Source organism: Erigeron canadensis, chromosome 7 (assembly GCF_010389155.1).
Source record: "Erigeron canadensis isolate Cc75 chromosome 7, C_canadensis_v1, whole genome shotgun sequence".
In the NCBI taxonomy this organism is placed as follows: Eukaryota; Viridiplantae; Streptophyta; class Magnoliopsida; order Asterales; family Asteraceae; genus Erigeron; species Erigeron canadensis.
In genome coordinates this window covers 6,385,569-6,448,696 of record NC_057767.1, presented here as the reverse complement: position 1 = coordinate 6,448,696, position 63,128 = coordinate 6,385,569, and the positions used below count along the sequence as shown (strand labels likewise).

Here is a 63,128-nt window from a genome sequence, read left to right as displayed (position 1 = left end):
CCACGTGAAAAGGCCATGGGTAAAAAAGTTAGTATAGAAATTTTATCTGACTCATATAAAGGAAACTTTAAGAAGGTGTGAGCCCTTCAAAAGAGTGGGTCCGCGACTCTCTTGCACTCCACGCACTCTCTTATGGCTAGCCTTGCGTAAAAATCGGACTCTTGACTTGTACGAATTTAACAATTATTTATGGATTTTATTTGTTTAGCTCACTAATAGGCTTTCGTTGAAGGGGGTAAACACGGAATTGAAGTATATTTGTAATTCCGAGAAAATTGTAAGTTATTTGTCAAAAAACATGATCGAGGAAGAAAAACTTTTATAAAAGTAGATAATTTACATAAATAAAAATAGTAATAATAATAAAGTTAAGCTATCTGAGTATTTTAGATTGAAAAATGATGTAGTCAAGATAAAGAGAAAATGTGTCTTTATGATATTCATATTAGCAATTTCGATCGATATGATCGTCTATTGTATTTTTGGATAGTGGTAGACAAACGAAAACTAAAAAGTTTATATTTAAAAAGTTCAAGAGAAACATTTATGCTAATACTTTTCAAAATTATTTAATAAGGAAATATAAGCTTTTCTACTAATACATTTTATGAGAACAACATGAGATCCATCTTTTTCACTATATTATATCCCATTTGATCTAGTCAAACCGAGTTACGTCAAAATAAATTTTCTATTCATGACTTTGACTCATGGGTAACACTTTTTTCTATTGTTGGTCTTCGGTCTTCACAACTTTAAAGGTCCTATTATAGGACTCCTATATTTAAAAGTCCTATTGCCGTTCTAAAAAGTTTAAAAGAAGTCCTATGTTTACATATGATCTCTACGTATCAAGCCAATTACTAATTCACAAGCCACATAACTTATGTGAATAAACCCAATGATTGATACTAAAGGTAAGAGGATGGTATGGCCTCCTCTTAGACTACATGTATAGGGTGATGCCATATGACATATGAAGTAACGAAGGAAAAATGGTGGGAGTGGTGTTGTTTGTGAAGTGAAAGAGGCTTCTGACAAATGTTTTGTGCTAATTGGTTGGGGATAGTATTAAATTAAAAAGTACAATAGAAAGAGGCATGTGAGAGAGAGGAAGAAGAGTGAGACGCCGGCTCATATGGATCGTCCAAATGCAAAGCGGTCTGGTTGGGGTGGTGTTCACGGGCTTGCTGGTGAGTAGCACTACCCCCCTCAGACTAACCTAACTATCCATCCGTAGCCATCCTTGACTCATCTATGCTACCTGCAGGGACCACTCGCGAAACTTTAACAATTTCTAGATTTTTTTCTAAACATATCAAAATTTATACAAGTTTTATAAAGACGATTCATATATATATATATTATATATATATATACCGTCCATGAATCAAAGTCAGCCAATGAAATTATTATATTTCAACTTTTGCCTTTGGCTAAATTAAAATGGCAACTATATTAGTTAAATACGAGTAACTATTTTACCATTTATAAAATATATGCATACTATATCAATAATATAACTAAAAGAGGAGATTGAGTTACATTTGGCACCCTTAATCCTTCTATTTAGGCCTAATTCTCCCTCATAATTAATCTAGTTCTCTCATTTTTTTCTAATTTTTTTATACTTTTTTCTTATTAAATAGATAATTATATTTAAAATTTATCATAAATAAAACAAATCTTTTTCACAAGAAATTATTATATATACAACTTAAATAATTTTTTATTAATCATTTTCCATCATTCCTATCCTTTTGATCTTTTTTTTAAAAAAATCATGATAATATAGCTTCTCAACAAAAGAAACATACGTTTTTTATATCATTTTAAATTAATTTTTGGTATTTTGTTCATGTTTGTTTATTATTTGATATTGAATTTTTATTTTATTGTTATTTTTTAACTCTTTTAATTTATGTTGTCAATTTTAGGTTAATTATGACTTATTCTTTTACAAAAAGGTTTTATACTTTTAAATTTATTTTCTCGTTAATTTATTTTGCTCGTTATTTACATCTTTCTTTTTTAAGTTAAATATGACATATATTTTGTTATTTTTTGTTAGATGAAAAGAAGACAATGTTGGTTCTTGTTGAAGATTTGAACCCAACACATATTAATCATCATCTAACACATGTTATCATTCTGATTTTCTTTGATATATATATATATATATTAGAGACTACTCGTCCATTGGACATGGCTGAAAACCAGTATAACTATATGATGTATATATTTTTTACCATATACAAAAATAATTTTATAGATATTTAGATGAGTATTTCCTTAAGTTAATATTAACTTGAAGGGTAAAATTAGAAAGATCCCAATCTTTAAATTAAAATCAAAGATCAAGATTTAATAATAATCTTTAAATCTTAACTTTTGATTTTAAATTAAAAGACAAAATTTTTCAAACTTTATCTCTTAAGTTGTGATAACTTGAAGGAATCTTCATCCATTTTTATGTATGATAAAAATGTGTAAAAATTATTATGATAAAAAATATTATTAAATTTCAAATTTTTTACTTTTATTATTTCTACTTTTTTTTGAAAAAATGATTAATCCTTTTACAAAAATAGCATAAAAATCCTTTTAATATCATAAAATTTTGACCTTATGTAATCAATTTACTCGTATTATTTTTCTTCATCTTCTCCCTTGATTTTCTAATGTGGTATTATTTTTTGATTAGGATGTTTTTTAAATCATTTTGTTTAGAAGATTAATATATTTTTTTTTATCTTTGTAATTTGTCTAGGTGATTTTGTCATATTTTAATTAGTAAGTTACACTTTTCGTCCCTGAAGTTGACACATTTTTCACTTTTGATCCATAAACTTTAAAAATTACAATTTTGACTCTAAAGTTAGCCAATTTTTTCAATAATCGTCCTTTGGCTTTACGGCGTTAAAAAATGGCCGTTAATGTACGCACGTGTTAGACACGTGAGGGCATTAATGTCATTTCACCTTACACCAAGGGACGAAAAGTGAAAAAATAGCTACTTGAGGGACGTAAAATGAAAGTCATACAAATAAATTTATCGTTTCATTATTTCTTTTCTGATCATCTTCTCCGATCATTTTTACCGATGGAATTTTCCGACTTGACATTTATTTTCCGAGGATACCTAATAAAAACTCAACTTTGAGTCCAAATCTAAACCACAAACACAATCATTTAATCAAATTCATGACATTCAAAACACAACCAATCAAACAAATTATAGTTCAAACATGTCAGTCATCTTTTTTTTTCTTTTCTAAATTTTAATTTTAATTGAAAGGGGGACGGTGGATGGTGGTGATTCTAGGTGGCGGTGGTTGGTTGGTGGTGATTCTAGTCGGTGGCGGTTGGTTGGTGGTGAATGTAGACGGCGTTGGTTGGAGGTGACTGTAGACAGCGGTGTTTGGTGGTAATTGTAGGCAGCGGTGGCTGGTGGTGATTGTAGGCGGTGGTGGCTGGTGTTAATTGTAGTGGCGGTGGCTGGTGGTAATTATAGGCGGCGGTGGCCAGAGGTGGCGGTAGGTGACAGTGGCTCGTGGTGGTTATAGACGGTGGTGGCTGGTGTTGGTTACAGACGATGGTGGCTGGTTGCGGCGACTGTTGTTGGTGGTTAGGGGTGGTGATTGGAGAGGCTTGGGGGTAAAGGAGAAATAAATGTCTAGTCGGAAAATTTTATCGGAAAAGAAAGAATGAAATAATAAATTTATTTGTATGATTTTCATTTTTCGTCCCTTAAGTAGCTATTTTTTCACTTTTTGTCCCTTAGGTAGCTATTTTTTCACTTTTCGTCCTTCGGTGTAAGGTGAAATGACATTAGTGCCCTCACGTGTCTAGCACGTGCGTACGTTAGCGGCCAGTTTCTAACGCCGTAAGGCCAAAGGACGATTATTGAAAAAAATTGCTAACTTTAGGGTCAAAATTGTAATTTTTAAAGTTTAGAGGTCAAAAGTAAAAAACGTGCCAACTTTATGGACGAAAGTGTAATTTACTCTATTTTAATTTGTTTAGGTAATATTTGTAATCAGTTATATCCAATTTATGTGGCTATGAAATGTGTACGTATAGCAACTACGAATCTATCACATTCTTTCCTCATTTCCAGATAACACCCACACACATACAAAATTTAATCACATTCCCATATAACAACAAACCATGGCTGCCGCAACGGCCGCCACTAAGCTCACGTCCGGCCTGTTTTCCGGCCCATACATCCGTCGTAAACCACCCCATGTACTGTCAAGCTACCAAAACACACAACCCACAAAACCCATAAGTTTAAGTACAAGAAAAAATGGAACAGTAGTATGCAAAGCAGCTGAGGTTTCGTCCTCCGGCGGCGTGTCGTCGGAGGACAGACGGAACTGGGTTCCGGTCGTGCCGTTGTCGGCATTGCCGAAAGGCGAAAGGAGAGTGATAATTCAAGATGGGGAGACAATATTGTTGTTATGGTATAAAGATGAAGTTTTTGCTATTGAAAATAGATCACCTGCTGAAGGTGCTTATAGTGAAGGCTTGATCAATGCTAAACTTACTCAGGTTTTTGACCTTTCTTTTTTCTGGTTATATATTTTAGTATACATTTTTATGGTTAATTTTGTAGGTTAAGTTTGATGTTGATGTATGTTTAGGTGGTAATTAGTTTGACATTAACTAGTTTTTAGAGGTGTAGGTTATGTCATGAAGGGATAGTTTGCAAAATAGGTTTTGGGTTTGCAAAATGACTATTGAAAAAGAGGGTTTAAGGTATAGAAAAGTAAGTAAGTAAGCATCCAATGCCGTCTTTCACGGGTTTTGGGTCCCAATACCTCGACGGTGTATGAGGGATATTAAGATGGAGGCAACCTTACCCCTGCCACGACGGTGTAGGGAGACTACTTTCAGGTTCTATCTAAGATAGAAAAGGACCTCCAGCTTTGGTAGGTATGCAGATAGAAGTATAGAACCCTTGACCTCTGTCTCCAAAAGAAGCAAGGGTGTTAACCAATTATCCAACCTTGCTGATTTAGGGTTTAGGGTGTAAGCTATTATAAATTGGTCATATACTTTTTGTTTTGTCTTAGGTAATGAACTCTATAAAATAGTGAATATCAATGTAGTTATTTATTATTATGTTGGAACCACGTTAAATGTGACCGTCACTTATCGTTTATCATTAGTGATATGATAATTGACGATAACTAAAATCCCTATGTCTAATAAATATACGATGGGTGTATTTACTCTTAAAGACATAGTATAGGGTTTCCCATTAGATGATTGGAACTATAGGGACTTATAACGCACATACCAAACACCAGGGTCTAAAGTGTAAATGCTCTCTCTATAAATAGAGAGCCATTTACAAGAATTTCAACCCTAATCTTCACCCTCTTTTCGTGTGTAATTCTCTCCCATAATTCTCAATCCCATCATCAAACAATCATCTCGTTTTGGAAACCCAACAATCAAATGGCAAATATTCTTGCTCTTACAGGGTCCTCTGTATCGTCAGGTATACTTATAATATTATCATATTTTCATTATATTTATAATACAAATCATATATAATCCAACATATTATACTTTCAAATTTTGTTCCAATATCAAACATACGATACTTGATTACCAGATTAAGACTTTTTTTATGAAGACTTGTATCATAATATTTGTCCACGCAGGTAGTAAACACAGGTATTTCTTATTATTAGAACAGAATTTGAAAATACGGTATATATACATTGCCTATATTGGAACAATATATGAAAGTACTTTGCTTACATCGATATTTTTTGGAGTTCATAACTTATGTTGGGGCAAAACATAAAGCATATAGCCGATGTAACTTGTCTAAACCTGTCTTTTTAGGAATTGCGGTTTATGTTCATCTGGGAACTTAGATAATCACTTTTTGAAATGGTTGTCAAATGCCTTAATCTAGTTATTTACGTTTTCAAACCATATAATAAGATACTTTTCTATGAAAAGGTTCTGAATACCCAAATTTCACTTATTGTAGGTTTAATCTGAAATTGATTTAAGTCCAAATGCTGGTTTACCATCTAATGCTTTTCCTTTGTAATCTACATCATGACTTATGCATTCAATTGTACTATCCCCGAAAAGTTATATGTCGTATTTTGCTAGCTCTATACGGGTTGTAAAAGGTGTTCAGATGTGCATTCAGATTGATTATTGAGACATCAGATATTCAGCTTAGAGATTGCAACAATGGTTTCTGGGTTTCCCAGAATGATGATGACAATTTTTTTTGAATATATTTAGTAAACTAATCAGATTTGGCAGAGCAAGGAATAAGATATTTGACTAATAAGACAAATAAGATATTTGACTGTTAAGATAAATTTTAAGTTACTTCCTTATCCCTAACTTAAAAGACGTTGTCTAATTATGATTCCCAAATCATTAAAATTACCCTGTCTACCCACCAATACATTTCTGACACTCTTTCAAATACAGAACACATTTGTAAACCTAAACCAATCTTCGGGGGTCCAATGACACATTCACTGCCCAAAAATCAGAAGTCTGGGAGAGCCCGAGTGCCTCGGCCAGGGGTCAAGTGGGTGCTATCTCCTTGCGGAGTTGACAGTGGGAATTACGAAAAACTAGAAATATGGGCCTGGCCCATATGGAATTTCTAAGCCTGAATTTTAAATTGATCTGTTGGCACCTTCCCTGGTAAGCAAATCAGGGTAATTTACTCTGGGAGCAAGTAGTTAGACTCTATATATACAACCTTAATGTAATTGTAAACCTTTTTGTATCAAAATCCTGTTTGTTGTTTCCTTTTCCATTCAAGTTCGAGTGTGTTGCTATTGTTTCGTATCTGTCTAAACTAGGCTTTGATTGTTGAATGCCCTACATATTCAAATGCATAAAACGTACAGTATTAAACATGTAATGAAAAAGAAAACATGTTGGATATTAGAAAGCAGTCTGATGGACTGTATGAGAAATGAAAGTACTCCATAAGTCTTAAGATTAGCAACGTATCCAGGTTGATTCTTATTTTTCCCCGAAGATTTTCATGATAATGACTTTTACTTATCTTATGAACCATGTGCAGGATGGCTGTATAATGTGCCCATCAACTGACAGCACATTCGATTTGCGAAATGGGTCCATTAAAGAATGGTTTCCAAAAAATCCTGTTTTAAGAGTGCTTACACCTGCATTGAGGGGTTTATTTGTTTATCCAGTGAAAATTGATGGTGAAAATATTTGCATAAGCATCGGAGGATCTGCACCTGCTGATGCATCTGCAGAAATCGTCTTTAGTGGGATGTCTAAACCTGGTATAACGGCATCTGATGTCAATGTTGATGAGGTATGTAGTTCTTGAAGTTAGAGATAGTTTGGTAAATATATATTAAAATGTAAATAATAAGCTTTCTTACACCAGCTTATTATCGGTATTTCCAAAACATAAGAATTAAAGACAGTCTTTACGAAATAGACGGAACTGACCATTGAGGCTTCAAGTCGCAGTGATCCCATGTGTTGAACTTCATACATATTAATGTTTGAAAAGTCGACCCGATTCAGTTTTCTAGCTAGTTTTAAAATTTTAAACATATGGCCCATATTGTGGCCATGTGTTGCTAAGTATAAACCCATATTGATTAGTTTACCAATAGTATGTCACAAACTACCGAATTTTTTTCTTTTGCTTTTAGATCAATAACAACGATAAGAAACATTGCTCTAGGTCGATTCCTATTTCAGGCAGCGCAGTTATTTAATGCAAATAGCAACATATTTTAAAATTTGAGCAATTTGCAACTCTGGGTTTCCTATAAAGGAAATCGACCTAAATATGTTCCTAGTTATGCGTTTAACCCTTTGAAATGAACACCACAACACCAAATGCAGGATACAAAGTTCGTACTGTATCCCTGTTATTTATCCACTATATCTGTTATATTTTTCAGGTTAGAATGGTGGTTGATGAGGGGTCGACAGGATTTGGTTTCAATAGAAAAAATGAGTTGATAAATGGAAAGGCAGCTATTATCGGGTTCCTCTTGGTGCTAGATTTTGAACTATTGACCGGTAAGGGGATCCTAAAGGGCACGGGCTTCTTGGATTTTCTCTATGCCGCTACTAACACGTTTAACTAAGCGTCGTTATTGGAAACGCCCTGACAGTTCATTGGTAATATATACATTCTTTACCTAAAGTTGTATCTACGTTGTCATCTCTTTTCCTTACTGACAGTTTTACAAGATATTTCTGGTTGAGTTATGTCAGTTTCAGAAATCAAATAAAAACTGATGAATGTATATGCTATAAATTTGTTTATATTATGAAAAAGTTACCCAACCTCGTACCGTTTTGAATGCTCAATCACCTAAACAAGGATTAACCTGAAGCAGACAACGGTTAATATTAATCTTTTGGAGACTGTGTTAGAGGAACCTGTACATAAGGAAGTACAAACATTTGTTGATACATGTATACACCCTGAATGGATAAACCAACATTTGGTAAATTAGACTAAATGGTACACTTTGAGACCATATTGGGTTACTCGAGCATGGTAAGACACATCCTTGTTGATAGTCAAGGAGAGATTATTTAGCAACCCATTTGGCTGGAAAGTGGCAAGTTCACGATTTTGAGTCCATCTTATCAAACCAATACCCATCATAACGAAAAACTAGCCATCAAATGTTGAAACATCATGATGCATTAAAGGGTCCTTATGTTCACATTTTTACATTTCCAGGTTGTAACATGGTAAAACATTGTTTAAGAACACTATTCCCAATCCAATATACACAACTCGCCATGGGCATGGGTTATTCAAACTGTTCGATAGTAAACAAACCACATTAAAATCGTCATTAACATACACAAATTGAAATTGTAGGAGTAAAATACAAACCTCCCACTTCCCTATTCGTGAATTAGCTTTAGCTGGACTCGAGGAGGACTGCGTGGGAATTGAGGAGGGCTACGTGGGAATCGCTGAGGGCTTCCGATCGCAGATTGTTTGGGAGGGGCCGGAGATTCTAAAAGAGGCGCTCCTGTGCCAATAAAAGAAGTTGTCCTCATACCTTGGCGTGACAAAAGCAAGCGGAATGTCCACGTCAATATGTCTGGTGCAAATACCCTGTACAACAGGAACACATCATACCAGCTTGGGAATTTCACGTTTTCAGTGCCCCGAACAGCTGCAGATACAATCAACCGTGCAAACTCTTCCACTGGGCTACCTGATGCTTGTAGCTTCATATCACGAGGAACAAATAGAAAGTAAGTATCTCCCATAGGTGGCAAAATAAGTGGATTGTAAAGATTTATATATTATTAAAATAACAAATTCTAGAATACATATCGTACTAATTACAGCGATGAAGTAATGGGTCAAACGGTCAAAGTATCAAATGCTTACCGCCTCTAACTATTCTATTCCAAAAAACTGTTTTAACTATCTGGTACTGTAATAATAAAGTTCAAAGACAAGAACACAAAAGTGTCCATGAGTCCACCAACTTATGTCATCTTTTGACACCACTGCTTATTTACTTTGACTTTTACTCCCAAACGAACCCTTGCAATCAATAAAAAGACAAATCAGGCCATTTTTGTTTATTCTGCCCACATTTTAAGTAAAACGCAACGCACGTCTGGAAAGGAGTCGCTAACATATAACAAGCTGCTCCCACCATAGATAGATATAAAAAATGGATGGGCACAAGCTTACCTCTCTTTCTTCCTTCCACTGCATCTCGGCGCCTTCTTCTAGCATAAATTTCCCTCGGGTCATCTCAGCACCAATCCAGCCATGTGTAGCAATCGTGATTCCTACATCACCGTTTAGTTCTAACCTCAACGTCTCGTAGAAGTTAACTAGAGCAGCTTTTGCAGCCTGGTCAAGAAGACATTAGGACAATAGATCAATTTTTGTTTAGTTCTAACCTCAACGTCTCGTAGAAGTTAATGTGCTCGCAAAACATTTAGCAATTTTTGTATACACCCTTTTGCTTCCGTCCTTCAAAGAGATGGAAAAATGGGAGAGGGTGGATTGGGTTATAGATTTGGCTCTAAATCCGTTATATTCTGTATGGTTCGGTCTCAACGTTCTGTGTTGAGAAATATATTTTACATTGAAAAAAGTATGATAACAAAATAATGTCATTTTCATAACTTTGTACATATTTCCACTTTCGATGGACACTCTTCTTAGCTTCCGTTGAATTGGTCTGACTTCCACGTACTGTGCATAGGGAGGGGCGTATGGACTGGTAAGTGTTATTAACATGTTACTAATAACACTTATTTGAATCATATGGACTTCAAGGTAATATGCGTCAAACATATATACTTGAGACCTTTTGATCTGCTTCCTTTGGTACTATATCTTTATTTACCAAGTTGTGACTGTTACAGTTAAATCATCTGAATAAATGGGTCTAAAGTCTAAACTACCATATCTAATTAATATGAGAAGTAGCTGTATATGGAGTCATCGATCAAAATGTACTCACCGAATATATGCTCATTCTAGGGAGAGGTAACCAGTTCTCTACTGCGGCATTAACTACAATCCGCCCATGAGTCTGCCTTAGGTAAGGAAGAGCCACATAAGTAGGATACACATTTCCCCAGAAATTAATATCCTGAGATTTAAAAGCAATTAATGGTGAGCAAATTTCATATATTAAAGTCTATGATAGTCATTGAAATTTCTTTTGAAGCCCATTGAGAATTGAATTATACCATCAAAATAGGGAACACCGACGCATCATTTGCTTCATCGAAATAGAAGGTGTGCCCTAAGCTTGCTGTGTTTACTAGATGATCGACTGCAAAATAAGAACATTTAAAATAATAACAAAATTCACAAGGATATTATGCCACTTCAAATAATACATTTTCATTCATAGCATAAGAATAATGTGAGGATTCAATTACTTTGCCCATAATAACCGATGGTCTCATTAACAAATCTCCTGCAATCCTCCTCCTTGACAACATCTGCAGCCATTATCAACACATTTGGTGCACCCAGGCGTCTAGCGTTCTCACTAATCCCATGTAGTCGGTTATCTCTTCGTGCAACTAATACAAGATTTGCTCTTTTCTTCGCATATTCGTATGCAATTTGCTGACAAAAACAAGTTATATTTACAGATAGCCATAACACATTTGAAATTGTAACAAGTTAATTTAATTCCTGATTCTGTTGTAACAACTGAAAACGCATATAGTGAAAATATGTGTTAGAAACATGGGCAGAGCTAGAAGAACTTGAAAGGGGAACAAACCCATTGGTGTTTAATATGTCAACTTAACCATGGTTGTTATATGGAGGCAAAAATTTCAATTTTATGTTACTATTACTAACAAAATACATTAAAAATCCAAAACTTCGTGGGTAGCCAGGGGCGGAGTCAGTAGGGAGACTGGCGGGTACTAAGTCCATGCTTTTCATTGCAAGGTAGCTATAGTACAAAGGTTTTTTCCGAACCGAGCCATCCCCAATCTATAAATGTATAAACTTTAGCCAGTAAAACATTTACATTGTACCCATTAAAGTAAAAATTTTTAATAAAATTCTATTTTACTAACACTTTATTAAATAATTATGTCTTAGAAGTTGCCTACAGCCCTACACTGTCCTAGAAGTTGCCTCCGCTCCAGGTTAGAAATTCACACTAGTCCGTCTCCAAGCAGTTACCCGTTGATCTAGCTAGGCCTTATTAATTGCTCTAATGCTATTCAAGTGAATTAGCTAAGTAACATACATACCTCACCAATTCCAGAGGAAGCACCAGTGACAACAACAACTTTGTTAAACATATCTTCATTAACGAAGGAGTAATAAAGCCATTCACACCCTTTGATCAAAGTAAGGGCTGGCCATGAGAAAGCTAGCATCACCAAACTTGCAGGTGGTACTACCCAGTTTAGAACAGAATTAATACTATCCATCATCACCATATTTTACTAATTAAAAAGATAGAGAGATGAATAAGCGTGTGTGTGTGGGCTTTGAATGATGGGTGGATAATGATGAGTGTGTTGGCGGTGTGAGTGATGACAAATTCGATCAGAAGACAGAAAATGAGCTGCTCTGTTGTTATGGGCTGCTGGTGGTACTTGGCGAATTTGTAGTTTGCATGTGAAGAGGGTACACGTGTTAGCTTATGGATTTAGTGTTTTGACGGATGTTGCATTATATTGCGCCACTAAGAAAAACTAAAAAGATAACCCGTATGTTGTTTAGTTTGTGGTTATTACTTATTAAAGTAAGTATAGAAGTCACATTCAATATAACCGAGAGTAATATAACACATATAAAGATGTGGATAATCAATCCAAACACAATCCAAAATATAAAATGAGATATGCTCAAAACATATCATTTAAACAAATACTCTAAAGTATATATGCAGTAATGTGTGACGAACTATAAGCTGCAAAGTAGGTAAACTATACTTTTAATCCATGTATGAAAATAATGATTTATCAAACACGAGTTTTATACAATATGCATTATGAATATCAAAAGTAATAAGTTAAAACCAAAATTCCACCCATTCTTTTTTTTTCTTAAATATGTTATAAAAAAAAAAATACTAATGTGACTATAAATAATATCTTCACTCATTTTCATCTTTATGGTTGTATTTATATCAAACACATTCTATAAACCAATAATTATAAATATGGAAAATGTTATACAAAGCTCTTAGGGCTTGTACATTTTCATATTAAAAACTCACCTCCTTGATTTTATAGTACGTGTATAACTAATTAATGCACTTTAACAAAAGCTTTTAGGGCTTCGTTTAACAAAACCATATAAATATATATGATCAATAATACCAACAACATTTACCTTGATATAAAGGTTAGATAAATAAATGATACGATAATAGAAAATAACCAAATGCACAATTTATTATTACAAGGACTGAGAAAAACAAACATCTAGATTTAGAGGACTAAATCTATAAAACTAACAGCTATTTGAAGCAACTATACACTTCCCGCCATTGATAGTATAAAATCAGATATATGCAAACAGAAAATATTTGGTTGAACGTGTTTATAGGGCTTCCTTTGAATTATTCATCTAAATCCCCATATATATTTTAAAGACTAAATTTCCATACTTCATATAATTAATTACACTATTTTAATAAGATTTATAATCAACTTTATATGCTAATAATCATTTTTTCCCCCATATCATAGATAATTTCATACATAATGAATCAATATACTATAGTCCATACGTATCTATTTATATTAATGTTTCTAATCTTTCCATATTTGGCATTTTTCATCAAATTAGTTATAAAAATCAGTTGTGTAACAAAATCATTTGGAACCAAATCATCATCGTCATATTCTTGGTTACCTTACAGAAACAACCAGAAATCTTTGCATCAAATTTCATATATAAATTATTTTCATACAAATTTATTTGATTTTAAATTTGTGTGGAATTTAATTTATTTAATATTTTGATATTTTGATGCATGATTTCTGGTCTTGTGTTCTGATTATCGATAACCTTTTTGTTGCATTGATTTTTGGGTTTTTCTTATCGATATTTTGTTTAATTCTTGGTTGCACTGATTTGAAAACTATATATTTCAAAAATGGTATGCTGTTGATTATTGTATTAAGAGATTTACATTTTTGGTCAAATCATCAAAATCTTTGTATTGGAACATATTTATAATAAATTTTTTCCCATTTTTGTTCGGGTCAAAAGATTTGGAATTGTAGGTTTTGGGGAAGTCAAATGCTTGATTAATCTCTAGCATTTTGCATTCCCCGGAAAAAGCTACAATAAACGATTATTTTTGATCAAGGCACACTCGAACGACTAATGAGGCTCAAAGATTTATCAAGTTGAGCGGCTAGAGGTTTTGAACAATTGAATATCGATTTATTTGAGATAAACCCTTATTATCTTTTTTTCAAAATGGGTGGGATCTGCTCAAGATTAACTTGTGGAAATAATGAGAAAGAAGAAGATGAGAGTAAGTTTGTTGGAATACAAGTGGCTGATCCGGTAAATAAAGAGGGTGTTTCACAAAAAGGTAACAATGATGGTTCTGTAAATAAGTTAACGAAAAACGGTGAAAAGCAAAAAGATAGCCATAGATTATCGTTATCTGAACGGGTTCTTGGTTCAAAAAGGATGCAAAAGATTAAAAGCATAGTAGGTGGGACTCAAGCTGCACAAAAAGCAGCCGGTTGGCCATCATGGCTAACCTCAGTTGCTTCGGAGGCCATACAAGGATGGGTTCCACGCAGTGCAGACTCTTATGAGATGCTAAACAAGGTTAGTACCTAGTTTTGGTTTTGTGTTGTTCATATGAACATCATCGATATCCAGTTACTTTGATATGAAACACGTACATTTTACTGTTTAGGGGTCAGATTTGATCACCAAGCTACAATGATCAGGTTTTAGTGTTCGGAAAAATATGTTCTACTTGTGAATAATCAGTTTCATATCATCTGCAACAAACGAGGAAAATAAAGTTATCTTACTCTTATTTTATTTTTTTTTAAGGGACGCTTACTCCCATTTCGCAAGGCATTTCTCATTTGATTTCCAAAGACGTTATTTAAATAGTCAGATTTTTAATTTTACGTGCAAGTCCAAACCACGGAAGTGTATATAACACTATCTCTTATTTCCTGATTATTACTATTCATTATTTATAATGTCACATAATCACTTGCAAAAGGGACATTAAGTCACCCCTTGGAATACACATTTTGGGACATTTGAAGAATAAAAAGAGTGACGAGGTGTAGTTTATATGATATATTCATATTGCAGATTGGCCAAGGCACATATAGTAGTGTTTACAAAGCCCGTGATCTACAAAATGACAGAATTGTTGCCATAAAGAAGGTGCGGTTCACAAATATGGACCCTGAAAGCGTCCGTTTCATGGCTAGGGAGATTTGTATATTGCGTAGGCTAGACCACCCAAATTGTATGAAGCTTCAGGCTTTGGTTACTTCAAAGTTTTCAGGCACCTTATATCTTGTATTTGATTATATGGAGCATGATCTTGCTGGGCTTTTACATACTCAAAAAGTCAAGAAATTTACACTGCCACAGGTCTCTTTTTCTTTATTTTCTTCATTTTTGAGATAAAAACTATTTTTGGCTCTTATTATAGGTGTCCAAATAAGTTGTTCCAGTGGGTTGAGTAAATGGTCAAAAGAGTATTTTATGATACAATTCAAAATGGGCATGGCCATTTCAGGTTGAGCCCTGATACTTTCTGTTCATTTTTGAAAAAGAAGTTTACCGAATCCATATACTGTCAGTACATTTTAGATGTCATAATTGGGTTGTAATTTGTAAACATTAAATTACATTCGAGGTAACTTGTTTGACCTATTCAATCCATTTGGCCCATATCCTTTTTGACTCAGTTTTTAAATCAGCCAGCAAGAATTAAAGCATAACCCGAACCCACATCTTTTTTAGGGAATAGGCTGAATCATGTTTAAAATATAATCTATAATTTGGAGTTAGGATCCTGGCTGATGTCCCTTTAATGTTTGCATTTTGCATTTTGTTGGGGAATATTCTTGTAGATCAAGTGTTATATGCAACAACTTCTTCGTGGAATGGAGCATTGTCATGCTCGTGGTGTTCTACATCGAGACCTTAAGGGGTCAAATATTCTAGTTGAAAACGATGGAATTCTCAAGATTGGAGATTTTGGTCTGGCTGCACGATTTGAGCCTGGCCAAAAAGAACCATTAACAAGTCGTGTTGTAACTCTATGGTATAGGGCTCCTGAACTTTTATTTGGTTCAACATCATATGGTGTTGCCATTGATATGTGGAGCATAGGCTGCATCCTTGCAGAACTTTTTGTGGGAAGGCCTATCATGCCAGGAAGAACTGAGGTATGCTAAGAGTTTCTCTTATTTATATCATATGGTGTATCTGCACTGATTGAAACATCTTGCTTAAAGTATGACACAACTTTTTGAGTTCTTAAAGTAACAGTAATGGCAGGAAACCACGAGTTGATGAACTTCATTATTTTTAGCAGATAAAACTCACGCGTATAAAAAATCTTGAATACGCTTTTGTCCTCATTGGATTTGTACCCGCAACCCTTGGTAGTTGCGCTACCCAGATACTACTGGACCTTTCCAACCCTTGTTAGTTTTCAAATCTTCTCAAATCTTTTACTAGCCATCTTGGCTTCTTGTTGTGGCCTTTTTCTCATAGATTTGAACCTCTGTGTTTTCGTATGCACTTCAAATTATATTCTAGAACTAACATTTCTTGCGCATCAATATTGCCCCCTGTTTCATTAGCTTCTAATATATAGGTTCAAATCATCTCTTAGGTTGAGCAAATACATAAGATCTTCAAGCTTTGTGGTTCACCATCAGAGGAATACTGGAGTAGATCAAAGCTGCCTCATGCAACAAGTTTTAGGCCTCAGCATCCTTATGAGCGTCGTATCACTGAAACATTCCAACAATACATGCCTGCTTCTGCTTTAGCTCTTTTGGATACCCTCCTTGCAATTGAACCAGATGCACGTGGTACTGCAACTTCTGCACTTGCTAGTGAGGTATGGTTGAACTCGGCTTATTTTCTTCAAAAACAAAAAGATACTTATTGACCTCCTTGTACCAAATGGTTATACATTCTAAATGGGAGGTGGCAAAAAGCCAACAACTAATGGGGTAGAGTAGATTGGATAGTAGGTCAAAACATTTCTTTGTTTAGATGAGTTGAAACGGGTCAGGCTGGGTTTACATAAACCAGAAATACTGTTTTGTAGTTTTTGAAACTTTAATCAACATGTAATGAGTTAATCAACAATATCAACCTATTCACATGTCATCATTGGCATGGTTAGTAGCTCTTTGTAGTTGCCTGCTAATATAGAAACTGTATTTGTCTCAGTTCTTCACAACGGAACCTCTTCCTTGTGATCCATCCAGTTTACCTGTATACCCTCCAAGCAAAGAGTTTGATGCTAGGTACAGAGAAGAGGAGGCTAGAAGGTACTTCAAATTTTCTAGTTTGACTTAAACGCCTTTTTTTCTGGAGGAAAGGAACTGTGTTTCACTATTTCTCATTACCTACTAATAAACCTCATATTCTATGGTTAAATGTTTTCAGACGGAAAGCTGAAGCGATGAAAGGACATGTTCCTGACTCTGTTACGGTTGGTGTCGCGGAATTTAAAGGACAATCTAAAGTACAGGTACCTTTTCGACAACTTGAATATTATCAGAAGAAATGGCAAGATGGGTAGGTTGGGTAATTAGTAAAAAGGGTGGATGGGTCTGGTTGGGTTGACATGAAACACATGTTTATGATTACTTAAAACTATTTATTACTTTAGTAAACTTAATCAAACGATTTAGTAGGTTATATGTGTTGGGAAATCGACATTCAAATCCTAGTTCAAAGTTCAAACTCGCACAAAACAATAGCAACATCTACAAACTTGAACAAATATAGAAGAACCCAAATTGGGTGGTTCAGCAGATCAATTTGATGTGTTTAATACACAGGCACACTACAAAGAATTTGATTTTGAGACTTATTAAGTTATTGTCAAATTCAGGACATAAATAGAGTAAATTATCGATTCCTAAGCATATTACCACCAACATGCTCACCGAGGACTTTGTCAACAGAAAAAATGTCATGCTTAAAAGTTCCATACGGCCAAGCCTCGGTCTCCCGCTTCATGGGAGGCTACTTTGTCATCCTTGCAAACATATAGTCCACAACCCAAATATATGAAACTTTGTCTAAATTTTGACCCGCTTCGCCTGGATCAATCCACTCCGCATAACATTTCAGTTTCTTCTTGATATCCGTCTTCTTGATTATGGCTAACTTACACATTGCAGGGTCAGTTGAATGTAAGAAATTACAATCCTCAAGGGGAAGTCAGAATAGGCAAGAAAGGGTTTTACTATTCTAACTCAGAGATCCACCAAAGTGCTGCAGCATCATTGACCAAGAACATCCTAAAGGATGACATGATGGGTGCGAGTTTAAGAATGGCACTTTTACATAATGATCCTGCACCCAAAAGACCAATGAACAACATAGATCCAGTACAAGAATCCACAAAGCTTGATCAAAGGACAGGCAAACCCACCATGGTAAGTTTGCTGCAAAGTTCACTAGAACTACAAGTAGCAAAATAACATTTTAAGCAGGTTGGGTGGTTGGACAAAATAGCTTTGGGTCAAGGCGAGTTACTTTGACGCTGGTCAAAAGAGGTTGGGCAGGGTTGATCCGCAAACATTTTATTTTTATTTTGTGTATTTCTAAGACATTTTATACAAAATCTTTAAATTAAATGATCTAAATGGTTGTATATATGTTTGTGTGTGTGTATATATATATATATATATATAAAACTTTGGGGCATTACATGACATGCTCCCCCTCCCCTTAAATGACTTTGACCTGTTACACATAAAACATAACTTGAGCGTCTCATTCATTAGTAAATGAGTCAATTTTTGCCTACTATTTCTATAGTTTTCTCTATAAAGAACATTTAACCAAATTATGAGTCACTTACAGGCCCATGCAAAGAGGATAAACAGGGTTTATTCTGGACCGTTGATGCGACCTGGTGGAAACACAGTAGACATGCTCAATGAACATGAAAGACATATTCAAGCAGCAGTTCGGAAAGCACGTGCTGACAAAGCCAATAGTAGATTGGTATAACCAATTATTGTGATCCAAATTCTTACTGGAAACCAAATGATAGTTTGACCTTTGAAGGAAGGTTGTGGGCTTGTGGCTGCAATGAAGCATGACTCGCAATCGAGTGATTTTTGAAGTATCGTGACTATGTGAAGTTCATGGCGGGATCAGTTCACAGGACTAAAACCACGCATCAGTGATGCATGCCATTGTGTAATTAAGACATATGATTGCCCCGTGTCATAGCCCATATGTTAATTCTGATTGCCTTTTGCCCAACCTATTTTTGAATCTTTTGAACTCCTATTAGTTCAAATCCTGAACTCTCAACCAAATCTTAGATTCAATGGCTTTGTGGCTACACAAAAAGACCTTCAGTTCAAATTTGTTTGGGTCAAATGCACCGGTTAGGTTGGGTTGATCCGCATATCTTTTTATACATTATGATGAGAATATCTTTTGATGATTATCAACCTACTCCTCATAGCTGCTTGTTTTATACACGTGAGATAAACTACAACACAAGTCAACTGATTGTATAATTACATTGGTTGAATCTAGAACCACAAACTTTCTAGCAATGAAAACGAAAAAGTGACCATGGAACAAGATTTCATGAATACATAACAGAAAACCAGTACATATGACAGAATTATCAGAAAACTAGTTATCTAATCTTATAAACAGGTTGTCCCTGTAAAAACCTATAATGAGGAAGCAAAATAGCTACCTATCATGAGCAACCAACTTGACTGCTTATAAAAACAATTAGCTAACTATACAGAAGCTAATTGCACATAACATATTTATAACTTTATATAAGTTATACCTACATGTAGGTAGTGGATGAATATTAATAACTTGATGTAAAAAAACACTAATTTTACGATTCTGTACAATGTGAGACTACGTATAGATATTCAGAAGACGGTATCTCACCAATTTTGACCTCAAATACTTCCATATTATTTTAACTCGAATCACTAGAGACTTAAAAATCTTGCTTGGGCTTGCGGCTGAGCTCCGTGTAACTCCCACCCATAAGCTGTAAAATCTCTTCCCACAAACTTTCATTTTGTGTGCCAGCAAATATCAAATTTGAACTACAAGCCGCCACATGCCATAAACCGGCTTCAAATCTTCCTTGAGCTGATCAAGCTGCCAGCCAGCATACCCGACGAAAAATTTAAAATATTGAGGTTTAAAAACCCCAGGTTTTACTAAAGCTGAAGCTTCATCCAAACTATTTCGCGAACCAAAGTATAGAGAGGGAACAACTTCTTCAAAATCAAGAACAGGTTTCTTCCCACCAGATTTCAACAGGAATATTCGAGGGGCCCACCAAAATGCAATAAACAATCAGAAAACGTGGTAGCAAGATGGAGATTTGTGGGTTTCATGTTTTTGATCTTTTTGTGAAGGTATCGGTTTATGATTACTCCAAATGGGCCTTCTTGTGGGTGTCGGGTTCCGGATCCTAGTAGAAAGACGACTTGATCTTTCAAAGGTTTGAACCCCATCGAGCTTTTCGGTTGCAACAAGGACACAGCCGGTTTCTGGGGAGGTAAATGGGTGTGCCCATTTTGACCCTAATCGTTTAGACTCTTTGACCACTCCTTCATCTTGGTTGTTAAGCATTGACTGCAAGTATACACAGAAAATTTTAGTATTATGATATTGTATAATCAGAATTCTGTAATAAGCTGTTGGGTAGGAGATGGTTTTTGAATGTGCCTATACTACTTGAAGTTGACTATTACTTTTGTTGTTAGAGTTAGACAAACTTTGACTATCTAACGAAATGAATGATGAGATTAAGGTATAAAAGTAAGTTTACTTCAGTTAACAATATGGATTATACGACCCCTAAATAACTATTTGATCATAAATATTACCTGCTGATTCAGATACAGAATAGCTCTAAACTCTCTCCAGTCAGTAGGTTTATGCTGGGATTTTGGAGTACCTGAACCATTAGATTTGTTGCTTTCAGCAGGATTGTTACCTTTGGTGCCCTTTCTGGAATGGAATGATCACCATCACCTAAAATGTATAAGCACACCCACAATAATTAACATGTATATAGAACAGATGTAAATATACACATGTGTATCAGAGGGGTCAGGTACACAAGATAACTGCAAGCAATGTCTTCACATATAAAATAAAATTCATCGAGAAATCAAAGTTTGCCATGCCTCAATATCTGGCCCTTTCTGGCTGATCTCACGAAGCATCAAAACAAAAAGCCACAATTGTAGATGGAGGTGAGATCAGCAAACTGCAAAAGACAAAATACCAAATAAATAATTATCAGTTATATGGAAACTCTCCACCAGGCATTCATACCCCGCACTGATGTCAATTATCTACTCCTAATCTCTTACGTCTTTATCCCTATGCCTCCAATGCAAATCTGCAGCTGTCCCATGTAAACTGCAATACTTCTAATTTTGGTAACTTTTAAAGCTAAAGTTCCTCATTTCGTTACATTACAATCATGATGTAAACTTGTATCCGCAAGATTCCATAGTTTGTCATTGAAGAAGGATATTTAACACACTTGACAAGGAGTTGAACACTATCAAGCTTGGACCAACAGATTCCAGATCAAACTCCAAAACTTTCGCTTGATCGCCATAAGATATTAAATGAAAAGGTTCTTAGGCTCATAGGTTATATTAAACCATAAAAGTATAAAAGTCAAGTCACTTTAGTGAAACTCAAATGTCACGTGTTAGGGTACCACTAGTTCATGATTCATAGGGTAAATAGTTCACTAATCATTGAATTAGTTATTATCTCATTATTAAGAGGATGCAGCATATACTTAAAAAAACATGACATGATATATGTTTAAAAATAGAGGTAATCTTAAAATTTACAACAAAAGCATGCATATGAAGTCATTTACCCGCAACTGGTTAACAAGGCATATTGTAAGAAATTTATTAATATAAGGCCAAAGCAAGAACTTGTAAATACTTTCTGCAAGCCATGGTTTCTAATTTCCAGAATTAGAAAACAAAAAGGGAAAGAAAGGCACAATGCTCGTTGTATTTCTTGAATCTTCAATACTAAGTCTTAATATCTTCTTTTCTCATACAATAACTGAATTCTTTCACACCTAAAATTTTAGGGTTTTGTTTATCGCACAGTTCATTCTCAAAATAATCCTACCCTATTAACCAAATTCTTTCACACCTAAATTTTAAGGGTTTTATTCATCCACAGTTCATTCTCAAAACTTTTAAGTCTTTCACAATGAAAAATTATTTTCAAGTGAAGACCGTCCTTCTACTCTAAGACGGTTATTGACAGAAACCAACGAACTTTTAGAAACCGAAAATAAATTTATTGTTCCTATTAGAGACAGAAATAGCATGATGTATAAAAGCGGGAGGCTTTGTATGAATCTGCACGACATGGTTAAGCCAAGGACCTTAACGGAAGTCAACCGAGAAAATTTGAAAGGTTTGCTAGATATTTTACTCCAACTGAATGAGAAGATTAAATTTTTATATTTTAGAGGAGTTTTTTTTATAAAAAGAAAGAACTTTTTGGTAAACAAAGTATTTCTGATGAATTGATTAATGATGTTTGTTGCGTTTTTGGCACAACAAGCCCATCCTTAAAAAGCTTCCCCGAATGGATATGTCGTAGGATCGCTAGTTATTAGAGAGAATGGTAAGCTTGTTGATCTTAATCAGCATGAATCCATAGTAATACCAATATCTCCATATATGCATGATTTTGAAATTCTTTCGTGTGAGGCAAACTTCATACTAGGGGTCGAGAAAGAAGCGACGTATTCAACCCTTATAGATGATGACATTCACTGAAAAATTGGATGTGATTATAACCGGTTGTGGTATGTCACGCTTAAACATCTCCCGGTGTTACGAATAATGGACTGCGATCCTCGTAGGTTACATATTCTAATGACATATATGTGTGGCTCAGATGTTCTTGCTTTTGATAGCAAACATCTCGCTACACCGAATATCAAATGGCTAGGATTAAGGCCTAGTGAATAGATTAATTTTGATGATTACCTCACTAGAAGTGAAGAAAGCTTTGTTTCAAAAATGATTAAAAAGGAATGCTTCAAAGATAAACCTGTGTGGAAGGAAGAACCGGAAAGAATGATAAGCGAGGTGAAAACATGCGACACTAGAGTCCTGAGTAGTTCGGAGATTTTGGGAAGGAAGTCGGAAAGAAACTGGCTTCAATGGATGGTCATATTCGAACCGTATGAAACGGTTGTTACCGTTGTATTGGGCTTCGTCCTAAAGGCTCTAGGTCATTCGGTTTGTAATTTGTGAGATTTGACTCGGTTCGTTTTATTGTTCAATCTGTGTTCCTACTCTATTTGTATCCTATTTTCCTTGTTTATTCTAGATGTTATGATATGGACCTGATCCATGTTTAATATATTTGGTATATCTAGCATGGAGTTAAATAATTTTGAGATATTAAGTGTTAAATCATTTTGATATATTGATACGAGGCACCTCCAATTTATAGTTTTTGTACCTGGAGGTTGGAATATAAACTCCCTTTGCGCATTAAGCTTGCCAATTGTGTTTGAAAAGGCATACTGATTTTCCAGCTCGGTCCAATCCTCGAATTTAAGTTATGCCTTTTCAAACACAATTGGTCGTTCAATGCGCAAAGGGAGTTTATATTCCAACCTCCCACCTCCCGGTACAGAAACCATATATTGGAGGTGCCTCGTATCAATATATCGAAATGATTTAACACTTAATATTTCAAAATTATTTAACTCCATGCTAGATATATCAAATATATTAAACATGGATCAAGGCCATATCATAACATCTAGAATAAGCAAAGAAAGTAAGATACAAATAGAGTAGGAACACAGATTCAACAATAAAACCCGAACCGAGTCAAATCTCACAAATAACAAACAGAATGGCTTAGAGCCCAATACAACAGTCACGACCGTTTCATACGGTTCCAATATGACCATCCACTATAGTCCGTTTCTTTCCGACACCCTTCCCAAAATCTCCGAACTACTCAGGACTCCAGTGTCGGAGTGTCGCATGTTTTCATCTCGCTTATCATTCTTTCCAATTCTTCCTTCCACACAGGTTTCACTTTGAAATATTCCCTTTTAATCAGTTTTGATACAAAGCTTTCTTCTCTTCTAGTGAGGTGACCATCAAAATTAATCCAGTCACTAAACCTTAATCCTAGCCATTTGATATTCGATGTAGCAACATGTTTGCTATCAAAAGCAAGAACATCTAAGCCACACATATTCGTCATTAGATATGTAACCCAAGAGGATCGCAGTCCACTAGTCCTAACACCGGAAGATGTTTAAGCGTTTTAGCAACATTGTGTAAAAAGAAACGTGTAGCAATATCTGGCATACCACAACCGGTTATAATCACACAACCAATTTTTCAGTGAAAGTCATCATTTATGCGGGTTGAATATGTCGCTTCTTTCTCGACCTTTAGTATTAAGTTTGCCTCACACGAAACAATTTCAAAATCATTCATATATGGGGATAGTGGTATTCCTATGGATTCACGTTGATTAAGATCAACAAGCTTACCATTCTCCCTAATAACTAGCAATCCTACTACATATCCATTCGGAGAAGATTTTACTTTTAAGGATCGTCTCGTTGTGCCAAAAACACAACAAACATCATTAATCAATCCATCATAAATACTTTGTCTACCAAAAGTTCTTACTTTTTATAAAAACTCCACTTTTAGATAAAAATTTATTCTTCTCATTCCGTTGGAGTAAAATATCTAACAATCCTTTCAATCTTTCGGTTGACTTCCGTTAAGGTCCTTGGCTTAACCATGTCATGCAGCTTCATACAAAGCCTCCTGCTTATATACATCACGTTATTTATGTCTCTAATAGGAACAATAAATCTATTTTCGGTTTCTAAAACTTCCTTGGTTTCTATCAATAACCGTCTTAGAGTAGAACGACGGCGATTCTTCACTTGAAAATAATTTTTCATTGTGAAAGACTTAAAGTTTTGAGAATGAACTGTGCGATGAATAAAACCCTTAAATTTTAGGTGTGAAATAATTTGCTTAATAGGGTAGGATTATTTTGAGAATGAACTGTGCGATGAACAAAACCCTAAAATTTTAGGTGTGAAAGAATTTGGTTGGGGTAATAGGGTGGGATTATTATTTTAAAAGGTTAATTGCAAGATTGGTCCATGTTATTTGTCCATATTAGTAATGGAAGACTTTTTTGAACTATTGTTGTAATAAGGGTTTCTTTTTTGAAATTTTTTTGCAAGATTGGTCCCTTTTTATCAGAAAAGGGACCATCATTGCTAGTAAACTCAAAGAGACCTCATTGCTAAAATGAAAAAACCATAGGGACCAATCTTGCAATTAACACCGTATTTTTTTTTTTTTTTGATTTAATTAAAAAGATTGCAACATACAATTGCCAGACCCGATCCCTAATTAGTAAACCTATGTATACTTTAAAATTTACTAATAGAGATGTATCTTGTATAACTTTGTTTTTCTTTTAAAAACTAATTGATATAAGCTTTTATTATTATTTATAGTTACGAAATTATAAATTGTAAGATAGGAATTTGATATTACCGGGAGATAAACATGTTCGAAAAATAATTACCATGTACGGTATTCTAGTTCTAAGTGTAACATATTGAACATTTATGGAGTCGGTGGAATAATAATTATAGTCGATTTTTTATAGATGTTAACAGATTTTTTGATATATATTTTTTGATTACTTATATGGCATGCATCATTTTAGTCATATAAAAGGGATTTTATTCAACCTTAAGTGCAGGTGGCCTAGTTGCTTTACTACAACATGCTTTGAGTATGCTTATTCAGAACAAATTTTATCATGTGCATGTAATTCTTATTATAAATATACATCGAACTTCAAATCGTACAATTTGGTGCACCATTCTAACTTGGCAGGAGATAATGTCAGCATATGTACTATATTAACGAAGCTTGCTTTAAGTTGACCATGTATCACTCCATTGAAAATGCACAACTAATATCTTATCACGTATTTACAAGATCTTTGATCCGTATCTAAACATAAAAACAGAACTTTATCTAAACACGAAGTACCATGATACCGAACCCAAAGGTAGTGGTGACTACTTCCCAAAAGACCTCCGCACGAGAGTAAATAATGTGAGTACCCGTCGGTGACGTGAACCGTGTGTATGGTGGGGTTGGGGTCCTTTACTTAAAAATAACCTCCTATAAAAAAGATTTTCTCAGAAAAAGTTTTCAAATTGATAGGTCAATGCAATAAGTATATCCCTTCTCCAAAAGTTAGGTGCCATTAGGACCACACACAAAACATACTTTGATATTAACACTAAAAACTTAGATTTTACTAATCTTCTGTCTTGACTTTTAACCTCTTCCCGATTGTAATTAAATACAGATTCCTACATAGATGAACTCACCTATGCAACAAACGTCGTTATCAATCTTAGTCAAACAATGCCTACATTATCATCAATGTTTTACTACAAGAAAATCCAACCCCAACATACAATGTAAATGAATCGACATTAATCCGTATCAAAAACTCTATATACCAATATAAAAAGGAGTTAATCATCAGAAATCAAAAAATAACTACATTTATGAAAACAAGCAACAAACCAAAGCAACGACTTAATTTTCATAATTAAAGTTAAATACAGACAGCCTAGCCGACCGAACCCAACTCATATTCATAGTACACAAACATATTCAGTACCAGGTTACTAGAGTCGTAAAACAAATACCCGACACGAGTATTATAATATCTTATTTAGACTTCAATTACTAACATTCAACCCTACGTCGCCCAAAATTATAAAATATAACAGGGATATTGTAATTTTATTTTTGATTTAACCTACGGTTATTGTAAGTGGAAAAATGACCTTGGTGGAACAATCTACTTACATTCAGGCTTGCACTACTCGGATTCATATAACAAATAGATTGAACTAATACTGGAACATACCTTAAAATTACTAAATAGATTAACAAATATATATATATAGTAGAGGTCCAGAGAGAATGTGAGAGAAGGTCCGGTTTTTTTTAGCTTGTTTTTTTGATTTTTTTTGTTTTTCCATCTTTTTTCATTCTTTTTTAAAATTAACTCAGTCCATAAAAAAAATTTACAAAAAAATAAAAATTTCTAACCCGAGTTAGTGACGACTTCCCCATTAATAAAGGGAAGATGGTGGGAGTGATAGGTCATAGAGGGTGATTGGTCATAGAGAGTGATCGGTGATCGGGTGATCTACCTAACAGGCTTCGCACTTAGCTATTATGGTTCCGCCATAGACGGAGGGGCTTCACCTGTAGCTTACGGGCTACACCTTTGAAAAAAAAATATTTTTTTAAATTTTTATATGGAATTAGTTAATTAAAGAGAGAATGAAAGAAGTGAAAAAAGACAACAAAAAAAAAGTTCAAAAAAACCAAGCTAAAAAATTAAAAACGAACCTTTTCTCCTTTACCTTCTTATTTTGATCTTTATCCTCTCTCTCTCTATATATATATATATATAGGGTAGAGATCTAGAGAGAAGGTTCTTAAGGAAAGAAGGGAGAGAAGATTCGTTTTTTTATTTTTGTTAGCTTGTTTTTTTGATTATTTTTCTTTTTAACACTTTTTTTATTCTTTTTTTAATTAATTCAATCCATAGAAAAATTTTAAAAAATATATAAAAATAAAAAATTTGTAACCCGAGTTAGTGAGTTATATATGTAAGGGTACGATACGGGTTTCGCCCTTAAGGATATTAATAAGGGGTAGCTGGTGGGAGTGATAGGTCATAGAGGGTGATCCCTTAGCTATTATGGCTCCGCCATAAGCCGAGAGGTTTCGGCTATAGCTTACGGGATACGCCCTTTGAAAAAAAAAAACTTTTAAAAAATTTTTAAAAATTTTATATGGAATAAGTTAATTAAAGAGAGAATGAAAAAAGTGAAAAAAAGGAAAAAGTTTAAAAAACAAGTTAAAAAAAACAAAAAAGAACTTTCTCACCCTTCTCTCCTTAAGGTACGATCTCTATCCTATCCTATATATATGTATACCTTAAGGAGAGAAGGGAAAGAAAGTTCGTTTTTTATTTTTTTTAGCTTGTTTTTTCGAACTTTTTTTCCTTTTTTCACTTTTTTCATTCTCTCTTTAATTCACTAATCCCATAGAAAAATTCTAAAAAGTTTTTAATAATATTTTTTTTCAAAAGGGCGTAGCCCGTAAGCTATAGGCGAAGCCTGTTGATCTATGGCGGAGCCATGATGGCTAAGGGCGAAGCCCGTTAGGTAGATCACTCCATCACCGATCACCTACTATGACCTATAATCCTCTATGATCTATCACTCCTACTAGCTACCCCTTATTAATATCCTTAAGGGCGAAACCCGTACTGTACCCTTACATGTATAACTCACTAACTCGGATTAGAATTTTTTTTTTGATTTTTTTTTTTTGAATTTTTTTATGGATTGAGTTAATTAAAAAAAATGAAAAAGGTGAAAAAATGAATAAAAATCAAAAAAACAAGCTTAAAAAAATATAAAAAAAAGACCTATTTTCCCTTTTTTTTTAAGAACCTTCTCAATGGATCCCTACCCTATATATTATAATCTGTTAATACCTGAAGAAGAGGAATCAGAATTATTGTTGTTATTTGAATTCTTCTTTCCGACAGCTCCAACACCAAACAATTGATTCAAAGAAGAATAAACATTTACTTTTCCAAAATCAAATGAAATTCTTGATTTTAATGAAGAAGAAGAACTAATAGATTGATAATTATTACTCCGTATTATGGATTTTTGATAAGTAAGGAGCGTATGATGTGGTTGATGATGGTTTGGTCTGTAGAGCACACAGATCCATTTGAAATTATAAAATTAATTTATATTATCTCTCAAATATTATTTTGACCTGAAATTAAATTAATTACTAAATCGATATAAACATTTGAATGTGTGTGTGGGTACGGGTGGGATGATCATAAAAGATGATAGAAAAGAAAAGAAAAGGGAATTTAGTGTAATTAATGAGCGCGAGAGAGACGATAAAAGATGAAATGAAAGGGAAAGGGTACGTGCTATCAAGTGACTGTGTGTGTGTGTGAAACAGAGGGTAGGTGGGAATATGCTAAACTAATAAGCCGTTCTTTAAAGAAGAAAGTGATGTTAGAGTGTTTGGTGGGGTTGGTAGTATTCAACTGTTCATATGGATATCAGAATCGGATGGGTTGGGTTGGGTAATTAGATTTGGTGGATTTGGGTCCTAAGTAAACGAACAGAGCAAACACGAATCAGACTTTGTTCATGTTCTTTCGTTTTACTTAACGAATGGTTTACGAACGGATACATAAATATAATGTTGTGTTTACCAACAGATAAAAGAACATAATGACTTGTACATAACGAAGGAACACAAATGAACAACAATGAACAAATATATAGTTATAAGTATTATGATTTAAATTTAAGGTTATTATATATCCATCGGCTGAAAGTTTTATTAAATATTCCTACTTATAATACGAATATACAACAATTATTCTAGAAAAAAAAAGGTTTATATCTTTTAATTTCCAAAAAATAGAATTAAAAGCTTGGACTTTGAAACCAGTATCACATAATCTCACCCTTTCGATAGGAAAGAACTATATATAATGAAATTTTTTCTTAAAATATAGATAGTAGGTATTGATAATTTAATGTACGTTAATATATATATATATAGATATATATATATAAAGAGAGAGAGATATTAAAATGAGAACCTCTTTTTTTTTAGGAAACTTTAAGAACTTTTTTTTTACAGAACTTGTGAAAGGGCAATTTTTGTATTTAAATAATTAAGCATTCTTATATAAATGAAAAAAAAAAAACACGAATGCAAATCCATAATTTTCTCCATCAGTTACATTATGCAACAAATACCTCACTTTACTCACTCACGTTTTCATATATTCCACCATTCTTATTTTGTGTATTTCTAAGACATTTTATAGAAAATCTCTAAATTAAATGATCTAAATGGTTTTATGCATAAATAAATTGATAAAAAAAATTAATAAATAAAAATAATAAATAAAACAAACTTTGGGCTATTACATGTCATGCTCCCCCTCCCCTTAATTGACCTATTAGACATAAAACATAACATTTGCGTTTAATTCATAAGTTAATATGTCGAATTTTGCCTAGTGTATCCATAGTTGTGTCTATAAAGAACATTTAACAAGATTATGAGTCACGTCCATGCAAAGAGGATAATCAAGGTTTATTCTGGACAGTTGATACGTCCTGGTGGAAACATAGTAGACATGCTCAATGAACATGAAAGACATATTCAAGCAATAGTTTGGAAAGACATCCTGATAAAAGCCAATAGTAGATTAACCAACACATCAGTGATGCATGCCATTGTGTAATTAAGACTCACAGCCTCCCGGTTGACATATATGATTGCCCTGTGTCATAGCCCATATGTTAATTCTGATTGCCTTTTGCCCAACTCATTTTTGAATCTTTTGAACTCCTATTAGTTCAAATCCTGAACCCTCAGCCAAATCTAAGATTCAATGGCTTTGTGGCTAACACAAAAAGACCTTCAGTATCACTTTTGTTGGGTCAAACGCACCGGTTAGGTTTGGTTGATCCACATATCTTTGTATCCATTTTGATGAGAATATCTTTTGAAAAATTATCAACCTACTCCTCATAGCTACTTGTATTATAGACTGATTGTATAGTTACATTGGTCGAAACTTGAACCACAAACTTTCTAGCAGTGAAAATGAAAAAGTGACCACCGAACAAGAATTCATGAATACATAACAGAGAAACGAGTACATATGACAAAATTATCAGAAAACAAGTACATAATTTTATAAACAGGTTGTGTCCCTGAAAAAACCTATAAAGAAGCAAAATAGCTACCTATCATCAGCAGCCAACTTGACTGTAGTAACACTTAAAAAAACAATTAGCAAACTATACAGAAGCTAATTGCACATAACATATTTATAACTTTATATAAGTTATACCTACATGTAGGTAGTGGATGGATATTAATAACTTGATGTAAAAAAACTAATTTTACGATTCTGTACAATGTGAGACTATGTATAGATATTCAGAAGACGGTATCTCACCAATCTTGACCTCAAATACTTCCAATTTATTTTAACTCGAATCACCAGACTTAAAAATCTTGCTTGGGCTTGCGGCTAAGCTCTGTGTAACTCCCACCCATAAGCTGTAAAATCTCTTCCCACAAACTTTCATTTTGTGTGCCAGCAAATATCAAATTTGAACTACAAGCCGCCACATGCCATAAACCGGCTTCAATCTCTTCCTTGAGCTGATCAAGCTGCCAGCCAGCATACCCGACGAAAAATTTAAAATCTTGAGGTTTAAAAACCCCAGTTTTTACTAAAGCTGAAGCTTCGTCCAAACTATTTCGCGAACCAAAGCATAGAGAGGGAACAACTTCTTCAAAATCAAGAACAGGTTTCTTCCCACCAGATTTTAACAGGAATATGCTTGCCTCGAGGGGCCCACCGAAATGCAACAAACAATCAGAAAAAGTCGTAGCAAGATGGAGATTTGTGGGTTTCATGTTTTTGATCTTTTTGTGAAGGGGTCGGTTTATGATTACTCCAAATGGGCCTTCTTGTGGGTGTCGGGTTCCGGATCCTAGTAGAAAGACGACTGATCTTTCAAAGGTTTGAACCCCATCGAGCTTTTCGGTTGCAACAAGGACACAGCCTGTTTCTGGAGAGGTAAGTGGGTGTGCCCACTTTGACCCTAATCGTTTAGACTCTTTGACAACTCCTTCATCTTGGTTGTTAAGCATTGACTGCAAGTATACACAGGATAATTTTAGTAATATAATATTGTATAATCAGATTTCTGTAATAAGGTGTTGGGTAGGAGATGGTTTTTGAATCATAGTTATCATTTATCAAAAGCGAAGGCGATCTTAAAGCACGACCCCAAGTTGGCCGAAGGCGAGAGGCGCAAAAAAAGCGCACGCCCAGAAAAAAAAAAAAAGCGCACTAAGTAAATAAATATAAAATATTTATATATAGTGAAAAATAATAGTAGAAAAAATCAAATGTCATTTATAAAACCAAATATCATTAAAAAAAATATGAACTTTTCAACCAAAAACTTCAACCTATTAGGCTATCTCCAATGCTAAGGACTCCCTTAGGCGTCCTTGAGCTGCCACATCATATCCTTACAAATCCTTATATCCTTACAAATCCTTATACATCCTTGCAAAATCTTCAAATCTTATAATTTTATATCCAACCATACAAACATCCTTACATATCCTTACATATCCTTTTACCTCTATTAAAAACAAAAATATATTATGTAAGGACAAGTAAGTGCATGCCCTTAGATAAGGGCATCCTTAAAAAAATCCTTAGTTTTGGACAAGCTTCAACGGCAAAGGATATCCAAGGGCACCCCATTGGAGATAGCCTTAGACTATTATAAACATATATAAAAAAAACATAATTTATTACATAAAAATAATATATATGGTCACTCATTTTGGCTGGAAAACATTAGATCTAGCCACGATTTGGCCAAATCTTGACCCATTTGACCAGTTTGACCACCTTTTGCGCCAAGGCGCATGAGGCGCTCGCCTCTGACAACACTGTTTTGAATGTGCCTATACTGCTTGAAGTTGTGACTATGAGTTTTGTTGTTAGAGTTAGACAAACTTTGACTATCTAATGAGATGATTGATAAGATTAAGGTATAAAAGTAGTTTTACTCTACCCTTGTGATAATCAATTTGATTGCAGTTGATAATATGTATTATACAATCCCTAAATGACTATTTGGTCATAAATATTACCTGCTGATTCAGATACAGAATAGCTCTAAACTCTCTCCAGTCAGTAGGTTTATGCTGGGATTTTGGAGTACCTGATCCATTAGATTTGTTGCTTTCAACAGGATTGTTACCTTTGGTGCCCTCATCACCATCACCTGAAATGTATAAAAACGCCCACAATAATTAACATGTATATAGAACAGATGTAAATGTACACGTGTGTATCAGAGACGCAAAGGGTCAGGTACACAAGATATCTGCAAGCAATGTCTTTACATATAAATTAAAATGCATCGAGAAATCAAAGTTTGCCATGCCTCAATATCTGGCCCTTTCTGACTGATCTCACGAAGCATCAAAACCAAAAGCCACAATTGTAGATGGAGGTGAGATCAGCAAAACTAAATACCAGATAAATAATTATCAATTAAATGGAAACTCTCCACCAGGCATTCATACCCCGATCTGATGTCGATTATCTACTCCTAATGTCTTTCTTCTTTTTCCCTATGCCGCCAATGCAAATCTGCGTCTGTCCCACGTAAACTGTACTACTTCGAAATTTGATAACTTTTAAAGCTACAGTTCCTCATTTCCGAATTACATTCATTACATATAATTAATAATGTAAACTTGTATCCGCAAGATTCCATAGTTTGTCATTATAGAAGAATATTTAACACATTTGACTAGGAGTTGAAACACTATCAAACTTGGACCAACAGATTCCAGATCAAAATGCCAAAACTTTCGCTTGATTGCCAGAAGATATTAAATGAAAACGTTTTTAGGCTTATATGTTATATTAAGCTATAAGAGTATAAAAGTCAAGTCACTTTAGTGAATCGCAAATGTCACGTGCATTCGGGTACCACAAGTTCATGGTTCATAGGGTTAAAGGTTCACTAATCACTGAACTAGTGATTATCTCATTATTAAGAGGATGCAGCATATACTTGTATAATCCTGACATCCAATGACATGATAAATGTTTAAAAATAGAGGTATTTTTAAGATTTACAACAAAATCATGTGTATGAAGTTATTTACCAGCAAATGCTTACCGGGGCATGTTAAAAAATTTATTAATTAATTTACGGCAAAATGAAGAACTTGTACATACTTCTTTTCACTAGCCATGGTTTCTACTTTCTAATTTCCATGATAAAAACAAAAAGGAAAAAAAAGGACACAATGCATGTTGTATTTCTTAAATCTTTAATACTAAGTCTTGATATCTTGTTTCCCCCTTTTTCATACACAAAAAGAAACAATAACTGAATTGATTGTTTATGACAACCTACTGTACCTCTTGATATGGCATGCATCATTTTAGTCATAAATAAGGGATTCCATTCCTCTTACAGGACAGGTGGCCTAGTTGCTTTACAACAATATGCTTTGAGTATGCTTATTCAGAACAAATTTTATCATGTGGATGTAATGCTCATTATAAATATACATCAAACTTCAAATCGTACATTTGGTGCACCATTCTAACTAGGCAAGAGATAAGGTCAGCATACGTACTATATTAACAAAGCTCAAGTTAAGTTGACCATGTATCTTAAAATGGAAAATTACATCATCCACTCCATTGAAAATACATGACTAATATCGTATCATGTATTTACAACATCTTTGATCCATGTATCTAAAAACAAAAACAGAAATTTATTTTGCACAAAAAAAAAACAACAAGTACCACGATACCCAACCTGAAGGTAGAGGTGACTGCTACCAGAAAGACCTCTCCACGCGAGAGTAAATAATGCGTGTGTCCGTCGGTGCACGTGAATTATGTGCGTGTGTTTGAGGGGGTTGGGGGTTGTTTGCATAAAAATTACCTCCTAAAAAAAGATTTTCTCAGAAAAAGTTCTAAAATTGATAGATCGATGCAATAAGTATATTCCTTGTCCAAAAGTTAGGTGTCATTAGGACCACATACAAAACATACCTTGATATCAACATTAAAAAAAAATTGTTTTTACTAATCTCCGTCTTAGCTTTTAACCTGTTCCAGATTGTAATTGTAATTAAATACAGATTCCTAAATAGATTAACTCACTATGTAATAAACGTCGTTATCCCTCTTAGTAAAAAAAAAACTTGCATTAACATCAATGTTTTCCAACAAGAAAATCCAACCAACCTCCATACAATGTAAATAATTCGACATTAATCCGAATCAAAAACTCTAAACCACAAAAAAAAATAGGAGTTAATCATCGGAAACAAAAAAATTATTCAAAAAACAACTACATTTATGAAAACAAGAAACAAACCAAAGCAACAACTTAATTTCATATTTTTAAAGTCACATACAGACAGCCTAGCCGACCGGACCTAACGCATTTCATAGTACACCAACATTCAGTACTATGTTACCAGAGTCGTAAAACAAATACTTGGCACGGGTATTGTAATTTTGTAATTTCTTAATTAATTTTCAATTACTAACATTCAGCCCTACGTCGCCCAAAATTATAAAACATATATCTAATGGGGATATTGTAATTATATTTTTGAATTAAAATACATAAATGGTTATTGTGAGTGGCTAAATGACCTTAGTGGCACAATCTACTAAATAGATTGAACTAATATTGTAACAGACCTAAAAATTACTAAATAAATTAAAAATATATATACATATATGTATATAATATTAATACCTGAAGAAGAAGAATCAGAGTTATTATTATTATTATTATTTGAATTCTTCTTTCCGACAGCTCCAACACGAAACGATTGATTGGAAGGAGAAGAAGAAACATTTACTTTTCCAAAATCAAATGAAATTCTTGATTTTAATGAAAAAGGATTAATAAATTGATAATTATTGTTGTTGATTTTTGATAAATAAGGAGGGTATGTTGTTGTTGATGATGGTTTGATCTGTAGAGCACACAGATCCATTTGAAAGTATAAAATTAAATTAATTCTCAAATATTATTATTTTGACCTGGAATTAAATTAAAATTAATTAATTACTAAATTCAAAATAAACATTTGAATGTGTGTGTGTGTACAGGTGGGATGATCACAAAAGATGATAGAAAAGAAAAGGGAATTTAGTGGTAATTAATGAAGGGGAGATGATAAAAGATGAAATGAAAGGGAAAGGGTACGTGCGATCGACTGAGTGTGTGTGAGAGAGAGAGAAAGAGAGGGTGGGTGGGAATATGCTAAACTTATAAACCGTTTTTTAAGGAAGACAGTGATGTTAGAGTGTCTAGTGGGGTTCTTATTCATCCAGGGCGCGTTTAATTCACATCATGTTTTTGAAAAAAATAAAATATGTCAAAAAAATTAATCTTGACGGAATGGAATTTAACGGAATATTTTTGATTTTTTGAAGAAATGGAATTTGACGAAATCGAATTCCAATTCCAATAATTAGTATTATTCTAAAGGAATGGAATTTGACGGAATATTTTTGATTTTTTGTTTTCAAAATAACAATCGGGTTTACTTGCTTTTCTTTACACAACTCAACTATAAGAATCGGGTCTACTTGATTTGGATTCATGATCACATATGCACGAATATTGCTATGATCACATGTATGCAAGTCGATCACATGTAATCATAGCAATATTCATGCACATGTGATCAAGAATCCAAATCTCCACATAATTGTATAACGGATGATAATCCATGCCTCCATACAATTATAAACTTCAAAATTACACATAAGTTATTCAAAAAACAATTTTCATGTAAAGAATAATCATCGGTTGGGCTTGATTTGAAAAGTTCTCAAAGGTTCTCGCAAAAAAAATATTCTCAAAATAACTTTTCACTATATATATATATATATATAGGGATAAGTGCCCCAAAATGTAACTAAGTATGGCCAAATGTCTATTGTAGGAACCAACTATCAGTTTTGGATATTGTATGAAAGTAACTTGATAAAAGAGTCTAAAATATTAAAAAGTGACATATTCCATCATTAGCCGGTAAATACTCTATTTTCTTTTTAATTATTTTCGACGTGGAATATGTGAGTTAGCAAATAACAACAAAAACTAACTTACATATAAAAACAAACGTTGGATCAGTTTCTCATTTCACACACTTTTACACACACACACACACATGACAATTCCAAACCAAATCCACACATACAACATACGAAATCCAAAATTCGTCTTCAATCGATGTCTATTTAACTCTTCTACTGCTATATCAAGGTATATCCTTCATTTATCTACAAGTAATTCATGTTTTGTAGCAGATATAGAAAGGGGAAAAACCGAAAACCCTGACTTTTCATTTTTTCAATTTTTTTAATTTTATTGCAATTGCTTTCTATGTCAGAATATGCAAGTTTCAATTCCTCATATATTCTTTGACCGCAAATAGTAAGTATCTTTGGGAAGACTGTTAAAAGTAAGTGTCATCTCTTGAATACTCCTAACATTTAATAAAATGTGATAGCTTGGTTCATTACACAAGAATGCAAGATGAATAAAGGGGTATTACAGATGAGATAAGTATGGTTGTATTGCTGCTTGTGTATATTTGCTACGAGAGAGGTGGAATAGAAGGCAATTCAATATAGTTGAGTTGTGTAAAGGAAAGCAAGTAGACCCGATTCTTACAGTTATCAGATACAGGAGTACGGGAATACGGGATTACAGGTTCAGTCACCACCAGCTCACATATTCCACGTCGAAGATAATTAAAAGAAAATAGAGTATTTACCGGCTAATTATGGAACAAGTCACTTTTTAATGTTTTAGACTCTTTTACCAAGTTACTTCCATACAATATTCAAAACTGATAGTTGGTTCCGACAATAGATATGTGGTCATACTTAGTTACATTTCCAGGCACTTAAGTATTTACCGGCTAATGATTTACAAGTTGCTTTTTAATGTTTTAGACTCTTTTACCAAGTTACTTCCACACAATATCCAAAACTGATAGTTGGTTCCTACAATAAACATTTAGCTATACTTAGTTACATTTCCAGACACTTATCCCTATATATATATATATATATATATATAACAAGGTACTAAATTCATTCATAAACAAATAAGAACCCTTAGATTAATTTCATCTTTAATTTATAACTATTAGATCAAATTTATTTATTTCATCTTTTATAAATGACAATATTAATACTTTATTTTATATGATCAGACAAAAAAACCCTTCAATCATAAACTATTAAACCATAAATAACCTTGAATCATAAACCATAAATAATTATAATAATCTCTTATATTAATATAACAAGATTGTGATGATGTCATTTTATATTAAAGAAGACTTCTTAATATATAATATGAATTTTTTAATGACATCATCCAATATTAATTCAAAGTAGGCAAAAAAAATAATAATAATGGTAATTTATTCTAAGATATTATGACTTTAAAATATTTTTCGTAGATAATCATGGAAAGTTTCTATTGAAATGGAAAACAAATATGTAGATCGAAATTGATTATTATAATATCAACGTACTCAAAATATACAATATAATAATGTTCAACGTAATAAAAGGTTAAATACGTTCATTGTGGTGTATCATTATAAAATCAAATTCTATTCAAATGCTTGCGTCACTAACTAAAATTTTAAATCTCTTATATTAATATAACAAGATTGTGATGACGTCATTTTATATTAAAGAAGACTTCTTAATATATAATATTGATTTTTTAATGACATCATCCAATATTAATTCAAAGTAGGCAAAAAAAAATAATAATAATGGTAATTTATTCTACGATATTATGACTTTAAAATATTTTTAGTAGATAATCATGGAAAGTTTCCATTGAAGTGGAAAACAAATATATAGATCGAAATTGATTATTATAATATCAACGTACTCAAAATATACAATATAATAATGTTCAACGTAATAAAAAGTTAAACACGTTTATTGTGGTGTATCATTATAAAATCAAATTCTATTCAAATACCTGCATCACTAACTAAAATTTTAAAATAAAAAAGTTAAAAGAATATATGTAGTTTTTGTAATTGATATATCATAACTTGGTAATATACATTACACCTAAAACTTTCCTTACAAGATGGAAATAACAAAATCATTATCATCAATATATGAAAAATGATAAATCCATTTAAAGATTGGCCTAAAAATCTTTCTAAAATTATAAAAAAAAATGGCATGTGGTATCACTAATTCTCTTTCCTAATCTTGTCCGCTTTGGATAAATATGTAATTATGTCTTATAAATAGAATATATATGCAAATCTCCCGTAGTTAAAAGGATTAGTCATTTTCCTCAATTTATAGGAGGTGATATCGATCCATCATATAGATAAACATGTTTACATTAAATGTTTCCAAATCAAAAACATAAACTCCAAAACATACATATATATAATTAAATTAATCTAATTATATGTACTTAGTATAATCATTTTTGTGCGGTAATGTGGTGGTCAATCATATATTTAATTTTTTATAGATACAATACTATTATAATTATATAAATAGAATAGTCTTTAGGCCCGTCGAATGAACGGATAGTCTTAAACTATATATATCAAAGATAAATATCAAAATAATAAATAACGTGAAAAATAACAAAACATTAACAAAATAAATTTAAAAAAACAAACCCTTTTCTAGTTGAAGAATAAGTTTTAATCAAACTACAGCTGATCACAAACTAATTTAAAAAAGAAGAAAAATAACAATAACATAACAATTGAATATCAAATAATAAATAAATACGAACAAAATACTAAAAATAAAATTAAGCTGCTATAAAAAAAAGTTGTATGTTTTTTTTGTTGAGAATTTTACTGCACTTGATTTGTTTATTAAAAATAGAAAACAAAAGAATAGTATGAATGAGAATGATTAATAAAAATTTAGGTTGTATATATAATATTTTTTTCAAAAGGGTAATTGGATGGTAATTGTATGTATATTTATTGAGAGAGTTTTAAAGATATTATATATCTTTAAAATTTAAAAATATTTGTTTTGATAGAAAAAGATTTATTATAGAGTCTTAAATATAATTATTTATTTAGTAAGCTTATAAAAAATAAAAATAAAAAAATCTAGAAAAAAAAAGGAGAAAGCTAGAATAATTATGAGAGAGTTTTTGACTTAAAAAAGACTTGGTGTCAATTGTACCCCTTCTCTTTTAATCTACCAATATATATATAACAAGGTCTTAAATTCATTTCTAGCCAAATAGGAACCCTTAGATGGACTTTATCTTTGATTTATAACCATTAGATCAAATTTAACTATTTCAACTTTAATTAATGACAATATTAATACTTATAGTTTACATTATTTGTCAAAATATACCTTTATTAATTATTAAAATATACCATCAATCAATATATATAATATATATAAAAATAGTTCGACTTCAATTTCCTCCTTCATAAATTGTGATATTATATTAGAATACTTAATTATTATTTTAATAATACGGATGATTCCAAAAGTTATTGTGATCGTATTATAAGTTGTCAAAATTACATAATATATTTAATTAATATGGATGATCGTCCATATGGTGTTATTTTTTTATTAACCTTATCATAGATAATTTTAATTTATTTAAAATTTTTTATTTCGTAATTAGAGAAGAGTTTGGATTTATTATAGATGAATTTTAAGTTTTACTTAAATCATTAAATCAAAATGTTGATGTCATATAATTTATAAATTTTTAATTCAATAAATTCAAATATAATCATTAATTATGAAAAATAATTCTTACACGATTCCTTTAATGATATAATAAAAAAAAATAACATTTAACATATGAAAGTTAAAACGGTTGGTCCAATGCATGGAGGTAGTTAACCAAGTATAGTATAAAAAGTTATAAAGATTTACGGTATCTACAAAATAATTGGATACACAAATAGTAGTGGTTTTTTAGAAGTTGATTTTATGTCTATGATCCACAAGCATGTAATCTCCTTCATTGAAGCCATAGCAAAGTTATTGATTTCCCTAATGCTCCCTCATTAAAGAGGGACTCGAATAGGACAATTTTTGGGTTGTACTAATACGCTTGCTCCAAAGTAAGACAATTCTAACCCAGAAGTTCCAAGATTCCTTGAAAGCATCGATGTCAGTCATCCTATCGAATACAACTTGTTCTGCCATGATATTGTATATAGTGATGTGGAAGCAAATATGTAATCTTTATTAAGCTAATGTGTAGTTGATGTATAATATTTAAATATTTTCATATCACGATAACTATTGTTTGTCACAATATCTCCTATGAGCTCATTCAAATAATTCACTAACAATAGCAACCATATTTTTCAATCTTAATCATATATCATCAAGTGTATAGTTATACTCTTAACATAAGGTTAACTTAAACCATAAATCAATACAAAATTATTTGTTACTCCAATTAATTATTTATAGGAAAATCAAATACGAAAAATAAACAAATAAATTATAATAGAAGATTGATCATAATATTACTTGACACTAATTAAGAAACAAATGCTAATACTTACTAGAAAATCGAATATTAAAAAGGTGGTAAGATAGATCAACATAGTTTTTTGAAAGAATCATTATTTGTTAACAAATCAAGGAAGCATATATTTTTTTAATAATATTAATCTATAAGAAGTTTATTAAGAAAATCAAATATGAAATCAAAATAAAATTAAAAGAAAGATAGATGATGATGTGAATAAAAAGACATCTTATAAGTTAGACATATTAAATGGTATCCAAAAAGTTAAGACATATTAACTTTGATAGGATTAGTAGAATATTAATTAATAATAGAACAAATTGCATTTTTGGTCCTTGAGATATCACACCTTTTGCACCGTTGGTCCAACTTATGACAAAGTGGCAATTTTGGTCCAATTTTAAGGTTTTCTTTGCATTTTTGGTCCTGATGCTCATAGACGTTTGTAATTTTCTCTTAAACTCATCATGTGCCACGCACGTGATGGGCAGTTCAGTAATCAACCACAACCCACTCCCTTATATACCCTATTTGACCTAAAAACCTAGTTATTTATTTCTCCCCTTCCACACAAAAATAAGCAAGTTATCCAAATAGTGATTTGTAGTTGTGGGTCTCAATCTTTTATACGCACCTCATGGACTCCGAATAATCCCGGAAGAAGATTTTTTTGTTGTTCTAGAAAGGTAAGACATTTAATATGTTTTGTAATTTAAATTTGCCCTAATACTTTTTCTTATAATAATTGACATTTAGGGGGCAAGCTGTGGGTTCATTATGTGGCACGATCCACCCATGTGTAGAAGAGGTATGAAAATCATACCAGGATTGTTGAGGTCAATGAATAAGTTTGAGGAATCTGCGAGATAAAATGAAATTCAAGCAAGAAAACTGAAGAAGATGTTTATGTTAAGCTGGTTGTTTTTTGGTTTTTGGTATATTTTTGTATCATAAGTTATCTGGTGTTGGATTTATATGTGATTTACGCATAGTGTTGTTTTTGGTTGTTGTAAGTTGTTTGTATTTAAATGCAAGAAATGAATGCAAGTCAGTTATTTGCTATATTGGTGGAGTACCTTTTGTTTTTTTGGTACAATGTTCATATGTTGAATTTAGTGTAAATGCAAAAGCAAAAGTGTAAATGCAAAACTAACACTTAACTAACAAACAGAAGTCTAAATGCATAAGTAACAAGCAGAAGTGGTTGTAGTTTCTAGCAGAAATTAAGTTACCAAAATTGTGCCATATGATAAGGCACTCATACATTCATTAGATATTGTCTTAACATGCCAGAATTCATCAAAAGAAATAGAAACTAAACATGGTCTTATAACATAGTCTTAAGAAACATGAACTGACCCTAGTCTTAAACAGAAATTACCAAATTAAAAACAAACACTAATTTTACGCATTCACTTAGTAGCCTTCTTAGTTGCAGCCTTCTTTGTTGCAACTTTCTTTCTTCCCACATTTGAACCACCACCAGTCCTTGAGCTTGAACAACCTACTGATGAGCCTTGTTGTATTGGTGCCTTGGTACATGTTCTCTTGTTATGTCCATCCTGCTTGCAATTACCACACTTTGTCAAAGCAGCAGCCCTTGTAAGTTTCCCTTCTTTAATCAAATGTATCTCAACCTGGCTCCTTCTTCTTTTCTTCTTGGGTCTTCCAATTGAAACCTTATATTTTGGTGGCAAAAGTGTGATTGGAGATTCAAACTTGGGCCATTGTAACCTTCCCTTTGTTGGACCAATGGTGAAACTGTGCATTGTTCTCCATGTTGCAAGCCAATAGATTGGATTAACATAGGATTCTGGAATCCCAACTACCATTGTGTTGTCTGCCATATTAAAGATTGCAGCCACGACATGTTTACATGGCATACCAATCAATTCCCATTTCCTACATGAACAAGTTTTCTCTATCCAGTCTACAACTTGTTGATCCATCCATGGTCCTGCAACTTGGAACTTGGTACCACCATTCCATATGACCTGGTTTAAAGCAATTAAACAATTAAACTTGGTACCACCATTTCATTTAAGCATTTACACTAACCTAAATAATACTAAAAAACTAGAATTATTACCTTATACTTCTCTGCCTCCTTTTGTATCATATCAAACATGATTTTAGCATTTGGAGTTAATGGACCCCCAGTTGTTCAATCATCTTTTGCACTTTACCATGCCTTTTCATTAAATATTCTCTTATAAACTCTAAACACATGATAATTGGTCTCTCCCTACCATCTACCAGTTTCCCATTGACTGTCTCATATATGTTGTTTAAGAGTACATCACAATGAGATCTTCCTGTAAATGCATACTTTTATAGTTTTAACACCATACTCATATTGGTATAAAATGGTCTTTTGTTAAAAATGAAGAGAGCATACCAGAAAAATGGGACCTGGACCAATGTCTTGGTGGAATGGCTTTTAACCAGTCATATGCAGCTTGGTTGACTTTTTTCAAGTCTTCCATTACCTTTTGAAATTCTGGTACTGTGGTGGCAGTAGCTGCCTTCTAAAGGAAATCTTTATAAATTTGTCCCCTCCACTAAAGCTTCATATTTTCGTATATGTGTTTAAGGAAAAATCGATGATCAGCACAAGGAAAAAGTTGTGCAATGGCTGGAATAATTCCCTGTCATCATTCAAGATATATATTAACAAAACCATCAAGTATGAGACATATGTAAAACATAAATAAACCAAAAAATATGTACCTTTTGCCTGTCACTAATGAAAGTGAAGTTAGACATATGAGTTAAATCAAGATCTGCACCAAGATGTTCAAGAAACCAAACCCAGGAAGCTTTGTTCTTGGATTAAACAATTGCATAAGCTACTTGAAAGGTTCCATTGTTTGGATCAACTCCAACTGCAGTCAAACATTGACCAGTAGTCATCCCCTTCATAAATGTACCATCCAATCCCAACAGATCCCTTCCAGCAGCTTTAAAACCTTGCTTTAATGAACCTAAGCATACATATATCCTTCTAAATACTCTAGTTTGAATGTCAGGATTTGGTTCAGGCTCAAAGTCAAGCCTAACAGTAGTGCCTGGATTGGTTGCTTGCAATTCAAGGATGTAATCCCTCAAGATGGCATATTAGTGTTTGTAATCACCCATGAGTCTTTCCTTCGCCTTGTTCTTGGCCCTGTAGATCTTGTATTTTGAGAAACCTATTCCAAATTTCTGCTGAATTTGATCTTTTAGCTCAGAAGCATGCACTTTTGAATTTGGGTTTAGTTGTTCTTGTATCTGTTTTGCTAAAAACTCAGATGTACACCTTTTCATATATCTTGTTTGACGACACCTGTGTTCATATTTATAAGTTTTCACAACCCATGACTAATCATCACCAGTTTTAGATACATGCAAGGACCAAGGACAAGTTTGTTCCTTCTCTTTTTTAGATTCCTTTTCTGGTTCTTTTGTCCCCTTTTTAATAAACCTAATCTGATGACAAGACCCCACATTTTCACTAGGCCCAACATTTTGACCAAGCCCACCAGTTTCACTAGGCCCAACATTTTGACCAGGCCCAACAGTTTCACTAGCTCCAACAGTTTCACTAGGCCCAATAGCAGTTTGACTATGTCCAACATTTTCAAAAACAGGAATTGTCCCTTTACAAATCACCTTGAATCTCTCATTATCATTTTTCAAAATGAATAAATTCCTTCTTGTCTCAATAGAGAGTTGTGTGACCATTTCCTTTATTTCTTTCTTAGTCCCAAAAGCTTGTCCAAGATAAAAATGAGCACTGTTTTCTGGATTTGTGTTATGCTCCTTCCTTAATCTCTTCAGAGCTTTTGTCCTAACATCATCATTGAAATCTGATTGACTATCTATATTCTCAAAATTAACCTTTTCAACATCTACATCATCATTCATCCCTGTATTTGGATTCTCTTCCCTATTTGGCAACCACTCTACATCACCATCTATGTTTTCCTTGAAATCTGTCATGTCAACCTCCACATCTACAATTCTGTGTTCATCATCCATGATAAAGTCACTATCTTTCCCACTAGAACCACCATCTTCCCCACTATGACCATCTTCCCCAGAATCACTATCTTTCCCACTAGTTTGACCTACTTGTTCACTCTCATTCACATGGACATTTGTACCACTACTTTGCCCTACTTGTTCACCTTCATTCAAATGCACATTTGTACCAAATTGTGTTTCAAGTGGTATGCTAGCATTTATAAAAACTTCAGAGAAAAATTCATCATTCAAAGGATCCATGTTGATACCAACTTCACCATGCCCACTACCCTGCACATATCCTTTTTCAACTGGTTTTGGTACATATACATCATCCGTAAACAAAGTCTGTTTACATGGCCTTTTCTTGGATATATTATTACTCACAGGTTCTTTATCAACTATTGGATCATCTTCCAACTCAACAATAACAACATTAGGTTTAATAGGACTCTTGTTGTATGTTTTTAAGACTGTTTCCCATTGTTCAATGTAAACTTCTAACACTTTAAACCTCCCTATATATGACAAAAGAAATCTAACATCTTCATCAGTGCCTAAAGCATGAAGGCCATAATCTAAATTGTTATCTGGGGCTTTGAAGTGATACCACATCGGCATAGGTTCTTTATACCCTAACTCTTTTAGCATAGCATTTAGTTCAAGTACAGAGAATTGATCCTCGTCAATACAGTCAATATAACTCACCTTACCATTAAGATATAACCTATTTGGAAACTTACTAAAGACCCCTCTGTGATGGATTTCCAACGTAAAAAAGCTAGGGTTTTTTTCTGAAAAATAGAAAAAGAAAGAATTTATCAGAAATACACAAACTTGTTTTTATTATAAATACATCAACAAGTAAGGATGCAATAAAATTTGTTAAAAATTTAGAACAAAGAAAAATTACTCACCATATAATAAATCAACATGGTCAGCTTTAGCACTATTTCCTCGAAGATACCACGTTGTGACCACCATTTTTACTATGAAATCAGAAGTTGATGTTTATAGAATTATGATTAAAACACCATTGATTATAGTTAAAAGGGTTTTTTTTTTTAAGAAATTGATTTTTGTCAGAGAGTATAATATAAGGATTGGATTTGCAAGTGAGTATGGTGTTTGGATGTGTTTTTAGGTCAAATGGGGTATATAAGGGAGTGGGTTATGGTTGATTACTGAACTGCCCATCACGTGCGTGGCACACATTAGGTTTAACGGAAAATTACAAACGTCTGTGAGCATCAGGACCAAAATTGCCACTTTGTCATAAGTTGGACCAACGGTGCAAAAGGTGTGATATCTCAAGGACCAAAAATGCAATTTGTTCTTAATAATAAGTATTGTTGGAACGTTTTATCCATAGTTGAAGAACTAAAAGAGCCATATGATTAAAAGTTGAGTCAATGTTGATGTCATCATTTTGATCTAAGGGTGGAGAAATAAAAAAAGAAACTTAATAAATGGTCAGATTACTCCATTTTCGAATCAAGGGTTCGAATACAACTTGATCCGCCATGATATTATATATAGTGATATGGAAGCAAATATGTAATCATTACTAAGCTAATGTGTAGTTAGATGTATAATATTCAAACATTTTCATATCACGATAACGATTGTTTGTCACAATATCTCCTATGAGCTTATTCAAATGATTCACTATAAACAATAGCAACCATATTTTTCAACCTTAATCATATATCATCAAGTGTATAGTTATACCTCGTAACATAAGGTTAACTTAAACCATAAACCAATACAAAATTATTTGTTATTAATTATCTGTAAGAAAATCAAATAAGAAAAATAAGCTAACAAGTTATAATAGAAGATTGATCATAATATTACTTGACACTAATTAAGCAACAAATGCTAATACTTATTAGAAAATCAAATATTAAAAAAGTTATAAGATGGATCAACATAGTTTTTGAAAGAATCATTATTTGTTAACAAATCAAGGAAACATATATATTTTTTAATAATATTAATCTATAAGAAGTTTTTTAAGAAAATCAAATATGAAATCAAAATAAAATTAAAAGAAAGATAGATGTTGATGTGAATAAAAAAGGCATCTAATAAGTTAGACATATTAAAGCGTATCCAAAAAAGTTAAGACATATTAACTTTGATATGATTAGTAGAATATTAACTAATAATAAGTATTGTTGTAACGTTTTATCCATAGTTGAAGAACTAAAAGAGCCTATATGATTAAAAGTTGAGTCAATGTTCATGTCATCATTTTGATCTACGGGTGGAGAAATAAGAAAGAAACTTAATAAATGGACAGATTACTCCATTTTCAAATTAAGGGTTCTGTTTTAGTATTTATTAAAGATAATGCGCACCTTAAATATATTCTTTCGTGTTAAATAATAACACCTGATGAAATTTATACCCAATAAAAAATGTATATAAAACTCAATTAATTCATATAATTTTCATCAAATATTATATAACAAAAATAATAATAATAATTAAGGTCAAAGTTGTATATAAAAACTTTATAAATAAAAAATGACACTTCTAATGGCACGAAGAAAGTAAATTTTATTCTTATATCCGACCTAATAACTAAACAAAAAGCAAAGGAATACAAAAGCAAAATTGTGAATTAGTTATTAAATCAAGTAACTAATCAACCCGGGTTCAACCTATACATCTTATCAAAAAGTGTGAACTTTCATAATTATTTTGTAACGCCTCATTTGTCCACGCTAAAAAAATGACACTTCTAATGGCACGAAGAAAGTAAATTTTATTCTTATATCCGACCTAATAACTAAACAAAAAGCAAAGGAATACAAAAGCAAAATTGTGAATTAGTTATTAAATCAAGTAACTAATCAACCCGAGTTCAACCTATACATCTTATCAAAAAGTGTGAACTTTCATAATTATTTTGTAACGCCTCATTTGTCCATGCTAACTTTTTAATTACCGTGGACAAATGAGGTGTGACAAAATAATTATGAATGTTCACACTAAAAAGTGTGAACTTTTATTTATACTCACTTTTTAGTGTGGAGAAATTTTCATACACTTTTAATTCAATATATTTTTACACACTAGAAAAAACTTTTAATTTGTTCACACTCATCTAAAAGTGTGAACAAATGCAATATTGTTTGTAGTGAAAGTTCTACTTGTAAATTAGATGAACGTGCCATATTAGTTTTTCTATATCATCTCTTAGTCGTATATATAAAAATTACCCGCGTATTACGCGGGATAATAATCTAGTTATAATATAGATTAGTGAGAAATAATATTATGTTATCCTATCCCTATAAATATTACGAGCATGGTACCCGCGCAATGCGGCGGCGGTGGTGGAAAAGACGGTCTAGTGGTGTCGGTGATGGTACTATTGGTGGTGGTGGTAGTGTCAAGGGGTGTAGGTGGAAATTTTTAGAAGATAAGGGCTTAAAGTATTAAGTATTAAAATAAGGGTTTATGGTGTAAATTAATTCATTAAGGTTAAAGTTGGTAATTTATAAAACTCTTTCCATAGTGGGTTTTTATTAAGGGGCAATTTAGTAATTTCGTATGTGACATATGAGTAACTATTTCTATTTTGAGGGGTGCATAATCTTTATTAAGGAGTACGAGCATGGTACCCGCGCAATGCGGCAGCGGTAGTGTAGAAGACGATCTAGTGGTGGCGGTGTCAAGTGGTGTAGGTTGATGTAATTGTGATAGTGAAAAGATTTAGAAGATAAGGGCTTAAAGTGTCAAGTATTAAAATAAAGGGTTTATGGTGTAAATTAATTCATTAAGGGCAAAGTTGGTAATTTATAAAACTCTTTCCATAGTGGGTTTTTATTAAGGGACAATTTAGTAATTTCGTATGTGACATATGAGTAACTATTTCTATTTTGAGGGGGTACATAATCTTTATATAGGAGTATAGATGTATATATAAGTCCTTAAATATCTTAATGAAATATTTTATTATGAGTGTTCTACCGATCTACTAATCTACCTATATATATAAAAAAAAGGTTTTAAAATATTTTTTGATTGAATTAGAATAACGGGATGAATTTCAAATATCGAGTTACACTTTTTGGATTAGATTAATGATGTTATACATCAATATAAAAATCAATGGGGTTGGTGCCAATTGTTAAAGTCTTTAAATTTAAGAAGATTCATCTAGATTCGAGTCTCACCTACTACATTTGTAATGGATGATTAATAGGGAATTTTTCGAAAATCCTAAGTTTCATATATTTATGTAAATTAAAAGTAGGAATAGTATATTATGTCGTTCTAAACCAAAACACACACAAAAATAAAATAAAAAACATAATCTAGTTGAAGTTAGTAATCATGTAACATTATTGATAATTATATGTGGCTTTATTAGATGGATACATACGGTAGTTTAAAGTTAGTAATTCAATATTTTGTTTTTGCTTAAAAAAAAAGATTATATGCTTTTTTTTTAATTTTTAAGAATTTTATTGTTACACTAAATAAAAATGTTTTATTTACATTGTCATTATAGAAAAGATATAACAAATATATCTTTCGGACCATTTACAATAAAATTACTTTCTAATAACAATATTATCTTTTTTTCAGTATATAACATACCTATCTTACTAATCGTTCTTAATATAAATTATTATTTTTGAATAATAATTAATAATGCTAATTTTTTAAAACGACAAGTATATATTAAAATATAAGTGACTTCTAGCAAAGTATTAGAAGCCCAAGTACAAGAAAGAAATACAGTTACAATTACATTCAGGCTATCTAGGGCCAAACAAGTACACGACCTAGACACATCCTGTGACTTGAACTGTAAGGATTGCAAAAACGATTAAAAAACTCGTGCCAATTACAGTTACCCAAGACACGAGAAAAATCCTCACCATACGGAAGCCAAGCACCGGTTTTCACTGCGCAGTGTTTTTGATACAATCCCTTAATAAGCCACAAGGAACACACGATGCATTAATGAATAAGGAGAGGATTACTCAGCCACTCCATCCAGGGCGATGATGAAATCAAAAAACCACTCCTTACGTTAAACTCCAGGAGAAAAAACCTAATCGTTAGTTCGTTACGATGTTTCCAAATCAACCACCATCCGCAAAAAACAATTATTTCAATTATGCGCTTTTTCTCCATGGAAATCCTCATAGAATCAATATTAAGCATTAGAATTTCAGTACGTAGGTCCGGGGAAATTTGCAGCCATTTAGAGATCAGAGACCAAACTTTGTTAGCAATATCAAAAGTACCAAATATATGGTCACAGCACGCACTCCACATATCGTGCACACACAGGGCAGAGACTAGAAGGAATATCAATTCCTTTGGAAACCAAGTTGCTCCGGGTAGGAATTTTATTCAAAAGAACTCTCCAAGCATGAATATTGACCATGGAGTTTTTTTCCCGATAATTAAACGGAGATACTACAAGGTATTTCGGCAGGAAATGATCGCTTTGACACTCAAAGTAAGTTAGCTAATTTGTTAACATTTTGTCAAACAAAAACTTGTTTATTTGCCGACTCTTGAGGGCCATGCTTTCCACTCATGCTTCCACTTGTTGACCAGTGGAAACAGTTTTCTGGCCTTCGGGTCTCGGGTAACTGTTATGGCTGGTGACCTGGTCACACACACACAAAAAAAAAAAAATCTTAAAGCCAGTTAATTTATAGGTAATGGTTCTTATAAGTTTCTTTATTTTGTGAATGCTTTGTAAATTGCTAGTCAAGCAACCATACGATCCGGTAATGAACCCTGACCAGAGCTAATGGCTTCAAAATGTATATTAACAATACGCGAATGTTTATAGGATGTATCCAAACGTATGTATTTAACATTCAAATTTTTAACATTGTATGTACCTACCCAATTATAAGCTTGCAAACTGACAAGCTCACACTTAACGTGGCAGCGTACACGGATGCCACATATACCTGGGTACATAAAATGTAAACAGTTTTACAAGTTTTATAATTACAATGAACAATATTATAGTTGGATACATACTATAGGTAGTATTCGACTATAACTGGAGGCCTTTCTAAGCCATGAAAGGAAATCTTTAAAGAAGAAGCCGAGTCATGTTTAATCTTAAAGTGAGGTAAATAATTAGAAGAGGCAGGGGACCATGTTGATTTTTCAGCTGAGTCAAATCCAGTTTTCTTGGGAGCGAGTCCAAATCCAAACCCGCTACATAGGCCACTGAATTTCTCAACCGAGAACAAAAGAGTATTATATGATTCATCCCACCATGAAGTATGTTTCAATATATCAAAAGAAACAAACCCCACCCATGCTCTTCTATCACCAGCCCTCTCCTTCCAAGCCTCGGCATCATAATGAGAATCCATACCCAAGCCACCACTCATCACCTTCTCCATTCTTATCACGATCTCTTTCCGTGGATCTAAATCTCTTGTACAAGCAACACACATTAAGAATCCAGAAAAGTCATGGCACCAGTTTTCTGGAAGTTGCAATTTACGTGTGTTCCCACTAACAAGACAAGGTAAAAACCTCTTTGGAATTTCAAGGCCTTCGAGTCGGAGGATCATACAGTGATCTTCAATATCACTTCCCTAATTAATCAACAGATCGAGATTTATTACTTTAAAATTATACAAGTAATTACTGCATAGGACGGACTATATAAAGCTTACCTGGAGCACGGATTGTAGTGATCTGCTGCCATCAATTATAACACCCCCTCCCACTAGTGACACTTTATATAGCCTTTTACAATTTCTGTGACTATTTCCAATGGATGTCAGGGAATCACAATAGTCTGCTTCCAGAATAGCCAAACTTAATGGGAGCTCTGGCAATTCTACAAGACTTTTGCAGTTTGTCAGGGACAGAAGTCTGAGTTGATTTAAATGGGAAAGGCTGAAATCTAATCGTGAAAAATCATTCCTACTAAGGTCGAGCTCTTCTAAGTTGGATAAACCACCAATATCACATGGAATTTCTTGGTCTTTCAAACCCCAGCCAGAGAGTATCAACTTACATAGGCTCCTAAAATTTAACTTTTGTAGAATATGCTTCAACCGATAGAACACTGTCTCAACTTGTGTATAACGTTCTCCAAATGATGAGAACCGAAAGTTAACTGGTTTCCTATCCAAAGTCAACTCTACCAACCTTCCCATGTTAACTTGGATCTCCGGCAATTCAATTGAATTATCCAATAACCAAAGGATGTTGAGTTTTTCTATCCGGACAATCTTTGGGAAGATTCTAAGCTTCCTACACGTTATTACCTTTACGTTTGCAAGTCTTCTGTGATTTCCAAGTGATGGGTGAATCTCTTCTAACTCGGAACAATTAAAGAGTGTTAGCTTTTGAAGACATGGAAGTCCATCAAAATCTGGCGTGCTGAGTAGGTGGTGCATATGATAGAGTTCAAGCACTTTCAGATGTGGTAGATGCTAACATATCAAAACGTACACTAATTAAATTCATATTTTTATGTTAGTTAAACAAACGGAATGAGATAAAGATATGGCACAATCGAAGAAATACATCGCACACCAAAGTGCTTCTATTCTACCGATATATGTGTTGGCCCATCAACCAAAAAGGTTGTACGTGGGTTCAACTCCCATTGTGGACAAATAAGTGAATTATTATGAAGATTTTAAGTTTTGGATTAAACCAATCTTATTAAGAAACACAAAAATAGCATTTATGAGAAACTTACGACTTATATTAGTTACTCAGCATCAAAGAAATAAATGTATTACCTTGAAACCATTCCAAAGTTCTATTTGCAAGCTGTGACGTAATCTTAGAACAACAAGCTTCAATGGCTGGAAACTGTCAGGAAATGAACTTGCTGGATACCTTCCCCAAAACAAAAACCTCAACTCATTTGACAAAAATTTAGGCGCTTCACCTAAACTACCATCGTAACGAAACCACCTTAGTTTCTTCATGTTAGAAATAATCTTACCAAAGTATGATAAAGGACCATGATAATCTACAACTTGAATCTGTTGATTTTCCTACAATTAAAAAAAAATTAAAATAACGTATTGGTTAAGTTGATGAGTTGAATTTATCGTTTATTGGTATTCTTGCAACATTCGGTGCAAAACAGTATATATTTTAAAAAGTGCAGCTTGCAAAAACTTTACCTCTGTAATTGCATCCTCAAGATACATGATTTCTTCTTTTCTCCAAACTCTGCTATGTTTTTGAGGATTGTTAGGATGCTCCCCCCTAACAATATAGTGTCCCATTTCTTGAACCAAATCATGCATTTCAAACTTACCATCCAGAATAGAAATGAGAGCTCTTTGTTGCAACACTTTTATCCCTATAACAGGGTGAAATCCACAAGCATCAAGGATCTCCATCGGCTCACGTGTGATATATGTGCTTTCCCCCCTAAAGAAACATGCAATATCCAAGAATAACTCTTTATGGAGAGTTTCAAGTCCATCATAACTAATTCTGAGTATATCCATGATCTTGATATTTGGGAAATCTTTTAACTTGGCCAAGGCACTTACCCACTCGTTTTCATCTTTGTCAAATAAAAAAGAACCTAAAACTTGAAGTGCTAGAGGGAGCCGCGCAGCATAAGCCAAGACACGTAATGAAAGTGTCTTGTAGTTTTTTATAGGCTTTTTTTCATTATATGCATGCTTATAAAGTAGTAGGGTAGCCTCTTCATCTGATAATAATTTAACAGGAGAGATATGGTCTACCCTGTGAGCTCTTAACACATGTTCATCTCTCGTTGTGATTATTATTCGGCTCCCAACACCAAACCATTTATGTGATCCAGCCAATGCTTGTAGCTGGTCAAGATCATCAACGTCATCAAGAACTACTAATACTTTACTGTTACATAACCTACGCTTTATTATGAATTTTCCTTCTTCAACACTCTGCACTTCTACTTTTGTTTTTAAAAGAGTCGATAGAATCTTTTGTTGCAAGGTTTCTAAACCATGTTTGCTTGATGCCTCGCGAATATTGGCAACAATGCAATGGCCATGAAAATATCGAGAGATTTCGGTATAAACAGAATATGCGAGAGTGGTCTTACCACTGCCTCCAATCCCCCATATCCCAACCATGTGCACACCACCCGACCCAATTTCTAACCGTGATATCAAATCTTGTGATCGAACCCTCATTCCAACAAGCTCTTCATTATCATCTGAAAATAAGGGAACCAATTTATCTTGAATTTTATCAACAATTTCTTTAATGACTTTTGATTCATACCTGCATATTGGATTTATATGGATAATTAATGTAAGCATTCACAATGTGATACCTTAACCCCACAAAAAATATATGATATCTACACCACTGCACCAAAGTCAGTATCACCATTATTGGCTTATGATGTTTATATCAAAAATATAACAAATGTAAACCACGATGAAATCGGTTTAAACCTGCAGGTAAAATGGTAAATCATATTTTCTAAGAAAGTGACACAATAAAACAATACTCGATCAGCAGGGAGTATTGTATATGCTTGTATTAATTAGGAGTTCATTTAGCTGCAAAACTCTAGTCGAATTAATGTATATATTAATTTAAAATAACTTAAACATGTGTATGGATAAACTTCATCATTGATCCTTTTTGAGCATATATATAAAAGCTTTAAATAAGAATAAAGAAAATTAATTACCCGTTGGCAATGTGCTTGGGTTCCCATCCAGCAATGTTACTTGCTTCAATTAGTGCTTTTCTCCATAAATCAGCTTTCATGAATTTGGCAAATGCTTCTCCAAACTTCCTTTTCTGATGTCTCACATCCGAGGGATCCACATCGTAAAATATTGGCATGACAGTTAACCCTCGGTCACCCCTACATTTCATTATATGTGCAAGCTCTTCTAAACACCACGAAGACTCTGCATAATATTTGGAAAATACTATGACAGCAATATGTGATTCTTCAATAGCCTCTAATAAAGAAGGACCAACGAAATCACCACGGGGAAGTGCTTGATCATCCTTGTAAACGCGGATTAGTCGTTCTACAAGAGCGGAGTATAGATGATCCACAAAGGCCTTGCGAGTATCTTTTCCTCTAAAACTGATAAATACATCGTATCTCCATGACCGCGAAGAAGAGGCTTGAGCAGAGTTAGAAGACGACGATGCAGATGTCATGATATGTTTGAACTGCGAGGTTGTCTACATGATAATTAATGATAAGATGTAATCAGTAAATGAATACTTTGACTAATTAATTAAGGATAAAATGACAAATCTTTTTGTTGTTATTTCAATGCAGCAGCAGCGAGTAGTCTTTGAAATCTCAGATAATCAACAAAGTGGAATCATCAGCGGCGGACTTGTTGAGAAAGAAAACTTATCACGAGGGGACAAATGAAAATGTAGAAAAACAATAAAAAATAGTTTTTTTCAAGTTTTACGCATTAAAAAGTTGTGTAACATTGTTTTGTTCGACAATTTTTTGGAAAACCATTATTTAAATGTGTTTTCTGTTTTTTTATATTCAATGAAAAACGAGGGAAACGCACCCTAAGTTTTTATTTGTAAGTATCCTTAACGAAGTAGTATTAAACAAACTTGCAGATATTATATTATATCCACTAAACATAATCATCTTCTTCAACTTTTGTACTCATTCTTTGTCATCTTCCTATAAAACATAACCCGGATTCCGATCACGTTACCATCCACCATATCAATCTTGTGATAATCTTTCTTCAAATGATCAAGAAGAGGTATTACAAGGGTATTGCAGCTGGATTCGATCTATTTGACTGAATGTAAACAGCTTTTGTTAAATGTAACAACTTTTGTTGATTGAAAATCTAGTATAATTGTTGATTGAAAACTAGTATAATTGTTTTGTCAGGTGATCTGACCCTTGGGGCTTTGCACTTATCCTCCCACTTGGTGGCCATATTGTAAACATGCGTCTAATTACCGGCCGTTAATTGCAATGGCTGGTGACCATACACGAACAAATTATAAAGCAACTCCCTTTATTGTTCATATGAAGCATGCTGGCCTAGCCTTGCTAACAAAAATGTCATCTGTGGCATAATGGGTGGGTTGGATAACAAGGAAGCAAAAGGGGTGGGTTATTAGAGTGTTTCATCCTCTTTTACAGTTATTAAGTTATCTTTGAGTTTGTTGTTAATTTGCATTGCCGTTTTGGATCAAATCATAAAGTTTATGGTTTACAATGCTACAAAAATCATAAAGTTTATGGTTTACAATGCTATGAGAACTTAATTGTCATTACGAAGTTGATTGATCATATTGAGAATAATGTTTAGACTTCAAAATTAGCAATGTAGACATGATGAAAGCTAAAAGTGTTACCTAGAAAACATCAATTACAGAGTAATAATAAGTAAAAGCTAGTAATGACACGCAGTAAAAGCTAAGGGCGCGTTTAGTTGGAGAAAATGTTTTTAAGTTTTCTATTTTTAGTTTTCTAGAAAATGAAAAGGTTTTTCATTTCTAAAAAACCCTTGAAAATTTTAAAAACGCATTCAAAATAAAAGATGGAGTTTCATTTTTTCATTTTAGAAAACATGTTCAAATTCACTTGTTTTCTAATTTTAGGTTTATAAAAGGTTTAGAAAATAGAAAAGTGAAAACAAAAAGTGAAAAAAACAGTTTTCAAATTTTAGTGCAAAAGTTGGAAAAAGGAATTTTCATTTTTTAGGAAAACTTTTCTAAAAAATTACAATTTAAACGCGTTTTATGTTTTTCATGTTTTCTTGAAAAATGAAAATGGAAAACAAGGGAGTTTTCTTGAACTAAACGCACCCTAAATGTTTGTATTGCGGTTTCATCATCTTCAAATTGTTAGTAGGTGTATAAAATTAGATATCAAAGAGAACTAAAGAGCAAGCACTAACGGAAATGTGTCATGTGATCAGAAGGCGTTCATATTGGTCGTTGACATCTAACTTTTGAAAGAAAAAAAAAATTGGATAAAAATTAATAATAATATGGTATAACAAACACACACTGTCAAACTGGGCATGCAGACTTCAAGTTTCCAATGCTTACAAACCCACTGAACATTCTGAAATCCGACTTTTGTCTCTAAGGCTAAATTACTTAAAAGTTTCTGTGTGTTATATATAAAAGAGAAAAGTGAGCATAGAGCTGTTATGCATCCAACTTGGGTGAAAAACCCCTCACATACCAATATTTTAATATTTTGAATAAATGCTTAGCCCCCATGATTTTTATAGTTTAAAAAAAGGTATGTAAAGGGTTTTTCACCCAACTTAGGTGCCTAACAGCCTCATATTCCCTTCCCCCTATATAAAAATGTACATATATCTTGTCCCTCTAGATTACTAATGGTACCTTTCGCCATTAAAGACAATCGTTAAAGCAGAAACCGAGTAATGTGTAATCTTGAAGTTAGGTGAATAATTAGAAAAGGCAGGAGAACATGTTGATGTTTCCGCTGAAGCAGTTCCAGTTTTCTTGGGAACGAGTCCAATTCCAAACCCTCTACATAGCTTGTCGAATTTCGGAAGCGAAAATGAAAGAGCGTTAAATGTTTCATCCCACCATGAGGTATGTTTCAACAGATCAAAAGAAACAAACCCAGCCCATGTACTTCTATCATCAGCACTTTCCTTCCAAGCCACATCATCATATTGACAATCCATACCCAACCCACCACTCATCACCTGCTCCATTGTTATCACGATACGTTCCCGTGGACGTAAACTTCTTGTACAAGCAGCACACATCAAGAATCCTGAAAAGTCATTGCACCAGTTTTCTGGAAGTTCCAATGTACATGTCTTCCCGCTAACAAGAGAAGGTAAAAACCACCTTGGAATATCAAGGCCTTGGAGTTGGAGAATCATCCAATGATTTTTAATATCACTTCCCTAATTAATCAACAGATTTTTATTACTTTAAAATTATAATTACCACATACTAAAACTAATGTCTATATAATGCATACCTGGAGCATGGATTGTAGTAATCTGTTGCCATCATATATAACACCCCCTCCCACAAGTGACACTTCATACAGCCTTTTACAACTTCTGAGACTATTTTCAATAGATGTAAGGGAGTTACAATAGTCTGCTTCAAGAAAAGCTACACTTGATGGGAGCCTTGGGAACTCTACAAGCTTTTTGCACCAATTCAGGCAGAGGCGTCTGAGTTGAGTTAAACGGGAGAGGCTGAAATATAATCGTAAAAAATCATTCCCACTAAGGTTGAGCTCTTCTAAGTTGGACAAGTCCCCAATACCAGAGGGAATTTCTCGGTCTTTTAAACCCCAGCCACCGAGATTCAAATTCCGTAAGCTTCTGAAACTTAACTTTTGTACAATATGTGTCAACCGATAGAACACTGGCTCAACTTGATTATAACGTTCTCCAATTGATGAGTACAGAAGCTCAATGGGAGACCTTCTCAAATTCAACTTTACCAACCTGTCCATGTTACCTTGGATCTCTGGCAATTCGATCATATGCTTGCAATACGATATCTCAAGGGTGATGAGTTTTTCCATCCGGACAATTGTTGGGAAGGTTCTAAGCTTGTAGCACGATAATATAATTACATTTTCAAGACTTCTATGATTTCCAAGTGATGGGTGAATCTCTTCTAACTTGAAACACTCCTCGAGTTTCAGCTTCTGAAGACATGGAAGTCCACCAAAATCTGGTGTGCTGAGTAAGTTGTTCAAATAACCGAGTTCAAGCACTTTCAGATGTGGTAGATGCTAATGTAAAAGTAACATATACAAATTAAATTCATATTTGTATATTAGTTAAACAAATAGTATGATACAAGAAACGGCATATTGGTATATTAGTTAAACCAATGGCATAATGGGAGAAAACATCTCACACCAAAGGGCTTCTAGTAACGATATTTGTGTTGGCCCATCAACCAAAAAGGTTGTGGGTTTAATTCCCACCGTGGACAAATAACTGAATTGTTATGTAAAGTTTTGAATTAAGCCGATCTTATTAAGAAAAACAAACATAACTTTTGAAAAGTGTGTATACTGTAATTGTGTTCATAGTCAATCTGATTAAAATCTGTTAACGCTGTAAATTTGTACATTAATGAGAAAAATATGATGTATAGTAGTCCCTAAGCATCAATGAATACATGGATTACCTTGTAACCATTCCAAAGTTCTTTCTGCAAGCTTTCACTCATTTTTAGAATAACAAGCTTTGATGGTTGGAAACTGTCTGGGAATGGACTTGCTCCATACTTGCCCCAATAAATATACCTCAACTCATTTGACAAAAAAGTAGGCACTTCAATGACATAGTCTTCGGCATCGTCATCGGAATCGTCATTGCCATAGGCTTCAGCATCGTCATTGTAACTAAGCCACCTTAGTTTCTTCATGTTAGAAATAATCTTACCAAAGCATGATAAATGTCCATCATAATTTATAGCTTCAATTTCTTGATTTTCCTACAATAAAGAAAATACAACTCGTATCATTTAGTGCACTTTAGTATATCTTTGAAAAGCCTAGAATACAAGACTTTTACCTTTGTTGTATCCCCAAGATGCATGTTATCGATTTCTTCTTCTTTCCAGACTCTGCTATGTTTTTCAGGATTGTTAGGATGCTCCCCCCTAACAATGTAGTGTCCCATTTCTTGAACCAAATCATGCATGTCAAACTCGCCATCCACAATAGAAATGAGAGCTCTTTGTTGCAACACCTTTATCCCTATAATAGGGTGAAATCCACAAGCGTCAAGTATCTCCATCGGCCTGTGTGTGATATCTGTGCTGAACCCCCTGAAGAAACATGCAATATCCAAGAATAACTCTTTCTGGAGAGGTTCAAGTCCATCATAACTAATTCTGAGTATATCCATGATCTTGATATTTGGAAAATCTTTTAACATGGCGAGGGCACTTATCCACTCATTTTCATCTTTGTCAAATAAAAAAGAACCTAAAACTTTAATTGCTAATGGGAGCCCACCAGCATAAACAAGCACACGTAATGAAAGTGTCTCATAATCTTTTAGAGGCTTTTTTTCATTATAAGCATGCTTATGAAGTAGCAGGATCGCCTCTGCATTGGATAATAATTTAACAGGAGAGATGTGGTCTACCCTGTGAGCTGTTAACACATGTTCATCTCTCGTTGTGATTATTATTCGGCTTCCACCACCAAACCATTTATGTGATCCAGCCAATGCCTGTAACTGGTCAATATCATCAACATCATCAAGAAGTACTAATACTTTACTGTTACATAACCGACTCTTTATTATAAATTTTCCCTCTTCAACACTCTGCACTTTTACTTCGGTTTTTAAAACGGTGGATAGAAATTTCTGTTGCAAGATTTCCAAACCATGTTTGCTTTGCTCACGAATATTGGAAATAAAGCAATGACCTTGAAAATGGCGAGAGATTTCAGTATAAACAGAAAATGAGAGAGTGGTCTTACCACTGCCTCCAATCCCCCATATCCCAACCATGCGCACCCCACTCGACCCAATTTCTAACCGTGATATCAAATCTTGCAAGCGAACCCTCATTCCAATAAGCTCTTCGTCAACATCAGAATCTAGGGGAACCAATTTATCTTGAATTTTATCAACAATTTCTTTGATGACTTTTGATTCATACCTGCAAATTGGATTTATATGGAAAATAGTGTAAGCTGACTTTTACAAAGTGATAGCTTAAAACATAATTAAGGCAAAGAAATTATAAGCCCATATCGCAGTTACTTGTTATGACCATGATCAGCTTATGATCTTTAATTCAAAATTACAAGTGTAAAACAACATGAAATCGGTATGTAGTTGTAATTAAATTGGTTAATCATAAACGTGAAAATAAAATTTGACTTTTGACATAATAAAATGTTTGTAGGAATTGTAGCTGTAAGTAAAATAGTTATACATATCTAAGAAAGTGACACAATAAAATAATACCATGATGAGCGAGGATAACCCGTGTTTAGTTAGGGGCTCAGTTAGCTACACCATACTAGTCGAAGTTAAATACTCCGTATATACTAACATAAATATAATTTTAATATGCGTTACAAAATAATAAGGTTTTTTTATTTGGATAAACTATGGCTTCCCAGTCAAGTCTTCACAGCTTAACAGTAAGTCAGTAACCAACCTTTGATTCATCATCAATCATTGTCGAGCAAAAATCCATGTGAAGCATATGTAAAAACTTTATAAGAATAAAGAACATTACCCGTTGGCAATGAGCCTGGGTTCCCATCCAGCAATGCTACATGCTTCAATAAGTGCCTTTCTCCATGAATCAGCATTCATGTAGTTCTTCACCTCTTGTTTGCCAAATGCTTTTCCAAACTTTCTTTTCTGATTTCTCAGTTCTGAGGGATGCACGTCATAGAATATGGGCATAACAGTTAACCCTCTCTCTTCCCTGCATTTCATAACATGCACAAGTTCGTCTAAACACCATGAAGAATCTGCATAATTTTTGGAGAATACTATGACAGCAATCTGTGATTCTTCAATAGACTTAAACAAAGATGGACCAATGGAATCACCACGGGGAAGTGCTTCATCATCCTTGTAAACACGAATTAGTCTCTGTACAAGAGCAGAGTGGAGATGATCTACAAAGGTTTTGCGGGTATCTTCTCCTCTAAAACTTATAAATACATCGTATTTCCATGACCGAGAAGAAGAGGCTTGAGCAGAGTTAGAATACAACGGTGCAGATGTCATTGATGTATGTAATTAATCCACTAGTGTATTGTAGTTGTAAGGATACTATATAATGGTTTGAACTCCGAATCTACATGAGAATGACAAAATGCAATCAGTAACAACATCAATAAACACTACATATATACGAACAAAACGGAAACATAAATAAATGTATACTCGACCAAGGATATATTCCATTATATGGTAAACGGGAACTTGAGGGAATCCCCTCCCAATGATTATGCACCAATCCTGAAACTGGGTAAGTTTGTTTTCATTTTGATCTACTTATTAGGTAACATACTTACGAACTTTCATCAATGAAGATAAAATAGCAAAAATGTATGTAAATTGGGTTGAACTGTTGAAGTTGGCCGGAATACCGGATGTCATCAAAAAGATCCAAATATTTATCAAAAGTAAATGTCAACATACTAAACCAATTTGGTTTGGTAAATTACTACTTTTATGATATATGTGTATATATATACACACAAACATATATATAAATCAAGAAAGAAAGACAGAAACCAACAACAATGGGAACTTTGGCAAACTACAGCAGACATTTTATATTTTTATACAATCTAACAAATTACATTTTAAAACAATTAATCAGCAAATATATAACTTTTACCATTCTAAAAATTAACAAAAATCAACAAATGATCAAATAAAAATGAAGTAATGACAGGAACTACTGCATATATACCTTTATGAAGCAATCATTCAATTCAATGCAGCAACGATTCTTTGAAATGTCAACGAAGTGGAATTATCAGGGCTTTCGTATTTGCTGGCGTTGACTTTGTAGTTTTTTCACTGATTAAGAAAATCAAATAGATAGAGAAAATGACATAAAACTTAATTAAATTAAATTAAATTATTTGCGTAAGTTATAATTTTAGTCTATGTAGTGTCACGAAATTACAAGTTTTATCCCTCAGTTTTATAAATTGTTATTTTGGTCAAAAAGAAGTTTGCTTCATCAACAATTTTGGTTTAAAATCACGTCTTATATTTTTATTGGGGTTTTTCAAAAGTCAGGAATTTCCATTTCATCTGTTCGTGTAATTTAAAGGTATGAGTGAGAAAAAAAAAAGGAAGAGACTCTTGGTTTTGAATGAGTCATTATGGGGTAAGTAGATCCATATGCATAAATTTGAGGGTAAAAGCTTATGGGAAGTTCAACTTAAGGAGTGTATGTCATGGGGCTGGTGGAAATTGATGGAAATTAGGCCATTATAAATTTGGAAACGGCCATTCAACTTTCGCATGGTTTAATATG

At 33.3% G+C, this 63,128-nt stretch overlaps 6 protein-coding genes, 1 long non-coding RNA gene and 1 pseudogene across 8 annotated transcripts; 2 read left to right on the top strand and 6 right to left on the bottom strand.

Moving 5' to 3' along the window:
- The first annotated feature begins 4,090 nt into the window (after positions 1-4,090).
- LOC122608004 lies at positions 4,091-8,343 on the top strand. Its single transcript, XM_043781084.1, has 3 exons — positions 4,091-4,557; positions 7,088-7,348; positions 7,953-8,343. Exons 1-3 carry the CDS (start codon positions 4,174-4,176, stop codon positions 8,139-8,141), a joined length of 834 nt encoding a protein of 277 aa, XP_043637019.1. The 5' UTR covers positions 4,091-4,173; the 3' UTR covers positions 8,142-8,343.
- Positions 8,344-8,919: 576 nt separating this feature from the next.
- On the bottom strand, positions 8,920-11,970 carry LOC122608856 (11-beta-hydroxysteroid dehydrogenase B). Its single transcript, XM_043781931.1, has 6 exons — positions 11,779-11,970; positions 10,942-11,134; positions 10,747-10,832; positions 10,515-10,646; positions 9,731-9,895; positions 8,920-9,252 (listed from the first exon to the last, which is right to left on the bottom strand). Exons 1-6 carry the CDS (start codon positions 11,968-11,970, stop codon positions 8,920-8,922), a joined length of 1,101 nt encoding a protein of 366 aa, XP_043637866.1.
- A 1,972-nt stretch (positions 11,971-13,942) lies between these two features.
- On the top strand, positions 13,943-18,768 carry LOC122608646 (probable serine/threonine-protein kinase At1g09600). The gene is made up of 8 exons (XM_043781739.1): positions 13,943-14,332; positions 14,840-15,127; positions 15,613-15,930; positions 16,383-16,613; positions 16,952-17,052; positions 17,171-17,255; positions 17,914-18,171; positions 18,602-18,768. Exons 1-8 carry the CDS (start codon positions 13,970-13,972, stop codon positions 18,749-18,751), a joined length of 1,794 nt encoding a protein of 597 aa, XP_043637674.1. The 5' UTR covers positions 13,943-13,969; the 3' UTR covers positions 18,752-18,768.
- A 718-nt stretch (positions 18,769-19,486) lies between these two features.
- On the bottom strand, positions 19,487-35,805 carry LOC122608644 (annotated as a pseudogene).
- On the bottom strand, positions 20,927-28,558 carry LOC122608647. The gene is made up of 3 exons (XR_006325279.1): positions 28,415-28,558; positions 21,118-21,359; positions 20,927-21,011 (listed from the first exon to the last, which is right to left on the bottom strand). It is a non-coding gene; the product is annotated as an uncharacterized LOC122608647 (long non-coding RNA).
- Positions 30,647-33,391, bottom strand: LOC122608645 (UPF0301 protein Cag_1601-like). 2 transcript variants are annotated; one of them, XM_043781738.1, is made up of 3 exons: positions 33,103-33,391; positions 32,665-32,798; positions 30,647-31,644 (listed from the first exon to the last, which is right to left on the bottom strand). In XM_043781738.1, exon 3 carries the CDS (start codon positions 31,639-31,641, stop codon positions 30,988-30,990), a length of 654 nt encoding a protein of 217 aa, XP_043637673.1. In that variant the 5' UTR covers positions 31,642-31,644; positions 32,665-32,798; positions 33,103-33,391; the 3' UTR covers positions 30,647-30,987. The 2 variants fall into 2 exon arrangements, with proteins under 2 accessions (XP_043637673.1, XP_043637672.1); XM_043781737.1 differs by lacking the exon at positions 33,103-33,391 and having other exon boundaries at positions 32,665-33,072.
- A 15,346-nt stretch (positions 35,806-51,151) lies between the features above and the next one.
- Positions 51,152-55,289, bottom strand: LOC122608855 (disease resistance protein Roq1-like). Its single transcript, XM_043781930.1, has 5 exons — positions 54,802-55,289; positions 53,282-54,383; positions 52,889-53,149; positions 51,806-52,573; positions 51,152-51,724 (listed from the first exon to the last, which is right to left on the bottom strand). The coding sequence occupies exons 1-5, from the start codon at positions 55,287-55,289 to the stop codon at positions 51,152-51,154; spliced, it is 3,192 nt and encodes a 1,063-aa protein (XP_043637865.1).
- Positions 55,290-57,358: 2,069 nt separating this feature from the next.
- Positions 57,359-62,658, bottom strand: LOC122606539 (disease resistance protein Roq1-like). Its single transcript, XM_043779387.1, has 6 exons — positions 62,553-62,658; positions 61,356-61,928; positions 59,666-60,767; positions 59,277-59,585; positions 58,099-58,872; positions 57,359-58,021 (listed from the first exon to the last, which is right to left on the bottom strand). The coding sequence occupies exons 2-6, from the start codon at positions 61,856-61,858 to the stop codon at positions 57,473-57,475; spliced, it is 3,237 nt and encodes a 1,078-aa protein (XP_043635322.1). The 5' UTR covers positions 61,859-61,928; positions 62,553-62,658; the 3' UTR covers positions 57,359-57,472.
- Positions 62,659-63,128: the final 470 nt, after the last annotated feature.

Bases quoted from the DNA above. Each gene is read 5' to 3' on its own strand.
- LOC122608645 (XM_043781738.1), bottom strand. From the start codon at position 31,641: ATGCTTAACAACCAAGATGAAGGAGTTGTCAAAGAGTCTAAACGATTA.
- LOC122608004 (XM_043781084.1), top strand. From the start codon at position 4,174: ATGGCTGCCGCAACGGCCGCCACTAAGCTCACGTCCGGCCTGTTTTCC. The intron at 4,558-7,087 runs GTTTTTGACCTT...AACCATGTGCAG, and splicing joins TCAATGCTAAACTTACTCAG to GATGGCTGTATAATGTGCCC. The intron at 7,349-7,952 runs GTATGTAGTTCT...TATATTTTTCAG, and splicing joins CTGATGTCAATGTTGATGAG to GTTAGAATGGTGGTTGATGA.
- LOC122606539 (XM_043779387.1), bottom strand. From the start codon at position 61,858: ATGACATCTGCACCGTTGTATTCTAACTCTGCTCAAGCCTCTTCTTCT. The intron at 60,768-61,355 runs GTAATGTTCTTT...TCCAATTTGCAG, and splicing joins CCCAGGCTCATTGCCAACGG to GTATGAATCAAAAGTCATCA. The intron at 58,022-58,098 runs GTATGCATTATA...TTGATTAATTAG, and splicing joins TACTACAATCCATGCTCCAG to GGAAGTGATATTAAAAATCA.
- LOC122608855 (XM_043781930.1), bottom strand. From the start codon at position 55,289: ATGACATCTGCATCGTCGTCTTCTAACTCTGCTCAAGCCTCTTCTTCG. The intron at 54,384-54,801 runs GTAATTAATTTT...TCCAATATGCAG, and splicing joins CCCAAGCACATTGCCAACGG to GTATGAATCAAAAGTCATTA. The intron at 53,150-53,281 runs GTAAAGTTTTTG...TTTTAATTGTAG, and splicing joins TTGAGGATGCAATTACAGAG to GAAAATCAACAGATTCAAGT.
- LOC122608856 (XM_043781931.1), bottom strand. From the start codon at position 11,970: ATGGTGATGATGGATAGTATTAATTCTGTTCTAAACTGGGTAGTACCA. The intron at 10,833-10,941 runs GTAATTGAATCC...CTTATTTTGCAG, and splicing joins CATCGGTTATTATGGGCAAA to TCGATCATCTAGTAAACACA. The intron at 10,647-10,746 runs GTATAATTCAAT...TTTAAATCTCAG, and splicing joins CGGTGTTCCCTATTTTGATG to GATATTAATTTCTGGGGAAA.
- LOC122608646 (XM_043781739.1), top strand. From the start codon at position 13,970: ATGGGTGGGATCTGCTCAAGATTAACTTGTGGAAATAATGAGAAAGAA. The intron at 16,614-16,951 runs GTATGGTTGAAC...TATTTGTCTCAG, and splicing joins CTTCTGCACTTGCTAGTGAG to TTCTTCACAACGGAACCTCT. The intron at 18,172-18,601 runs GTAAGTTTGCTG...AGTCACTTACAG, and splicing joins GGACAGGCAAACCCACCATG to GCCCATGCAAAGAGGATAAA.